At 38.4% G+C, this 72,089-nt stretch overlaps 1 long non-coding RNA gene across 1 annotated transcript; it reads right to left on the bottom strand.

Annotated features, from left to right (window-relative positions):
• Window positions 1-31,314: 31,314 nt before the first annotated feature.
• On the bottom strand, window positions 31,315-39,758 carry LOC119148854. The gene is made up of 3 exons (XR_005104515.1): window positions 38,474-39,758; window positions 36,211-36,216; window positions 31,315-31,325 (listed from the first exon to the last, which is right to left on the bottom strand). It is a non-coding gene; the product is annotated as an uncharacterized LOC119148854 (long non-coding RNA).
• Window positions 39,759-72,089: the final 32,331 nt, after the last annotated feature.

The following is a 72,089-nucleotide window of genomic DNA, read 5'->3' as shown; positions in this document are numbered from 1 at the left end:
TTGGGGGGCTCCCCTTTTTTCTCCTCCCTTTTTTTCCTCCTCCCTTTTTTTTCTCCTCTCCTTTTTTTCTTTTTTTCCCTGAGCTCAGCAGGATCTGGGGAATTGTATCCAGCATGCAGAAGCCTTTCCTTTTGTGGAGCCATTGCCTCACAGCAATTACAGACTTGCAACTTCTGCTGATTACAGCTAGTGTGTGGCCCACACTCAGCTTGTAATCACATCCCACATTTTATTATTGAACGTAAAACTGATCATCCAGCCGTAGAGTGTGTGAGGGTGGAAGGATGCTGTTTGGTATTTACTATCCTGCTGTTAGGAATGCTCATGCTCATATCTTGTATTCCCATGCCTGTGGTGAGGAAGTAACATATGCCACTTGTTAAGGAAGAGAACTACTTATCAGGAGAAATCAATTCAGTGTTTTGATTATTAGTAGCTTTTCTGTATTTCTGGAATCAGACCCAGAGAGGGACATAGGCACTGACAATGGTGTCATGCAGTCTCCTGCACAGATGTTACTATCCTGCCACCTGGCATCAGGCTGCAGTCTGCATCCCACAAGAGTTTCCACAATGCAGAAGCCACAGGACATGCAGGTCCAGACATGCATGCATGCTTTTCAGCGTCTGCTGCCTGTACTATCCAAAAGTGAGCGTTCGGGGATATTCTTTGAAGCCTCAGTCACAACTTTGCACACCCTGGAACGGTTAGCCACTGGCAAGTCATGAGATTCCAGAATCCATTAGCCAATTTCTGATTTATGAGTATGGGCTCCTGAAGTTTTGTCTGGCAAGTCATGGTGTCAGTTGGTAACAGGTGGCCTTGGTGACTTTCTGCTTCTAGAAGTTCATGTCTGTTGTTGGCTGTTCCATTTCCAAAGCATGATGCTGTGCTACCAGACTTAGCTGGTCTTCTAGGCACAGAAGCTGTGGCTTACCCTAGGCAAAGCCATCACACCACTGAAGTTTCTCAGAAGTCTTATTTTTTGTCCGGGAAAAAGAAGCCCAGGAGGACAGGAGTCAGATCATTCAGAGTATCCTCCCAAAGCAGCAGCTCAAAGGACTAAGGACATGCCATTTCCCCCATACTGAGCCTTTGTTCAGCCAGTGGAGGTTTGGGCAGCAGACATGAGGAGGTCATCAGTTAGTAATGACCAACAGAATAAGCAGAAACAAAAATAAGGCTTGTTTCCACACGTGAGCTTTATATAACCCATGGGGCTGGTAAAAATGACACATGATCATCATTTCCAGGGTACTTCCCAGCTGAGCAACCCATAGTTCAGAAGGCAAATCTATGTGGATAGCTCTCCTTCAAGAACTTTCAAACACCATATGCAGTGACAATATGCAATAACAATATGCAGTCAATATAGGCAGACAACTCTATGAAAAGCAAACTTTCTGAAATACACACACTGTAAATACAGAGACCTCAACAATACATGCTTTAATCCCCCCCTACAGAGGTGCATTACCTGCTAATACGGCTCCATTGTCACTGAGAGCTAGGAAGGAGAAGCACAAATTATTATTATTTAGGACCTTTTGAAACTACTTAGAATAAAAGACAATATTGACTATTCTTGTCAGGAATTATAACATTAAAAATGTGTGTTTCACCTTGACTTCTATACTGTTTGTGGTTCACCATTGATCTGTGATAACAGAGTAAAAAATACTTATTGCTTTGAGGTAAAACAAAACTACCAGCCTTCCAAAGAAATTCCTGTATGGCCTGTGTGGTGGGTTGACCCTGGCTGAATGCCGGGTGCCCACCAAAGCCACTCTATTCCTTCCTTCCGCAGCTGGGCAGGGGAGATAAAATAAAATGAAGGGTTCGTGGTTCAAGATAAGGAGAAGGATATTACTCAACAATTACTGTCACGGGCAAAACAGACTCAACGTGGGGAAATTAATTTATTACCATTCAAGTCAGAAAAATACCTTCCCCCTACCCCTCCCCTCTTCCCAGACTCAATTCCCAATTTCTCTCCCTTCTCTCCACCAGCAGGCAGTAGGACGGGGCCTGGGGGCTGCGCCCAGCCCCTCACACCTGTCCCTGCCGCCCCTTCCCCCTCAGGGGGAGGCTCCTCACACTCTGCCCGGCTCCAGCCCGGGGTCCCCCCCACGGGGCGCAGCCCTTCAGGCACAGACGGCTCCAGCCTGGGTCCCCCGCAGGGTCACCAGCCCGGCCAGCAAACCTGCCCCAGCCCGGGCTCCTCTCCCCACGGGGACACAGGCCCTGCCAGGACCCTGCCCCAGCACGGGCTGCCCACGGGGTCACAGCCCCCTTCGGACACCCCCTGCTGCGGCGGGGGGTCCCCAGGGGCTGCAGGTGGGGATCTGCCCCACCGTTACCCTCCATGGGCTGAGGGGCACAGCCCGCCTCACCAGGGGCTTCCCCAGGGGCTGCCGGGGAACCTCTGCTCCGGGCCTGGAGCCCCCCCTGCCCCTCCGCCTGCACCGGCCTGGGGGGCTGCAGGGGTGCTCCGCTCACACAGCCTCACGCCTCTCTCCATCTGGCACAGATTATTTTTTTCCCCCTTTCTTAATAATATCCCAGCAGTGCTACCATTGTCGCTGACAGGCTCAGCCTTGGCCAGCAGTGGGTCTGTCTTGGAGCCGGCTGGCATGGACTCCATTGGACATGGGGGAAGTTTCTGGCATCTTCTCACAGAAGTCACCCCTGTAGTCCCCCTACTACCAGAACTTTGCCATGCAAACCCACTACAGGCCTATTTAAATGTATGTCTGATTGAACCATAAACTGGCCAGAAAGTTTTAAGATTAAAATGGAAAAATTATCATTTCTATTAGCGGACATTGTTAACGTGCCCATTTATTAGAAAAGACAAGAGGAATTAAATAAAAATGGTTTGCCCTTGGGTGAAAATTAAAGTTACTTTTGGGAGGAATTAGAATAAAGGAAGGCGATTTTTTTTTTCTCCCAAGATCAATTGAATTTTCTAGTGGTTCCAAGGTGCTAGACAGGTTTTGCTGTAAAGATCAACTATTGCTTCAGGGAGGAGAAAATTGATAGATTCATTAATTCACAAAGAAAACTCACAATCCTCCTAACTAGTCCAAGAGGGGGCTAAAATCATCATCAGTTCTAAGGCAATATACATCAAACTGAAACACTTATTCACAACCACTTAAATTATTTGATATGTTTTAAAGCATAACTCATAAAACTCTCTAGTATGTCTTTGGGAGATTGATTAAGTCGTGCAAAATCTCTTCCATATTTTCAAAAGAAAAAAGACAACAGACCATCAAAAATGAAGAGATTAATATATATGCAATAAAAAAGAGTTCATCTGATGGGGATAAATCTGGGAAGTACTGAGATTTATTAATGCACCAGAAATAACCTGATATTCTAGAAAATGATTACAAGGTTAGAGCTAATAATATCTCACTCGAGAATTCTTTATACTGATTGACTCTGGGGAATTCATGATGAGAAAGACATTCCAGGCACTTGCTTTGAATAGAGTCATCCAATCTCTAAGGTTCCCAAGTAAAGAGACCATATTTTTAAGGGCAATATGTGCAGAGGCCATCATTCCAAATCTTGATGTTTGTGGCTACCTGGAAAGGGCCACTGCACAGATAGTAGGTCAGGCAGAGCCCTGGTTCTAACCCAGTCCCATCCCTGTCACCACACTGACAGAAAGGGTGGGAAGGACAGAAGTTCTGCAGCTGTAATAGCTGCACAAATACACCTCTTATTACGTAGGTGCATGGAACCTGACACTGAGGAGAAGATATCTGATAATTTTGAACCTGATAATTTTGTGTCAGGTGAAAGAACAGAGACACCCCAGGCTAGAGTAAAATGAGGCCAAGAATGTTTTGCTAATGTTGTGCCCCAGGTGCAAGATGGTCTTGAGAGGGAGAGGGAGGTGAAAGACAGTTAAAACTATTAATTTGTGTGTTTTAATAGAAAAAAAAATCCTCAATGTTTCAATTGTCAAAGCAGAGCACTGAGGTCTGTAAGTGGAATGAAACCTGAGGAAGATAAACAGGGCTTCATGGAGTTAGGGACGATGAGATGTAGCATCTGTTGCAACCAATTTAAGAACATTCCTGACAAAGAATAAATATTTGTAGTGGTTTATAAAACGTATTACTTATTTACTCTCTGATTATGTGCATCCAAAGTTAGAATGTGGTCATTATTCACATATACCACGTCCAGAGCCACAACAACCCCCCTTCCAAAAAATAGAAACTGAAGAGAAAAACCTTTTGAGTTTCAGAGCTCTGGTCTTTCATGCACATATTTAGCTCACACTATTTAACAGTATGACAACACAAGGAAGTTTGCTAGCTGGGCTTCAATTACTCACAAATGCAAGGTAATGCACATTGGAAGTGGATAAAATATGAGGAGTTCATACACAATATAGAGCTCTAATGTAACTGCAGACATTCAGACAGAGAACCATGTCATCACTATCAACAGTTCAGTGAAAACTTCAAGTCAATGCTCACCTTGGCTAAAAGAATAAATACTAGGTGGTATACAGAGCAAGATAAAATATCCTTCAGTTATTAGCACATAGTAATATAGATGAACAGCAGCATTTTATCGGGAATACTGCATTTACTTCTGGTCATGTCTTCTCAACAAAAGCGTAATAAAATAGGAGGAAAAGATGAATAAATGTAAAGACCCTGAGAAAAACATTTACATTTTAGGTATTTAGTCTAGAGGTCCTTCTTATGCTATGCTGTAAGTTCCTGGTGTAGCTAAATGAGAAAGACAGACAAAATGAAGATCTCCAGTGAATAAATTAGTCAGTCTAGATATTTATTGCTGAATGGAATGTTTAAGGGGGTGGTAGGGAATATTCAGTTTATCCACCAAGAATGTGTTCTGGCAACTGTCTCTTGAGCAGAGATACATAATGGAGCAGAGTTCACTCAAATTAAAAGAAAAGAAGAAAAATGTTGATGGTGGTCATAATGTCTGTCCTTTACTTCAGTCCCTGGGAAAGTGATGGAATAAGTCCTCCTAGAAAGTATTAGAAGCCATATGAAGCAAGTAATTGGGAAAAGCCAGCACAGATTTACCAAAGTCAAATTATACTGGACTTTGTATAATTTGTATAATATAATATATTTATAACAAAATAACATCTTCTGTCAACATGGGGAGAGTAGTGGATATTGTTTACTTAGACTTCAGCAAAGAATTTGCCACTGTTTCCCACAGCGTTCTCCTGGACAAAATAGCAAGATACAGATTGTATAGGTGGTCTGTCAGATGGGTAGAAAATTGGTTGACAGGCCACACTCAGAGGTTGGTGATTAATGGTTTTGACTCAAGCTGGCAGTCTATCAAAAGTGGTGTCCCCAGGGACTGACACTGGGCCCCACACTGCTCAATAACACCATAAATGGCCTGGGCAATGGAATTGAAAGCACTCTCCCCAAGCTTGCAGATGACACTAAACAGCATAGTGAGGTGGACATGTCAGAAGGAAGAGCCATCTTATAGAGAGAGCTGGACAAGCTGCAAGACTGGGTAAGCAAGAAGTGTATGAAGTTGAATAAAGAGCAACAAGTGCAAGGTCCTGCAGCTGGGAAATTTTTTACAGTGAAGACAATTATTCAATGGAACAACCTCCACAGTGATGTGGTAGAGTCCTCATCACTGTAGGTTGTCAAAATATGATTGGACAGAGCACTGGATGATCTCATTTATGCTCCCTTTCCCATGAAATATTGGACCAGATAATCTATTGAGGTCCCTTCCAACCTGCAGTGTTCTATGATTCCCTAAATTTTGTATTATAGCCTATGCAAAACTGGTGTAAGAAGTGTATCCATGGTCTAAGGGGACCTGGACCTTCCTCTGAGCAGATGGCTTACCCTCCATGACTGCCCTATGTAGTAAAGAATGTTTAGGCAGGAGGAAGCCATGTTCTCAGGCACAAGAAAGGATAAGTGGTATCCCATACTCTGCTTTCTGGATCCTAAGGAAGTTACATTAGACCTTCATTGCAGTAACTGGGTAAGATTTTACAAATATGTATGGGATCATGGATCAGAAGTACAGGTCTTCCACATTCCTGATTGATGGTCTCAAATACTAAATGTAAAGTCAAGTTCTGTCTCACCTGTTTTTCTTCTGTTCATGTAACTCCTGTATCCTTGACTGCATGTAGCTCACTTTCAATAGAAGAATGAAAGGTGCACCTACCGAAGTACACTAAAGCCCAGTAAGTAGCCCATAGGCTAGAATGACAGGACACAAGGCTCAGCCTACCCAAGACTGGCATGGTCGCAAAATCAAAACTTCCTTCTTTTTTGTAAAAGCAATCTGAACTGTTGAATGCTATAAAAAAAAAAAAAAAAAAAACAAACCAAAACAAACCAAACAAACAAAAAACAACAACAACAACAAAAGAAAAAACAGAAAAGAGAGTTAACTTAGAAGTTTCCCCATGACTGTTGTGTAGTTTAGGTGAAGAGTTCTGATCTAGATTGACTGAACAAGAGTATTACAAAGATATAAGGAATAATGAATATAATCTAGAGATGATAAATGCCCTTAATAAACTTCTTTTATAAAAAATTGAAAACATCCAAAATTATATCAGTAGAAATGTTAAGGAATGTGCTGTAGGAATAATCCTATGTAGGAATAATCCTAACTTTCTGAGAGCATCAGATAGAATAAACTATAGAGTATTAAACTGCCATCCACTTCAGGATTGTGCATAAATTTTTTTGAAGTAGGTTGTCCTGCTGACTGCAAGAGACAAGCTATTAGACTGGAGAAATCATTGGTCTGCATCAAAATGGCAGCTCCTCTATTTTTTCTTGTTTCATAACTTCCATATGCTGTTGAGAATTATTTAAAAGTATTATCCATCAAAATAAACATCTTGCATTCACATGTGACTGACTAAACTGTTGTTGCTAATGTAAAAATTCAGATTAATCACTACTTATAAACAGATGTATTTCTAATATAAAAGCTATCTGCAAGTCTTCATATATCTGTCATGCCTCATTGATCTGAACTATACTTATAGAAAGCTTTCCTCCATTTTTTCATAGAATGACACAGGCTTTTTTATCTTATCTCTGTAAAGGTGTTGCAGGTTGCATTTTTTTTTCCTGTTGACTTAAGAAACTAATGCTGTTGCAGTTGTGGTTCACATTGAAATTTGGAATCATCAGAACAGTCATTATTTTAAAAGTACTGTCTCTCAGAAAGGTCCTGGAGGATTTCCTTTATCTCCTTTGTAACACAAAATAAATGAGAAAGAAATGAGCATTATCATAACTGCACTTGTTTGTCTTTGCTGTTATTTGAACATGAGCATCACCCCTTAATGTTCCAAACAAGGCAGCTGATGAGCTGTCTAGAGAAAGGAATATTACTTCTGTGTGTAAGAATCACTCCTCTTGGCACCACAATGTGAAAACTGCACTGCTTTCCACTAATAAGGCTTGTCACATGAAGAAATATACTAACCCTAGTTTTGTCAGGAAAACAGCTTTAATTTCCATCTTGAACTCTAGGTGGGAAGAGTGCCAAAGGGGTATCCTGACTCTGAGCACAATTCTCTTCCCAAGTGCATTCAAGCTATTGTTACTTGAGGGGCACTGCTGGCTCTTCTGCAGAGGTAAGTTAGCACCTATTTGACTTTGGAAAGTTTGTTTATGATTAAGAATATAAGGATAAAACATCTTTTCTCTTTATCTTTTTCTTTATGTATCTGCAGATGTTGCCTGACAGCATGATCCTTTAGCCTTTGTCTATACTTGGTGCTCCAACCTGTTCTGTGTACTATGGTTAGGATAAGTATGAGAAGAAAAGCAAGGAAAGAGGGCAACATGATCTGAAAGAAGATGAACAGATGAAAGAAGATGTAGTCTAACTACAGTTTTATACAATCCTCTCTTGTAGAAGAGTTATAATTCTCTGCAGCTAATTCCTTGAAGACAGATTCATTCACAACATGCAAGATGATCATTGCATAAGAGAAAAATATTCATAGTCTTGAAGAGCTTGCTTTTTGTGTATCCACACCAACAACATCCAAGATCCCACCAAAAACTAGACTGGTGTCAAATAAACCAGAGAGAACAGGAAACAGAATAAACTTGTAGTGTAAAATTGTAAGATTAAAATTCAAATTCATATAAGCTAATGCTTTATGCAAAAAAAAAAAAAAAAAAAAAAAAAAAAAAAAGAAAAGAATAATTTAGTCTTTTTAAGCTCTCCCTGTAATGAATAAGGATAACTGTGCACCTCCAGAAAGCAATATAGACTGCCTAAATTCTGAATCCAAGTGGATATGTCTAAGGAATACAAAGAGATTTACATCCCAGTGGAAGCCTGCGTAGCCCTTGTCCCAGATGTTCAGATGAGCTCCCTAGTTTAAGGATTACAAAAAGCATATTATATTAATGTAAACAAATAAAATCTTTAGCCTCCAAAACATCAAAACATTGGTTTTATAAGTATGCACTATAGTATTAAGATTTGTTGTTCAATAATGAAAATCTTAGTCACAAGCCTGGCCTTGTGACTTAGTGTTATTGTTGTCTAGATCATAACCAATATTAAATTATATTAAAGGAGCAGAAACCCTAACAGAAGCCCATATATCTGTGTATGACTGTGGAGCCAACATTAGTTGCTGTTAAGTGACAGTTATTGTCATTATAACTGCAGTTCCAGGGAAAAACTTTGTAAGCAAGTTAATAAAACAACCTTCTCGCAACAATTCTTTGTCTCTTTGTTTCTTTATCTCCTCATCATTTAGGAACAGGCAACAAAGAGACAAAAGATACGATATATATTTGACAGTTACATTAAACAACACAATTTTGTTGTCTTTATGGTCATTCCCACTATAAATTTACCTTTTGATGTCGTGCTACTACTGGCATCAGCACAGAAGCAATGTCTTTTTCTTGGTATCATGTACCTCTCAGCCTGTGGGACCAAGCAATTTTGTTATATACAAACCAGAGGGGGGGGGGGGAAGCATACAAAAGAGCAAAACTAAGACCTAATTTGAATCTGTTGATAGTGTAATTGCTCTCCTTAGACCAATCCATAGCTGAACAAGCTGTAACAGAAGAGGAGAATACCATACCTTGACAATACATGGAAGTATGGTGCCAAGAGGATGAAAATCAGCCAAACAAAAGGATTTCTTTTGTCTAATTTATGCCCCCAATGTGCTTTCCACAAGGGCTCTCTTTGCCATTGGAAATTTGGAAAATCATATTGTGGGAGGAACAAGCAGAATGACCACAGGATGTAAAAAGTCATCTCCTAGAGGGTGGGATATACCTGTATTCCATTCCCCAGAACACATATTATTAAAATGGAGCAGCTCCAATACTGCTGTGAATTGATTGGAACCGAGGACTCTCTCCCATTACATCTCCAGCATATGGAACAGACTACTTGGTTCATAAAGGGCTTGATCCTGAACCTGTTTAAAGTCAGTGAGGACCCTTATGACTTCATTTAATTTGATACCATCTACGTGTGGGGTTGATGGAATACTCATAGCAAAGTTTGCTGTGATTTTTTTAGTTTGAGGCTCACCCTGCCTTTTATTCTTTAAAATATTATAATGTAGGGCTCAGGCTTCCAACCCCTTTGGAGCTGTGATCTGAATTATCACTCTGAAAAAAAAAAAAAATCTTGTGACCTTCATCCCCTCAATTTCAATGAGCAAATTAAAAATATATATCACTTCTATTTTCTCCTATTACTTCATAATTCTCACAATTTTCAAGGTAGAACTTTTATTGTCTTTTTTTTTCTGAATGTGTACTGCAATTATAAACTAATTAGATATTAAAGCCAATTATTAGAAGTAGTTTTAAAAGAAAGAAATATAAATGTAAGTAGGGTGCTGGTACTTGCCAGGCAAAGGTAAGCTGTTTGGTAATTACAATTGCTAAACTCAATATATCTGATGTACAAGAGAAGTTCTTAAGCAATGAAATGGGCCTGGTAAATCAGGGATTTTTGCAGGTAAATCATCTGACAATCCACCTCTAGGCAAATGAAAATGTCCATGTTATACTAATGATTCATTCAGTAGCTCAGTATTCATTCTATGAAACCTGAATTCTTTAAAGCTTTGCCAGAAAAAAAATTATTACATAGTCTCATAATTTCATCAAATGTATGTACCAAACATAGACATATTTTCATCTCCTTCTGTAAAGGTGTAATCCATCAAACTCAGAGGACCCATCATAGAGTTGCTACATCAAACCCTATAGACATGGGCCAGTGGCTTGCTTATTGTCTTCAGACTGAGTCATCTTTTTATTAAAAAAAACCTGTAAACCAGAAACAGATTTTTAATCCAGATATTTTTTATAATATAGTCCTAAAATCAAGGTTCCTACTTGCAGATAGAGTCATCATATATCAGATCACTAAAATAAAACATACATTTATCAGAGAGAGATGTGTCAAGAAGAGGAACAGGAGGTCACAGCAGCTCCAAAGGATGCTGGGTCAAACTCCCCACAGCTCTTCCAGAAAGAGAAAAGCCTGGAAGGTACGGAATAGCACTCAACTATACATGTTTTATAAGATGCTTTTAGTATCTTAGGATAGAAGGCAAATATGAGAGATTAATTGGCACCAGCCTAATTTCTCCAAACCTTTGCTTTAGGAGAAAAGCAGAAGCATATATATCTGTATATGTCTATATGCTTTTCCAAAATGAAACGCTGATAAACATGTATTATGGAACTGAAAGTGCCAAGCACGGTATCCATCCTCAAAGCAGAAAACTAGAGCTTAGATTCTCCTCCATGCAAGAGGCAATGAACCTGCACCTCCTGCACACAAGAGAAGGACCTAATCTACCAGTTCACGGTCAGGAATGAGTGATACCTGCCCCAAATGGGGAGCGGAGGAAGCTTCAGGCTACTCTAACAGTTGGAGAACTCCCTAGGAGAGCAATGATTATGGGTGCTTTTGGCCTTTATAAACCTAGGAAGAATTTTACTTGCCTCCGTTGCCACAGAGATGTGAAATACATACATATTATTAGAAGAGTCTGAATTCCTAAGGCATCTCCTAGACAAATGAGTGGCCCATCTTTAAAAAAGATATCAGATGGCATTTATCAAGAGTCAATCATTGTTATATATGGCTTTTTAAAAAAATCCTGTTTCATATTTTAGTGACACACAGTCATACACATTGTTGCTCTGACTTGCTGGCTTCAAGATTTTCCTTCCAATTTTAAGTTCATAGAGCATTCTCTCAAATAATTTTTTGTTCATTTGTTTTCCTAGTGCAGTAGTAAAAATTAGTTGTGAGTAGTACCAGTATATTCTAAAGTAGAGAAGAAGGTGGGAGAAGTATCAAAACAGTACCCCACACCTGCCAACTTCGATTCTGAGAGCTGGTTTTCTTGAGGAAAGTTTATTTCCTCGGTGGATATTCCAGGTTAACTAGCTGAACTCACTGTGTATTTGCTCAATGAAAAGAAAGAATATCTTAATGTTTCTAACCAAGGTCAAAATTCATCCTCTTTCCATATCACATTCCCGAGGAAAATATAAATTAATCTTCAAGATGTCCTTTGTTCTCCAAGTGATGAAAATCCAAAGAGCCATGCATAGCTCAAGCCTTACAGGATGCTCCTTCTTCAGCCTCAGGAGACTTGATTAAGGGAAGAGAATGAACCTCTGTCCTGTTGGGTAGCACCTTCCTCCTGAATGTTCTGGGCAGAATGGGTGCAACTGAGTATGTGTGTAGACATATCTATAGGGATTCAAGAAATCTAGGACATTCCCTTTAGGTGATCAGAGGAATTTAGGAAATTAGAGGTCAAGAATTAGAGGGGAATTTAGGGAATCAGAGACCACTGTGTTTAGACTTTCCAGAAGACTGATAAGTCAGGTCAGTTTTAAACTTTAAAACAAAGCCTTATTAGGTTATGTTCATTAAAAATGCACATTATGCCATTTTTTTCTACATTTTATCAAAACTATTCTTTCCATTGAAAGTGTCTAAGACTCAGAATCATCACAATATTAGAAAGCTACATTTTCTACCTATTTTGTACCTATTTGTACAAATAGCATCACAATAGTGAAGATTAGTTAACCTGTATGTAATTACTAATAAGGCAGAATGGAAATTAGTGTAACTAAAACGTCTTTATAATATTTATATAACTATAGCACAACAAAAGAAGGCTAAACTAGAAACATGCTGAGTATGAGAAGGAAAATGACACTTTATCAGCAGGCAACAGTAACTTCAAGTGAAGAGGTACCTTTTATGCAGTATGTTTAAAGCAGGCTACAAGTCTGGTAAAAAGTACTAGCCAATTAGCCCTGGTAATGTTTTTCTGGACCAATAGGCTTTGGCAGAAGTAATTTCCTTACCTTTATTACCCAATATTTCTGCTATTTAAATTAAATAATTTATAAACCAATTTATATATCTGCTATGATCATTGATTTTAAAGACAGAGAAAAATAGTTTTATTTTGTTTTTACTTTTTGTTTAATATTGATTTGAATTTTATACAACTGAGGCAGTGGAAAGCAAAAATCAATTTATCTTTGATTTGATTTAAAGTAATCGTGTTTTAAAGTCATATTCTTGGGGTTCCATCATTTGTGATTCAAAGACTGCAAGACAATCTTTGCCTACCAACATGGGACAGTTCAAGTCTTTTTAATTACAAAAGCTTTCCTGCAACTGTTAGATTCTATTAAATCATCCTTTTTGTTAAATTTATATCTAGGACCAAATTCAAGCTGACAGTGCCTCTTTGATTCTTGGTCTCAAATGGGGAACATTTCATTTGTTGTGAAGCCAAAATCAGGAATGAACTACAGCTTAAACAATGTAAATTAAAATGAAGGAAAATAATTATCTAGCTAGTCCTTTATTTATCTCCACATTTCCTTGTTTTTCTAATTTTTATTACATCTCACCTAAATAAATAGTGCCATTTAAAGCACATTGACAAAGGAAAGCGCACAAACAATAATTTGTTGCACTTCCAATTTCAAATGTTGACTCACTACAAGAGGAAAAGTCCGTTTTTGTTTAAAATTAGAATCTACTTCAGCTCATCTGATTTTGTAAAGCTGCTTCTATATTCTTGAAGGAAACAATCATGTAAGCACATTTCCTCTTTACAAGAGAAGTAACTCAGTCTTAGTGTATCCTGAGCAAATGTAAGGAAAACTGAGACAGCAAACCATTATCTAAGTGAAGGCCAGAACTATATTCTAACATTCTTACAGCAGATCTATTTCTCCAGTTCTTTCTCTGTTTCTTTTATTCATGTGGCCTTTACATCTTCACTAGAAACTGCTATTCACCATTGCCAATTCTACTGAGTTTTCAAACCTCTACACTTCCTGCTGAGAAAAGTCTCTAAAAACTTCAAGACAGTTGGGAAGAGTAGCCTCTAAAACTCCTTTAGTGTACAAAAATGGTAGAGGATTACTTTATATTTTTCTTAATCCATTAGAAACAATATTTAAATATTTATTTCTATATAAATTAAACAAAGATTTATTGATTCTGTCAGGATATTAGGTGGTGGTAGGGACAGGATACAGAAAGAAAAGCTAACTTTTTCACCATTCCCATTTAAAATACACTGAAGTAAGCTATATTCTGTGCTTGATGTCTTTAGTGTTTTCTAGAAATAAAAAAGTCTAGAAATAAACCCATTTGCCAGGAGACAGTAAGGTAATTTCAGTCTGAATCAATCAGAATTCAGCAATTTTTTGGAAAACCATCTGACACCTCTTCTACATGGTAAGCACCAAACCTCCACATGGGTAAACAAAAACTGTGCAATTATATTTAATTTTTGAATGTAAAAGGATCTGATTGAAAGATTGTCTAATATTTATATAGCTGGAGATTAGGACAGCATGTTCGACTATAAAGAAAAAATATTCACACGCCATTTAGACATTGGCTTCTTTTATGACTGACCACTTAGCATCCTTTTGCAGAATTGCATCACTTTTCTAATCCTGCTGAACTCAATCAAATGTAGCTGATAAAGCTAGAAATACAAGCTTTTATTTAGTAATCAAAGCAGAAAGAGAAGGTGTCAAGAAAGTACAATACAGAGGGTTTATTCTTTCCTCTGCATACTTACTCTGTCCCATTAAAAACAGTTTGAAAGTAAAAATCTCAAAAAATTAACACTTACCTAAAAATAATAATACTATAATGTTATCCAAATCACTTTAAGAAATTTTTCAATTGAAATCTCTTTTATTCTCCACTTTCAATATTTGCACCAAATGCCGATCAGATGTAACAGAAAACTCTGTAATTTGCTGCCTGTTTTCAGCTGCATTGTGAAAACTGCAGAATTCTTGATTATCTACCTTTTTTTATTATTCTTTGTATTATCATTGTAGTCTTTGCATTCACCTCCGCCAGCAGAAACTTTGCAGAAGAAATACTGTAATATGCTAAGTACTACTGTGTAACAAGTCTCCAGGTTTCTCTGCTTGATTCTGATTGTTAAAACATTTCACAGCTGTTCTTTCAATTAGAATGAACAACATTTTTGGCATTAATCTTGTTCTAGTAAAAAATATAGGTTTCATTTAATCAAGACATTTTGTGAATCTGTGAGACAGTTTCAGTAAAAAGGAAACAAAATTGTAAAACAGACACATTATTTTGCAAAATACATGAGCCAGGAGGAAAGTGAGCCATATGGGCCAAGCAGGCTAGTAATGTGGGCTATTCTCCCCTGTAGATACCATTAATTATTTATTTGGTATGAGTTATTTCTTATTAGACATTTGTGTTAGCCCATTTCCTTCTGCCTATCTCTACTCATTTTGTCCAAAGCTCAGGTCTATCCTGCTGAAAATGAGCAAGTCCCTCATGTGATTACTAGATTTGGGAAACGTTTGGAAGAGCCAGCATGTAACAGCTCAACATTCTAAGCCCACCTACATAAAGGCAAATCAGGAGTTTCCTGGAGACTGTAAATTTCTTTTACTTCATTAATGGTATGGGATCACAAACAAAACACAATCGTAATGTGCCAACAGCGTAAGTTAAACTATTCAACTTCTGTGTTATAACACCATTTCAGGAGTTCCTGAATGAGCACTGTTGATTTTAAAATGGCAAAGGAAAATCTTAAAGAGAAAGTTTAAGCTCTGTTTAACTACTAACATGTTTTTAAAAATGTCCTGAAATATTCCAAACCAGATCTTTGCAGGTTTAGGTTGATTTGAAGGGTAACAGAGACCCTGAGTTGCATGACACACAACAAGCACGAGGCACTATCATGACAAGGTTGAGAAAAATCTGCACAGACATGGGCATTTCACTTTCCCAGATTCTCTAAGTGTTAGAAAAGGGTACATGCCCTATGGAAGAGGTAGTTATACACAATCACACAGAACACATAAACTGTTTTTAAAATTTGCTGCATTTCAGAAACAAATAGGACATTGAATAATCTGAATGGATTATCTTTTTTTTCTCCCTACAGTATGCCTAAGGGAAGAAGTTGTGATAATGTCGAAAGGAACTTGTGTCATCACCGCAGGAGCATTTGTTTAATGACATTCATTTACATAGAAATATGCACACTAGTAGGAACAATTCAGAAATTCAGCAAACAGCTTGTGATTTCAAAAAACTGTTGACAATGCTAACAATTTGCAGTGGTAAAATACCTTCTGAGTAGTTTACATTATTATTTGTTTGCATAATTGTCACACTGAATCATTCCCTACTCACTGTTCTCATATTTTCTGCAGTGGTCATTTCCTCATTTTTGTTCACTCACAGGCAGACTCTCATTTCATAAGTCACAACCAAGATTTTTAAAAGGATATTATTAGTTGCTGTAAGAATTTAGAACAGATAATATTAAGTCTGCAAGTTTATGCAAAAGTAGAAGATATTTAGGCTCAGGTGGGAAAAATCTGGAACTTCCACTCAGCTGTACATCCAGAAATATGTCAGTGCTGTGATGGTCAACACTGCAGTGTACAGATGGACTCACCCCCAAAAGTGCTGAGGCAGTTCCTTCTATGGTGATAAAGCCAAAGTTCACTATTATCACATGGGATTTAGGTATTTACAAAAGGCCTTCCCAGATGGCTGTACAAGGGGACATTTAAAACAGGGAGCAGAGAATGCCTAAATCGTCCATCCAGAAGTGCGGTCTTGCTCCTGGACCTGGTCACTTGTCTGGAAGCTAGAATGAAGCACCTCTTTGAAAGCTGTGTTCAGGACACGAAAACATTTTCCATATCTAGGTTCTAAACCAGCGTGTTTTGGTAATGACCATTGCACAGTTCCTTTTCTTCTTCCAGATGGCTGTGTTGTTGATTTCATCATAATGATGATATGACATATATTGCCTTCTAGGAGGTCAGATACCCGGGGTTCAATCGCTTCTGCAGTCAGAGAAGAGTCAAAAGCACTTTTCCTGCTTCTTAAAAGACTCAGTTTCCAAGTCATTAAGCTTTATACCCATGTTGGAATTGGGAGCCTAGTACACTGTATTGGCACTGTGAACTTCCATTTGGTCCTGGGAAGCAAAATTCTCTTTTCTCTATCTCCTCCACAGCTGGGGTAGAAAGGAGGAGGAGATGATTAGTCACCTTTTACAGTTCTTGTGGGTACTAAAAAAGCAGTGAGCACAAAGGCCAACCTGACCTTGTAGGGAAGGTGAACTCACCACATCTTGCTCCCTGAAACATTTATTCTTTTTTATGTTAGAAATAAAACCAAGAGAAAAGATTGCATCCCAGCTAAAATGTTAATGTTAAAACTTCAAATGTAAACCAGTATATTCTAAAACACTGGCTAGATCCACTACGAAGAAGGAGGGGGGGGGTTCATGATAGTAATGAACTATGATTATTATTATTATCTATATTATAGCTATAGCAGGTAGTAACATTGAAAAGAGCTTGTTTGACCTTCTTTAAAGAAGAGAACTGCTGGACAAAATTATTAGGCAAGGAAATATTGAAGAGATTAACAAGACTGTTTGCAGTAGAAATAAAAATGTAATTTTCCTTATAATTGCCTGGTGTCTAGACACTGTGCACACATAACCATGAGTTTAGTACATTTGTTTCTACAAAACAAAACATATCTCCAGCTTGTCAAGTCAGCTTTATGATGTGCCATTGATCAAAATGGCCACAAAAATATTAGTGAAGAATAATTACACTTTCCTGAACTCTCTGACAGCAGCATTGTGTCTTGGTGTTCCACACTAGACCTGTGTTAATTATGTTGTTTACTACCATTTCTATGGTAATAATAGTACAGCTTGATTTTTGTGGGTTTTAAGCCCAAGACACTGTGTTTTAGTGTGATGGGATTTCTCAGTTCTGAAAGTAGTTTTGTCACTGCTTCCCTATAAGAGCTCATGCTATTGACCTCTTCTTTAGGTAAGTCTCCCCTCCTGTATAATGAAGTTACTAATCCTTACCTATCGCACTGAGGTGTCATGAAGACCCACTAACATTTACACAGTGCCTGGGAAACATATGGCACTGTGAGCTACATTGTGACTTCGTTGATACAGCAAAGCTGAGAATCTTCCGCCATTGCATGAGCTACACTAGAAACATGGGCTGGGACAGAGACTGGACTCAACACGGATGTTTCCTGCCAAATTTACAATTTACTGCTTAAACTGAACAGCGTATTTCCAGGTGGGAGAGAAAATCTGAGGAGTAACTACATCATATAAATTCTCCTGTCTCTATAATGCACCTTTCAGAAAGACATGGTAAAAACAGCAGGACTAAAAAAAACAATCTTTTTTTGAGAAACTGTACATCATAGAATAACATGAGTTTAATTCCTCTTTGAGCTTCTGTAGTGTTGTACAATATGCACATCACAATCTTTTTCTTTTTTATTTTGCTCTTGTTAAGAAAACATATATGGCCATATGCCCCAATGGTTTTATTTCTGTTTTATTATGTTACTGTGGATAAACATTTGGACTACATTAGATAAAAAAAAGAATTTTAGACTTATTCATCCTTTAGAAGATTCATCCTAATGTGACACAACAGATTTTGTGAGATTTTCTCTCACTTATTTCATCTGATTCTCTCTACTGGCCTGATCCTGCTACTTTTTCGTGTGCTGAGTATCTTCAAACAGATCCTTCTGAAACCAGTATGCAAAATCCTTAAGAGGAAATGCTTTGCTGTATTTCATACTCCTGTTCCATTAAAAACACTGTAGGGAAGAAAAAAACATCTTTTAACCTCTAGCCTTAGAAAGCAGGGAAGGGAAGAAAGCCTCTCTCTCTTTTCCTACAGTTTTCATATTCAAACATATCATTATTAGATTAAAATGACCTTGAAGTAGAAGTATGTTTTCTTTAACCAAAACTCACAAAATGTGAGATCCACAAATTGTATCACATGGAAGTAGTTCAAGGAGGGGTTGTAAAACTGAACAGTGCTTCACTCTGTTTACAATGCCACTCACTAAACAATGACCATCATATAACAGTGTTACATACTTAACAACACATATTCCTTTATATCAGCGCCAATCAGGTAACAGCAACCTCAAGAATAAAGCTGCTTTCCTTCTTCTTCATAGTATCAACAAATATTGTATGAACACTGTAGTAGTCAAAGATGGACATTTCCATAAATCCTAAAATGGTCTAGTTTATTCTAATGAGCCATACATTTCTATATCATCAACCACTGTATGAAAATACATAGCTATTTTTTCTATTTTCTGCAGCACTGTCGGCATGTGGCCTCCAATATGAAGAAACAACAGAGCTGAATGGAACATTTTATAAATTTCACGCCCAGTACAAACATGGAGTGATGCTGAAATAATAGTTCATTGCAATCTACCCTATACATAAATACAATGATAATGTACATGGAACAATTATATTTGATAAAATTTCTGAAATCCTGATGACACTATATGTTATTTTTTGGTATTTATATAAAAGCATAATGTAAAATGTAGTATTTCCACAATACATATTTTAAAGATTACTTTGTATGTGGGAACAAATGTCCAGAGAAGACTAACATATAAAAAACCCACTCTACTTGGAAAGCAGATATGTACCTGATACTAAAAGGCTACTTTTATATGTTGTTTGGCTAACTGAAAATGAAATGACCCCAATGACCACTACTTAGCTCAAAAGATAAGCTCCATCCTAGTGCTGTTTATGGTCATGTGTGCGTATTTATAGAACTGATTTAATTCAAATTGTTCTGGGGAACTAAATAAGAACACCTATGTGTATTTGCAGCTTCAGTGAGTAAACCGAGTTTTTCTCTAAATTGGGTTATAATGGCTTGGTATAATGAAGTACAAACATTAATACGTATTAGTATATCTTCTTTGAACCATTAGGTACGGTAAATCCTCTAGCTATGAATATAAATGTGGCCTGAGAGAATAAAGTCCCTTTGTCTCAGAATCCTTCCATACCTACCCTGGCACTGCAACAAGGGGCAGCTGGCATCGTCAGTGTCGGAGTCTGTTTCCCCAAGATGTCCATGGATTCAGTGTATGTGACAATATAGTCTGCGCTTTAAACGCAAACACAGAAGGCCTTGCATAGAAGTATGGAAGCACTGAGCTGTAAGAATCTATTCATCCTCTCTCACCATTAGTCAACTGCTTCATTTGTGTGAAAAAGATACTAACACTACTTATTAAAAGATATTAGAATATTTGACAGTTTCTCATGTCATATAAAACAAGGTGTCTTCTTACAAATGCCGAAAACAAACCAAAAAGATTTCAAATATAGTCCAGAACAAAATGCCTTCTTAATTCCTGGGCCTTGGAAGCAATTTTGTAAACAATAAACACTGAATATGCTCATTTTATTTTGTACTCTCGCCACTTTCTGTTTTGCCCAAATGAATTATGCTATGCCCATCAAAAATGATCCTTCTTTTAGGTCCATAAGAGACATTGCTCTATGTGAATTACAGACATCAGATCAGTGGAATTACAGAGACGTTATGCTGTTTTAGAATCATTGCATTGCATCAGAGGAAAGGGGCTAGTTCCAACTTACTGGGAATCTATCTCATCAGGTCAGACAAACCAGTCACTTGAAAAAGCCACGTATCTTGATTGTTATTGCCTAAAAGGGCTCACAGGCATTAGTATTATGCATTTTTCAAGCTTCCTATTTGCAAAGGGTTTAACTGGACACTATTTGTTACCAGCCTTTAAACGCTGTAGTTATTAGCTTGTGAGGCTTGTATTATTGGCAAACAAATGCATATAAAATACTCTAATTAAGAAGAAAAAAGGACTGATTGTTGCTGGTTTGGTGGTTTGGTTTTTTTGTTTTCTTTTTTTTTTTTTTCCCCTCTTTTAGACATTTAGCAACCGCTGTCTATTGGGAAAAGGCATTTTTTTTCGTTTCCATGAGTTTTCTATGTATTTGAGAACAGTCTTCCCTTCCCATGCACCTGGAGCTCCCTCTAGTGATTCAGCAAGCCGAGAAGTGACACTGCCTCAGTAACCGAACTAATGAACACATGCATTTTCTAAGCCGCTCACCTCGTCAGAAAATTGAAGTCATTTAAAATGTGAAGCCCAAACTATTTTCAAGGAATACGTGTTCATGTCAGCTGGGAACAGATTTGATTGGGTAAATGTAATCAGTCTCAATAGAAGAAAAACGTAAGGCAAAAGGCTGTACAAATAGAAATTAATATATGATCAAGAAGACATCAGATTCATGACAGTTAGGAGAGTGGACCAACATATTTAATAAATTTTGTTGTTTATTGGGGTGGTTTTCCACATCGATGGAGATAGTCAGGTACTATAATCATTAGCTGACTAAAGGTTAAATTTTCGCAGACTAGAAGTACCCAACTATGTTCCCAAATGTTTTCTGTAAGATGAAATAACTTTCTGATTTACTATGCCTGCCCTCCCAGTTCTTTTCCTCCTAAATCCATTGGCTTCTTATACAATCAACATCAGTGCTGCTGCATAACTAGAAAAGCTGAAATAGTTCCCAGGAGATCCATTGTACTAGATTTGAAACTCTTGCACAGCCTGCCAGTTCTAATTCACAAACTGGAATTCATGATTAATCCTCAACCAAGCTCAGAGCCACATCAGCCTTGTTTATTTGTTACTAGATTTTGTAATATTGAAAATTGCAGCATGTTTTTACAAACAATGAATTAATCACATTCCAGAATTGGGACCTGACCCAGCAAACTTTTATTCTGTTGATTAATCCTTAATCATGCCAGGAATCCCTTTAGAGCAGTAAAAGGAACAAGCACAAGGCTAACAGTTGTGCAACCAGGCTTTCAATTCCATCTGGAAATGTGAATCTCTAGGAAGCACTGATTCTTGCAGCTGAATCCATGCAAACAAAGCTTTTGACAAACAGAGTCACGGGGCTTCACCATGGATACAGAAATCTGACCACACATAACTACAAGGTCTTATAATAAAAGATTTCTAGGGAATAACTACATAGTCATCTCAATCTGAATACTGGGCAGCAGAATGATTTCTGCATTAGAATTTCAGACTTACAGAGAACATTTTTTTTCAACATATAAAACACTTTTTCAAGGCAGCATACCCAAATAAACTATTTTGCTAACGGCACCCAAGTGACAGGCAACTTAACATTAACTTAACTCTAATTTTGCACTTTACATTTAGAAATAACTGATATCCACTGTGGTTCAGTCTCATAACAATTCAGTATAGCCATATAATAGAGGTCATTGCTTCACATTGTAAAAATAATGTCTTAAAGGATATATAGCATGCTTTAAACTGCACTAGAGGATAATGTCAAGGGAATAACACTGGTTATTCAGTAAAGTAAACTGTCTAGCTAACTGATCAACAGCCTTGAAATGGCCTTTCTTATGTATCTCATATGTTAAATCATTACTTTTCAACACTTCAGTGGCTGAATTATTTAAAATCTTACATAGCCCAGACATATTTCAAAAAGTAAAACCTATTTAAAATAAAATACTTTATAAATCAAAATAGTTCTCCAACATATCTATCTAATTAACTGGCATCCTTGCAAACTGAGCCAGGTATACAATGGCTCTTAAGTAGGTTTGTCCTTTGATAGCTTAACTGATGGTGCATAACTTTTAAGTGGAAGTAAGAAAAGTTCTGCATTCTGGACAAATCCTAGCATAAAATATGTGGAGTTTTTGAAAGGATACATATTGAAAGTTTGGACATATTGAAGGAGAGCTATTAAGCATCGGAATGAGAAAACTGCTGTATTTCAACTAGCAGAATGCTCATAGATGCAAAGTAACCTGGTAACCTTGGTTGCTTTCGTAGGGAATCCTGGTTGCTGTCACAATGCATCGGGAATTACAGTCACAACAGCATCCCAAACACCACTTAATCAAGGTCTGTGGAGCACAGGGCCACCATGCATGTGACACTCCGAAAGGCTGTGGCAGTCCTGAATTGTCTGCAGTTTCTTTTGCATGGAAACAGTAGCGTCACTTTAACAGTGATCATGAGATTTTGTGCTACAGAGACATTTCTTGGCACTCCCAGGCTTTGAGCCTTTCTCCAGGGAAGTTAGAGGGAGCTGGTTCATGCCACACACAGAGTGGCAGAAGCTTAGTCAGACTATATGCTACCTGGTTTAATGAGTCGTGGTGGTAAAGCAGTCTTGGACTTTGCCCTCAATTGATCTGAAAGATCCCTGCACTGGCTGATCTGAAGGGCAGAATGACACTCAGAAATATGGTCTCTTGTTTCTTGAGGAGGTTATGAGCCAGAAGAGAATTGTGTAGTATCTTGTCTTTTACAGCAGTGCAGAACCAATTGGCCACTGTTTGGAGCAGATTTCAGGTTTTGTATTTTTACTGCATTATTTGTCCTTTCTTTTGCATTATTTGTAAAAGCTCCCATGACAATTTAGATACTTTATTCTAAGTAACAAAAACAAATGTCTTCATATAGTCCACAACAGAATATTGCTGCATAATTGCATTGTACTATAAAATACTGCAGCTATGAAAGCTAAAGAATGACATAAAATCATTGCTGATAAACTGCAAATGACACAAAATTTGGTGGTACAGTGAATAATGAGGAAGTCAACCTACTGTTTCAGAGTACTGTATTCCCTAGTTAAATGCTTATAACTCACTGAAAGCTTTAATACAGTGACATCAAGACTAGAATTATCCTAAGAGGCTACTTCAGGTTTAGAAATTTCTGGCAGTCAGCTCAGAGACATCACATCACCCCCTCAATGTGATATCTGAATGTAATCAAAAAGCTAGGAAGGCCTTTAAGATTAAAAAAAAGGGGCATATCCAGACCTGCGCTGGACGTGGTATGGTCCAATTCACCTGAGTGGATGTTGAAATCACAGCTTTCTAATGTTTGTGTTGACCCAGCAGAGCAGCCCCAGAGTTCTGGATTTCTGGGATGCTCACCTCTCACCTCCATACCTCACTGCTTCTTCCTTCATCTCACTACAGCTGACTGAGCCATATCCTCCTGTTCAACTTGCTAGAAAACTTTTCCTCTGCCATACTGCAATTTTCTTCACAAGGAAAGCACAAGCACTTGCTCAGATTTCTGCCTGGAAACTCCAACTTCTATATATATGAGATGGAGGGGAGAAAAAATACCCATCTTATCAGCATCCCGCCCAGGCCCAGTTCTGAAAAAGAAGATCGTGAAACACCAGCACATGCCTCAGGAGTGCTGCAGAAAACTAAATGTGATCTGGTGCCATACAAAGCCTAGGAAGCAGATGGTCTGCACAATGAATGAATAAGGACATAGAAATATAAACAAGAGTTCAAAAGACAGACATAAAAATGGCCCAAGCAGGAAACCAGCCTTTTAAATGTGAGGATTAAAGAACTCAACCAGTTTAACAAAAAGACTGTGAAGGCACGGCTAGGTGACCACACTTGCGTACAGAAAGGCTTGCAGGGATGGGATCTTTTTCCACCTTGCTAACAAAGCTGTATGCACCTCAGCAGAATGGAGCTGAAAGTCAGACAATTTCAGTCTTGCAGCAAAAAACAATCTGAAAGATGTGAGGCAATTTAACATTGCAACAGCTTTACCAAGACAGCTAGTGGGCTTAGTGTGCTTGTACCCTTTAACATTTTTGTTTTAGTTTCTCTGTCTGGGATTCATTTGGCTTGTCACAGTGGTCCCCATGGGTTGTATGTGTACATAGATGTTTCTGTTTCTTTCGTGGCCCACAGGAAGAACCAGCATCGACTTGGAAACCTGATAATACTGGCAGCTGTACATTAACAGCACTCAAGGCAAGCCCCAGGTCTCTTGGCTCATGACCTGAAGCAGTCAGAAAGAAATTTTCTACATATGCTGCTTCCCAAGTGTATTTTCATTGAAATTTTTACTTTCATCTGAAATGCCAACAGTTTCCAATGAAGGAACATTGACAGGAGCCAGAAGGACGCTTTCCCTAGATGTAGTCCTCCTGCCCACCTGGAAACAAAACAATTCATTTTCCTATGCTGAGAATTATCCCTTGCTGCCCCCCACCAGCTCTCTTTTTCCCCTTGTGCTTTGGTCCTAGGATCCAGACCTAAATGGACTGCAGAACAGGAGGAAACAGTATGGTCACAATGCTGATGCCATATGCCCTTTCTGTTTTGGGCCAGGCTGATGCTCACGTGTGTTATGGACATCACCATCTCTGTGGACTGGTGCCACTCTCAGCATCCCAGCTACTATGTCCTTTCAGTGTGTGGCACAGAGCTGCTCATATGTGCCAGTCCAAAACCTCCATGATCACATGGAAATTCAGAAATGCTCTTGGGAAGCTCATGAAACATTGTCTTTTGGATCATGAACTCATAACCTGAATTCAACCTGTGGACCTCCACCAGCTGCTGGGGGTGCTCAGCTGGATCCGCATAAGCACTAGCAAGGTCTTTGTGATGTTCTTACAGTATTCGTTATTTGTCAGAGGACACCTGGGATTAGTATTGTCCCTTTGGAATACCACAGTGTTTCTTCTCCATAAAATGGTCCCCAAGAAAAAGCATGGCAGTAATTATTCCCATTTCCCCTCCATCCTCCAGTTTCTGTCCCCCAGGGAAGTTTGGGGATTGTGGTTGTGCATTTTCTTCCAGGATGTCAAGTCCCTCTAATATTAACAGAGCTCCATTCACATGTTACTACTTACAGACTGTTCCCTGCCATGGTGATCATCAAACTCAAGAATTTCACCCAAGATGAGCAGAATTCAAAATGGAGCAGGGCAAGTGTTCCATTTTTCAAATTTCACATTGTTGTTTGCTTCTCCCCATCTGTTTATTTCTAGGCCTGTTTCTCTGAGGGATGTGGGAATTCTGCCTTGATTTCTATGCTAACACAGCAAAGACATTTTCTATGAAAATACCTTAAAGCAAACTCTAAAAAAGATATTTCTCATCAGAATCTGGGTTTCAAATACACCTGTTAATAAAGTAGAACATTGTTCCATGCTTCCCATTTTACAATAAAAAATATTTTTCTGTAATCGAGGAGGTCTCAGCAAGCTAGCATGTTAACTTCAACTTAAGCTTAAGTGTACCCTTAAAAGCTTTCCTAAATGGGGACCGATGCAAATACATAGTTATTAGCACTGATGAAGTACTGTAAAAAGTGTGATCTAGCCCTCTGTATGCCACCACGGATCATATATGTCTTGTCTTTTATATGTCATGATTTTTTAAATTATAATTTATATCGTCTTGGCAACTAGAATGCTCAGCGGGGGTCTTCTCTTTAAAAACTAGAATTTGCCAGCTGTTCCAGTGAAGTTAATTATATCAGAGACACTGCAGTTATTTTTTACAATAAGTGTGCAGCAAAACCACATTATCAGAACCCTTGCTATTGGACAAGGGCTCTGAGGACAGCTGGAGCCTCCTTTCAGTTTTAACAACAAAAAATGAACATACTTCAGAAATCACAAAGCCATTCTTAAATAGAAGGGAACTAGCTTTCATTTTTCATCTCCCAGCACCTTCCTCTAGCTGAAACTGCTCCTGCAGTCTCTGAATATTAAAGTACACACTTTTCCTTTTGTTCCTTACATTAATGACTAACCAAATCCAAAAAGTATTTGTGTAATATTCAGATAGGGATCCAAATGTCACCAAGCTTATCTGAATGAAACTTCTGAACCTCTAGAGGCTGACCTAGAATAAGGCATGTATTTTTTTGTTGTTGTTGTGGCAGAGCAGGTATATCACAAAATTGATCCCTCACTTAATACAGGCTATGGTGAGTCATAGTCATTAGCATTTGCTATATCATGCTTTGTTTTGCTATAGGTGATAGGTCCAAATACAACTACTTGTGTAATGGGGATCCAGCATAAATTCTACTGTTTCTTAAAATAATGTGATTAAAAAAAAAAAAACAACACCAAAAAAACAAAACACCAACCCCAAACCTCAGATAAAACACTGGAGGTATGTTTTATTTGGGATGAAATATATGGAATTTCACTCTGTATAGGCCCAGAATAAGAAGAGGAGGGGAGGGGAAGGGAAGGAATAAATACATAAGAAAACTATTAGATAGTGACAAAATACATTAAAAACATACTCTACCTCAGTAACAGTGGTTTCATACTGTGCCATATAAATATGAACAGTTTTATGAAAGACAAGGCAGGCTATAGTAAAAACTACCAGTAAGATTGCCCAGAAATGTGCAGTCTCTAAATATATTGCTGTCACACAATTTGTTAAAGTTAAAGAGCAATAATGGTACAAGGAGAAGCACAGAGATTCATCAAGGAAAAAGAACAGGAACAATTCCTGCATTTACCAATACCAAATGAAAGTCTGACCTCAAATGAAAGTGTGATTTATTTCCCAACAAGTAAGTGTTTCAAAAGTGGATAAAGCACAAGTCAAAATAAGAAAAAAGAAAATATAAAGTATATGAAATAAGTTTTAAATATATGAACTCTATAGATAACAAAATTATGCAATAGCAAGACCACTGTAACTTCAGAATAATTCATCTTTTCTATGGAAACCTATCCCAAAAATCTGGCTTTCCTGACAGCAAAACCAGTCTTGCCACTAACTTTAACAAGATGAGTATTTTGCCCTGACTGTAGATGATCTGAGCTCTGTGGTCAAGTTTGAGTACTCTGAAAGCCAAAGCAGCAAATTAGCAACAGCCACATAACCAACATTTGATAGAATTTTTGTGTGTTTTCAACTCTGTTAAATGCCTGCACTTTTGTAGATTGTGACTGCCATTGGAATTGATGTTTAAATTCTCCTCTGGCACCTGATCTAATTCATGCAGAAATTACAGACAAATCACATTTACAAGATTTTGGCCAAGATGTTTCTTATAAATTCAGGTAAAAGCAAGAAAACTCAATAAGCAGTAAAATGTCAACTTGTTTCCAAAATAATTACCTACAAGCAACTCCAAAGGTAAGTAAACTATTTATCAAATTAAGTTTAGCCATGGGTATCTCCAACTCAAAACTTTGATGTAGCCAGGTAACATTAAAGTACAGCAGAGAAAATCATTCATCATCAGTGCGACATCAAAGCATTAGTGACATAGTCATATTTGGGTAGCTATTAATGAAGTGTCAAGGTTTCTTTTAGTTCTGCATCATGGGTTTAAATTACAGGGGAAATTATGTTTTACTGTACTCCTAAGGAAACACAAAAACTTTCTTGAAAAGTTTTTTGCTATGCTTCTCCATGCTTTCAAACTTCCCCACCAGCAAACGTTATACAGGAAGAGAAAGATATTCTTATGCATGATCTAATAAAAACTGCCTGTAGTGCTTTTTCTAATCATGTCCTTTCTAGCTCATTAGTGCACTTGACATAAAGGTGACTGTGAAAAATATAATGATATCAATGAGGTCACATTTTCACAGGCCTTGTCTACTTACTAAAATGAGTTTCAAAAACTGTATAAACTGGTCAAATCGCTCTTTAGACATTCTTAAACTAACTTTTAATTCAAGGTAGTATAGGTTATACATTCTTACTACAAAAAGCTGAAGTGGTTGACATGGAGTTGTCTGCTAAATGCTTGAGTCAACCTCACTGGGCCAAATGGACTTGAGTATTCAAGGCAAAACTTCATCGGTTCATGGCAAAGCCTAAAACTCTTGGTGAAGGTGAAGCGAGCCAACTGATTTAGTCCTGTGGCATGAACTGGGGGCTGGCAGGCAGAGGTATGAAAAAAAGTCATTCCACCCCCTCCTTTCTAATGCAAATCCTGCAATTTACTGGAGATAATCATCCAGGGATTTCCTGAGTTGGAGACCGTTGGGACCGTGGCATCTAATCAGCCCAGACAAGTCTGTTCTCTTGAATTTATCTAATCTTTTTATATAGGTTTATACCTTGGATACCACAACATCTTGTAGAAGTGAATCTCAATTTAATCTTTCCCTAGTTATACTGTCAGATTTTTTTAAACGTGCTGCTCAATAATTTCAGTCAGTGGCTTCCTTTTCTTTCACTGTGGTAATTACTGAATAGATTATCTCTCCATCTTTATATAAATTTCATTTTTATTGATATTTGGATGTTTTTTCCCCAGTCTGAAAACTCTTTGTCTACTCAGCTTCTGTACAGAAGTTTTTCTATGCTTCTGGTGACTTTTGCTGCCTCTCTTACTACTTTTTCTGTTTCTACTCTATCCCTTTGAGATATGATGGCCAGAAATGCAAACAGTGCTTAAGCAGTAGGGACATCCTGGATGTATGCAGCCTCATAATTTTGCTTTCTGATTTATTCTGTTCTTTTCCAAACAATATCTAAAATTCTGTTTAGCTTTTTTATCGACCTGTTTTGGTGCTAGATACCTCTGAAAGTAACAGAATGGGGTGAAGGAGGAAGAAGGTGGTTCAGACGAAACACTCCTCAAGTAATAATGGGTTGGTGGGTTGGGATGAGTAGTCCCTGCCAAAAGCTAAAGCTACAGTGAAGATTATTAATTTAATAGAGCATATGTATAGCTAATACTTCTTATGATATGTAATTTTCAGAAGATTGAAACAGGCTTCCAACTGCAATAACCCAGAAAGTGCTTTCAATAGCAAAGTTAATTTTTGCCTCTGCTGCTAGATAAGCTATCAGTGCTCTGTTTAGATTGAGAAGCACTGCACTGAGATGTGAAAATAATGGGTGGAGAGGGAAAGGAAGGAAGATTTATCTTGAACCTGGAAGGTGTCAAAATAATTTAGAAGGGATCACTAGAAAAGGCATGCCTATGGGGAGCCTATATTCCCACCTCTCTTTAACAGGGTGAAGGACTGGAATCTGATGGTGTTAGATGATAGGAGGAGAGAGGAATGAAAGGTATTCTTTGAACTCTAAGGTCCCAGATTCTTAATAAAATTGCACAGAATATTACTAAAAGAGAATGTTTTGGTTTATGCAACCTTTTCCCAGCTCTTTAATAAGATATCTGACCTCAAGTTCTACATAATAAATGCTGTCCTTTTAACCATGCAGCCTGCTCAGTGATGTTGCAGTATGTGGAGTGGAATGAAGATGTCACATTGTGGATGAGCTGTCTCCTCAGAAGTAGAGATTTCAGAGACAGTAGTGCGGTTTTGTGTCTTGGGTGGATTTTGGAGAGGTAGAGGCTTATGCATGGGTCATGTCAAACTCCAAAGACCAGTGTGGTCACATACTTCAGGGTACTGACTTTTAAGATAAACCTTCCTCTTGTGCTTACAGACCAGCAATCTTTCTGCAAACCTGCATAAAGCCACATTTTCCTCTGCTTTGAAAGCCCTTCACAGACTGTCATCTCATATGCAGAGTTCCATTCACAAGATACCTGCAATATTCAGTGCTGTCAATTTTCCAGGCAAACATTTTTTTCCACCTCTTCCCACATGTTGCCTTGTTTCTGGGATGGGTAGTCTAAATATTCACCCTGCTTGCCTTTCTCAAAGCTCACTTTTGCTATGATACCTACAGGTTACCCTATGTTGGGGTACTATGATTATTCTTACCTTGGATGCATGGACTTATTTGTGTTAGCGCTCTTTCATCTGTCTGTCTGTATTCATCCAAAGGTACAATACATCTGGTCTGATACAGACTTTTACAATGTGTTTGCACACATGTAAGTATGTCATCATAGTCCTCTTTACTCAAGGAGCAAATCGGCTACTTCAAAAATAATCCTACCAAAAAAATGGAAGTCTAAAATATGGCAAAATGAATCACACTCTGAAAGGGTCTGCTCATTTCAAGTAACTGTACAGGGAGCCCAGAGTCACTAACTCAGGCTTTCACAAGTCCAGTGAAAAAAATTCCATCCCTCCATCTCTTTTTTCAGTATCTATCATTTTTTCAGTATATGTATGCACATGAACACACACAGGCAGCACAGCAATGCCATACAAATAATAACAGAATGTTTGGGTTTAGTTAATTTTTTTTCTCCTTACAGTCTTAATAGCCTCCACTCTTAACAATTTCTGCAGTGTCTGCTTTAAGTCAATAGGTCCAATTCCATTCTAGTTGCTCTTATAACCAAAACTGCAAAATACTTAACTAACAGAAATACATTTCTTGTAAGCTGTTATATGCTGTGGTTGAAAGCTACTCATACCCCTTGTCACAGCTGCAATCATTGTAATTATGTTGTTAGTGCATTAGTTGGCTTCAATCTGGAGCACAGTGTTTGTTCTCAATAGATGTCGTATGGTTGAAAGGCAGCACTTAACTATGAGTCACCCTTTATTGATGTAATCATTCTTACTTTATGAACACAGATAATTAATACAAAGCTTGTCTGTATGCAGCATTGGCAATCTCACTTTGGCAGAATATTTTTTTTAGTAGAAACGTCTTTGTGAAACACTCATTTCATGTCTTTTTTTCTGCACTCATCCAGTACCATTCCATTTAACTCTCTCAGCTGAGACAAGGAAACATGAAGTTTTTGCTTAGTTATATCTGTTCTTATGGAAAAGCTTGTGGTCTGTCTAGTGGCCAGGACTAACATCTTACTCTTTCACAGTTCAATGCCCAAGGAAATCTTTAACTTTAAACCTGCAATTACATTGTATTTTTGTGACTGTTCTCTTCCTTTTTAGCTCAAAATCAGACCTGACGTAGCTACAATTCTTTTAATGTTGGGGACTACATTTAGACCTTAATGCACCCTGTAATTAATTAATAATCTTCCTACCAGAGACAACATCTCTCCCTCACTCTCGAAAACCAAAACTGCCTTCATGATAAAAATAGAAAAAGCCTGTTAGTGTGGGGCTACTAGCAGCAGCTTAAGACTTGGAAACTTTTTGTTCGGTATTGTTCCAAGCTAACCTGAATAACTTTCAAGCATGGTGCAAAAAGCCAGGTGTCTAGAGGCCCCATGGCAAAAAGGAGGCAAATTGCTGGGTAGATAAGGCAGAGTGGCTACTTCATGTCAAGGGATAACTGGCTAGCTGAGATAAATATTTTTTCTCAATTCATTATGAAATAGAACTGGCAAGTAAAATGTTCACACATTAGTTTTAACCCCTGCTAGACAAGTTGTCACTTTTTGGAAGGCTTATACAACATCAAAACTCCCAGCACATGTTTTAAAAATGCTAAATCCAATGAGAGGAAGAAAATAAAATGCATGGTTTATCCCTGTGTGATACTATTATGAGTCTAGGACAGATGTGAACTCTTTCTTCTCTCACGTGACTTTATCCAGCTGACCCTAGAGGTGAAATGCAGCCAAGCGACTTCATTCTGTTGGTTAGCTCTTCCTCCTCCTCTTCACACCCTTTTCCTTGCTTCTTGCTGCTTCCATCTGAATCTGAGCCACAGTTTCTCAGGGGAGGAACCTTGTACATCATCTGTTCCATGAAGAACCTACACGATTTTGGGAACTCCCTAAACAGTAATAAAAATATGTATAACAATAAAATGTTATGGATAGGTACATTTAGGTTATGCAAGGAATCAGAAAGTGTCCTCATTTTTATCTGGAGAGTTTGCCTTTTGTCAGGTATTTTGCTGTGAGTTTGGGTTTAGGTTTTGGTGTTTGGGCTCAATTCTGTTATCATCATTGTAGTAAAATAAAATAAGCAAGAGACTGACTTTTCAAAGCTAGTTGGCTCCTTCTTTGGGAAACAGTCTATTTCATTTTGCTATTGCAAGAAAAGAAGAAAAAAAAAAAAAAAAGGAAAAAGAGTACAGCAGCATTCTACAACAATCATAACCCACACAGACAAAAATAAGAAAGCCCAAAAAAGTCATATTTACCTCCTGTTTTCCTTTGTTCCATTGTCCTAAGACAAAACAGCAGCAAATCCTTTAATCTAATATCTATAAAGTGCTTGCAGCTAACTTTTTAACTTTTGTTTGTCCATTCAAGATTAGTATTAACATTTTATCCTCTTCAAATTAATACGGTAATACTCATCCCTGATGACTCATGCTTAAATCCAGTGCTGTAACAGCAGGTGAAGTCATCACAGTATATGAGACATTATATTTCCTCCTACAGCTTCTGTGTTCCATAGGCTTAATTTAATTTACAGTGTCCCCTGATTTCCCATAGTCTCATCTCTGTCCTACTTCCCTAGCCTGCAACCTGATATTAAATCACCTTTTCTTTCTTTATATCCTGGCTAAAATGCATGTTTTCCTACCTAGACTTCCAGCTAAATCTAAATTATCTTGTCTACACCTAAAAGTCTCCCATTACTGCCACTGAGCCATTGCTAAACTGGGAGGCAAGGGAAAGTAGTTGATTTTGAATGAATGCCTGGAATTCAAAACATATTTAAAATTGTATAATAATTGATAAGAGAGAGAAGGATGGAAGAACTAAAGAACAGGAGGAAGGGAGGGAGGGAGGGAGGAAGATTGCTCTGCTACTTGTTTGCAAAGACAATTCCCATCTAACACAAGCTAAACAAACACTGAGGTCCTAATCAGATGAAATGAATAAATGCATTGAATGAAATTTCGGGGCAATGTGTCAGAAAAAGAGTGTATTCAAAAAAGGAAAGGTAAAAATACAAGAACAAAAATAATCAGATGAAATTATGGAAGTTTAGGAAAAAGAAGGTAAGATTTAGACATTTTTCACTGAGGCAGAGCAAGTTTATGAGACAAACACATAGATGCCATGCCTGTTTAAATGTTTGCGTCCTATTACTTTCTGTTATTATATTCTTTGACCATCTAGTTTATTTCCCAGGTAAATATTCCTGGTTGGTTTGGTTGGTTTTTGAACAGGCTCATCTATTTCTTAATTTCTGTGCTGGAATGCAAAGACAAATCAGGCCAAATAGTATTCCCAGTCACGGCTGTGAAACACCTCTAACATAACAGTAAAGCAGAATTTGTCTCATCTCATGCAATTCTATTTGGCATCTTCAGGATATGTTGAAGATAATATATTCATTCCTCAGAGTGCTGATGTTTCTATATAAGTGTAATACATTTGTAACATCTGTCCTGCCATCTGCGATTGCAAGTCAAGTTCAGCCTCCATGTCTGTTTTGCATATACAGATTGATTTCTGGAGATATATTCTGACAAATACAACACAATAATGTCAGTGAATTATTTCTTGAAGCGTTGCCAGCCCATGGAGAAAAAAAATAATTAATTAATTATTTAACTTGCATGCAAACAAAAATGATGAGGGTATTGAATTCATCTCCTAGTCCTAATTGACCAAATTAATACCTGATAGTAATAGGGGCAATAAAACAGCACTTTAAAATTTACTTCAATGTCCTCAATGTATTTCTACCCTAGAAAAAGATAAAACAAGGTTATAAGTAGTAGTTTGAGGAAGTAGCATGAAGATTGAAAGGGGATGGTTAATGTTAAATAGAAGAAATGCTTGCCAAAAACCCAATTGCCCAAAGGAAAGTCTTGACACAATTTAAGAGTAAAGTAAAGTTCAGAATGTTCAAAGTTGGAACACATCATTTTGCTATGGGAAATTGATGACAAGTTAAAATGAAAGCATTTTAAAATGTGTAATTAATAACAATCATGTATTTCCATTAATAATAAAGCACTTTGTTCCAAGAATAATGGAGGTTCATTTAATGAAAAATATAAATTATCCTTAATCACCCATTTTTTTTATCTATGTGCATTTATAACATTAGCAAGACTTTGCCCTGGTTTTAGAGTAGAGCCTCATTTTAATAGAAGTGTCAGCCGTTTCTAGCCCAACAGTAAAATGCAGGAAAAAGAAATCTATGGGATATAAACCCACTTTGAAAAGTGATTTCCACAAATACATTCGGAAAGTACTCTCCCAGGGATTTTAGAGCCATTTGTTGTGGTCTCTAACTGTAAGATTAACCCAGCTTTCAGAACAGAGTATTTTTAACTTCTACTTTTCTAAGAAGAAAGAGAAAAAGAGTAACCTAATGTACTTTAAGTGGGTACAACTCCACTGATTTACACCATATTTTAATTTGGCGAATCTAAGCTTTTGTCTACTCTGCTGCTTCCCTGTAGCAGTCAAGGATTTATACACATGCAACACAGAATGTTCAATTTAGCAAAACTGCCTTTTCAAAACTGTGTAGTCAAATGTTTAACTAGAAGTGTTTGGGGAACAGATGGACTGTTTAATTGTTGATTTTTAAAAAAGTCCTTAAAACAAACAAACAGCCCATTTGAATGCAATTTTGCTTGCAGTATTCTCAAGGGTATAACTGTTAATGTATGAATAAATGTATCTACAACTACATTTTTACTGCTTAGGCAAACTTACAAGCAATTGAAGAAAGTGTAAATATCACTGCATTTAACATGGTTTCTTTATGTTACAAGTGGTAAAAGAATACAAATTTTAATGTCTTAAATATTTGTAACTTGTGTATGTGCTCCTTGCATGAAACACTGGGCTCTAGAGGACTGCAAAGTCTCCCATGTTTCCTACTGTACTAAGAAAATATAGTAGAAGAGCACAGGAATATAGCAGAAAACACCTACAGCAATGCTAAGGCTGTTTTTCTCACAGGTACCAAGGGCTACTGTAACGTAGCTCTGAACATCAACTGTAAGACTGAAAGAGAGCACTGCTTCTAACTCAGTCCAAGGTAGATGTCATTTGTAGGATTTTTTCATCTGTGTCATGGGTATAAATTAGGGTAGAAGTAGACCTGGAGTAAGAGAAGTAGACCTGGAGTAAGTCATAATGGGCAGTACTAGATGTCTGCACCATGTTCACAAAACATCTCCTCCAGGGACTCCAGTGCACTTGTAAGAAACTTTGAACACATTTTGCACCTACCTCACCCCTACCACTGCAGTGAATTCAGGCAAAGTAAACCAAAATGAGGTTTGAACTGAACAGGGAAAGAGACCACTTTATTTGCAGAAAAAGCATTAGATTTCTCAAGGAAAAAGGTCAGATTTGTACAAATAACTTTTCTGAAGCACAATTCAGAATTACTCATAACATTTTGACAGGACTAGAGCAGTAACTGCTTAGGAGATGCAGCCCAGCAACCACTGGTATTTATACTGTGAGGTAGGGTAAGATGTGTCACTTAGTTGTGAGTTACCTCACTTGTCCCACTCCCAGCTCAATTGCCTCTCTCATAGGCAGCTGCTCATTTCTGAGGTCAGAGAAGGCCTTTGGGCTTCTGGACCAATGGGATTAAACATTTTAAGTATCTTCCTTTTCCTTTTTTTTTTTTTTCCCAAAACAATTGCCAGGATTATTTTTATTTTTATTTAATCATTTTTTTTAAACAGTTTTGTCAAGAAAAGAGGCTCATGCTGCCAGGGAAGCCATTCTCATAGATGTGAACACGCTCAGCTGAAACAAATTTTATAACCTGTTATTTTCTATGCTTATTTCTTAAGCTTCTGCAGCATCTCAGAGTTAATTTTTAGATGAATATTATTAAGTTAATGACCAGTTTTATTTGCTGCTGAACAAACCCCAAAAACTATTTTAAATAACAAGAAAAGCTTCTATAGGTATGTTGGTAATAAAAGGAAGACCAGGGAAAATGTAGGCCCTCTCTGGAAGGAAATAGGAGACCTGGTTACCTGGATATGGAGAAGGTTGAGGTACCCAATGACTTTTTTGCCTTGGTCTTCACTGGGAGATGCTTCAGCAACACCACACAACTCACAGAAGGCAAAGGCAGGGACTGAGAGAATGAAGAACCACCCACTGTAGAAGAAGATCAAGTCTGAGAATATCTAAGGAATCTGAAGGTGCACAAGTCCATGGGACTGGATGAGTTGCATCCACAGGTCCTGAAGGAACTGGTGGATCCATCATATTTGAGAAATCATGGCAATCTGGTGAAGTTCCCACTGACTGGAAAAGAGGAAACGTAACCCCTATTTTTAAAAAGGGAAACTATGGGCCAGTCTGTCTCACTTCTAATGCCTAAGATCATGGAGCAGATCTTTCTGGAAACTATGCTACAGCCCAGAGAAAACAAGGATGTGATTGGTGACAGACAACATGGCTTCAGTAAAGGCAAATTGTGCCTGACAAATTTGGTGGCCTTTTACAACAGCTGTTTAGGGACATCTTTCTTGCAGATTGTTTCCCATTTGCCTCCCACAACAGAAACGCAAAGAGTTGCATCATGCCCATAATGTCAGTTAATATGTGGAAAACAATCACTCAGTCTTTTAAATTATTCTCTGCACTTAAATCATTCCCTTTCCCAAAGTATCTCCCTGTTTAGAAGAGAAAAGAAGAAGAGAAGAGAAGAGAAGAGAAGAGAAGAGAAGAGAAGAGAAGAGAAGAGAAGAGAAGAGAAGAGAAGAGAAGAGAAGAGAAGAGAAGAGAAGAGAAGAGAAGAGAAGAGAAGAGAAGAGAAGAGAAGAGAAGAGTTGAGTTCTAGCTGAAAGGGACCTACAATGATCATCTAGTCCAACTGCCTGACCGCTTCAGGGCTGACCAAAAATCGTAGCCTATCATTTAAGGGCATTGTCAAAATGCCTTTTAAACACTCACAGGCTTGGGGCATCCACCACCTCTCTAGGAAGCTTGTTGCAGTGTTTGACCACTCCCTCAGTAAAGAAATGTTTCCTAATATCCAGCCTGATCATCCCTTGATGCAGCTTTGAACCATTCCCATGTGTCCTATTGCTGGGTACCAGAGAGATCAGCACCTCCCTCTTCACATCCCCTCCTCAGGAAGCTGTAGAGAGCAGTGAGGTCACCCCTCAGCCTCCTCTTCTCCAAACTAGACAAACCCAAAGCCCTCAGCCACTTCTCATAGGAAATGTCTTCTTCCTTCTGCCTTCTTCATGTTTTCTTCCTGAACGCTTTGCCTTAAGAAGGTGCTAAATCAAGCTGATCTCCCAAGCCTTTGACCCAGGCAAACCCAGGTGACATCCTCCAATGGCTCTCTTTTTTTTCTTTTTTTTTTTTCTTTAAAGATGACAGGGATAGGATTATATTCACCTAATGTAATATATCTGCAGTGCAAATGGCCACCTTCCCCTTAGGGTCCCTCTATAATTGACATAACAGAACAGTCCTGTCTACAGTACAACCTGTACAACCCATTTTGCACATCAATATTAAGAAAATAAACATCTTGAAGTACCTATTTCTCTCCACTGAGAGTTTAGTCTACACAACTGATGTAATCTATCTGCCATCATCTGAGATTTACCTCCTTCTTATGTCACTGCTTCTAGGTTGCCTAATTCAGCTGCTTTTAATCCTTGGTGGACAGCCAAGAACATCTAGTATTAAGAACACGTAGACACCCCTTGAGACCATATCAAAGAGATGGCCCATCTACTCCACATGGGAAACTAACTCACCTGTTAGACTGCACACATGCCAGATTTCAAGTTAGAATTCTGAGCACAAAAGGCCAGGAAACCACAGCTTCATCTTTGTTTTTTTCTAATTGTCCAGCCATTCCTGTTTCTTTAGCATTGTAAGTGACAATGACTAATTGCTTTTCAGGTAAGCCACTTCCTATCAGTGCCTGTGTTACTCAACCTGTGAATCAGCAGGAGTGCTTTTTACTTTTTTTTATTAATATATGTCCCTGTTGTCAGACCTCTTTGTTTTCTGACTTTCCTTTGTTTAATGTAGTTATGCTTGGTAGACTATTTTAAAACAAATCTCTACAGTGTCATTATTTTCTTTAATTAAAATTGTTGAGAACTGGCTAAAAACAAGCTCAGCAGTGAAAGTGAGGGTAAGTGTAGAACAGAGACCAGTCAAGTTCTGCAAAAGGAAGGAAAGTCACTCTCCGCAAAAAAGATGAGAAATCTACCCATGAATGAGTGAAAAAGACTTCACTTTTATTTCCTCACCTGAGGAATTTCCGTACTGAGGAAACTTGCTGCATACTGGAGACCACATTGACCACCTTACTCATTTTCCCTACCAGCCTCCACAGACGCTCAGGTTAGCACCAAGACAGCCTTGCTCACCAGTGTCTGACACCAGCTCAAAGACATGGCTCAAAGACAGCATCAGCAGCTCTGCTGCTGGCTGCAGTAAGGGCCAAGCCCATCCCTCGGAGGATGATGCCCAGTTCTCTTTTCCCAGACTGTGTGGGGCTCCAGCCACTTTTCCTGCTCCCTCTCTTCCACAAGTCTCATAGAATCTATGTCCTACAGGGAAATCACTGCCTCCACCTGGCCCACTGCTGGAGGCTTTCACAGAGGGGCTGGGGTGCTTTGGGATTCACTGTGTCTGCACACAAGAAAAGTTTGTTATTTTTCTTAGGTCTGGAACCACAGGATAAGGTGTGGTTTGCTAACCCCGAACTACCAAAGCATCCTCTCTCCAAGGCCCTGCCTTTCTACTTTTTAACCTTCAGGCCACAATTTCTTCTCAGAAACCCGCCTTCCCAGAGAGTCCATGGGAGGGAGCTGTGGATGAGCTAAGTGCCAGCAGCTGGGAGCCCTGCAAGGTCACAAGGTCCTGGTGCCAGATCTGGAGACCTCTTCAGTTATAAAATGGGGAGGTTAGCTGAATGCAGAAGGCGGCCCGTAAGTGTGAGGGAGGGAGAGGCACTGGTGATCTGTATCTGTGACTACAAGCTTACATAACCCTGTTATGATGTTGATGTGAGATGTTTTCCAGCCAGATGCAACCTGCTTTACCCCAGCACCTCATCAGCAGTACAAAAACAGTTTAACGCTATATTTTCCAAGTACACACTTTTGCTCAGAGTGTGAACTAGGCTTTGCAGTAATGCACACACTTATTCCACACCAGCTGAAAACTCATTCCCGATACAAAAGAATATGCTGTAACTTATGTAACCACCCAAAAGCTGTTAAAGAGTGTGATATCAGCTCAGTCAAGGAAACAAAAATAATAACCAATTAAACAACCCAGCCTCAGCATATTAGAGAAGATTACTGAAAACTCCATAAGAGCAGGGAGGCATTTCAACAGCTTAGGTGTAGCTTCCCACAATTTAAAAGGGATGCCTGTGAACCATGAATCCTAGATACTCCTCAAGAAGCCTTCCAGACCAAACAAGTATGCCAAAGATAGAAGTTAAAATAAAACACATAACTTGCTAACTGACTTGAATTTTCATTCTTCCCCTCACCCTACAGTAACAGAGCAAAGCTCCAAGCAGCACAGAGGTTTTCAGACCGCCTCTGTGTCTGCAAGCTCCCTCCCAGACATGCTGCCTTTTGAAAAGGCAGCAGCGGGGCAGTAATGAAGAATCATGCAAGCTGCATCAATGCGTGGCAAACGACAATACCTATGTCAAATCACTGGAGTGAACTACTGATGTGAGTACATTTTGAATTTTTCCCCACGATAGCAAGAAAATATCATAAGAAAAGTTGAAGTTTTATACAACAGTAAGGCAAAGGACAAGTACACTTCTCTGGGGGAGATATAAGTAAGATTATGTATAAGCCTGTAGGCGTGAGTGCAGATCTTCCTCTCTTTTTCTTTCCAGTCCCCACTTCACCACCCCACTAAATCTGATATTTCGGTAGGGAAGCGTTAAAGATTCTAAAAGCACTCTAACAGTTTTGCATAGATTTTGCTGAGAACACAAGCTTTATGATTCTTGCCCATGGCAAACTTAAATAGGCATGGTGGCAAATAAGTAATGCTGTAGAAGCAATTTTAAATTAAATGGGTGCCCTAGTTTAGTTGATTGGATTGTCAGGAAAGATTTTCCATTAGAAATCACTGATTTCCATTTTTTAAAATCAGCAAAATGAAATTATTACTTAGAAAGTTGGTGTGAAACATTCGTACACAAAACAGCAGCCGCCCACCACAACTTCATGATCTTGTGTAATAGCCCAGAACTCAAGTGCCATTACCCCTGCAGTACACAGCAGTGGAAAGGCTGAATTGCTGCTAGAAATGGCTGTCAATTCCCAAAAGGATTCTGAGTAAGAACAGAGCTGTTAAGAAGTGAACAAAGAGAAGTCTCTCAAGGTGTATCATTTCTTAGCATCCTGAACAGCAACAATGAAGCATCACGTACAGGAAGATGTTCAGGCGTAAATTGATTCCAGCTATCATTGTTCAAAAATGTGACTGTCAGCTCATGATAAGCCCCTGCTGTATTGCCTCCTGTTTGGGAGACCTCTTCCTTCCTACCTTCCATTTTCTCTTCCTTTATTTGCTGCATTTGTGATTCTATCATTTCCTTTCAATGTTCAGTTTCTTTCCTTGAAGGGGAAGGGGGCAGGTTTGCTTTTTGTCCTGTTTTCTATGTTTTCAGTAAGGTCCTTCTGAGCTGCTGCATTTGGCTCTTCATTTTATTCAGTGATATTAGCTTCAGTTGCTGCTTTGCTTCTTTTATTGCATAATCCAGTTTCTGACACAGCAACATCTATCTGTCCTTTGCTGAAAAGAGTTTCTGTTTAACTTGCTCTCTGAAGAAGTGTCTCTGAACTGTCTGCAATCACTAGTAGGTATTCTTCCAACTACTTAGGATGCTGTTTATCAGGACATTTTTTCTCAAGGAACAATAATCCATCTGTTTTTTCTTGTCTCCTTGTTTCTAGCTTCTGCTTTATCTCAGAAAGTATCAGATGTCCTGTAAACATAAAAAAGTTTTACTTCTTCACTGGGTTGAAACACTCAATTTCGAATGATGATCCAGTTTATTAAACTAAAATCTCTTTTCTGTAAATGGTCAAAAGTCCTCTTAAATTTTAAATTCCCAGTCAGTGCAATAACACCTTCTTAGAAAGAAAAGCTAAAAAACATCTGACCTAACAAACATCTCTCTGATAAAAGTTAATAAATTTCTCCTTAAAAGTAACTAGAGAGGGCTAGGAAAAAGAGAAGGAGGAAGCAAGTTGCCCCCACTGCCCCTTTTAGGAGGCTGTCAAATTTCACTTCTTTAATGATAACAAACCTTTGCATTTTCAGACTAAATTACACCTAGGTAAACAGCAGCATTCCTTGCCAGGGCACAATTCTTACTGATTTATTGACTGCTTGTTATAATATTTATGTGTGGATTCTTCTGGTGGATCTCACTTCCTGAATTTGAATAAATAAAACAACCTGATCCTATTGCAAATACTAATTTCATACTATCTTAGATATTCTGTGAGAACCAATGGAGTCAAATATTTAAAATACCCAGGCGCACAAATGATTAAGCTCTGTAATGAGATCTCTAAAAGAAGAGAATATGATATCAAACTAGAAAGGTCAACAGGTTTAAATGGCTCAAAGCCTAAATGCATTTTAGGAATATCCGGTCTCTAGTTATGCAGATTGCAATAGATAGCATTTAAAAAAAAAAAAAAAAAAGAAAAAGGAAAAAAAAAAGAAAAACAACAAAAAAACACAACTGGGGTAGGTTAGGAAGAAACTCCTCCTGCAGAAGGTAAGCCTGTATTTATTCCCAGGGATTTCTTCCTCCCCCCTTTGATACATACAATATTGTCCTCTAAAGCCAAAGGCTGAGGGACCTCTGGAATTTAGCCTCTCCTCAGCACTCCCAGGAAACAGGAAAAAAATTACTTTCCAGACCACATGGCAAACCAAAAATGTCAAGAGTCCATCACAAGTGCTAACAGGATAGGTACATGAAGTGTGAAGGAAAAATACACAAAGTGGCATAAAGGAGGACACATTTGATCCCCAAATGGCTGGAAGACTAACATTTAAGCAGACTGCTATGCTGACAGTTTTGCAAAAGACTTTGATGAGGTGACAGTTTGCCTGACGGAAATGCTAAAGCTAAGTAATGTAAGAATTTTCTTCTGCTATGCAACTGCAGAGTTTATGCCCACCTAGATTAGTCTTTGCCATGTGGACGAAAGGAGGCTACATGGTATGGGGGGGAGGCGAGACATGTTTCACATTTTGCCAAGCATTGTTTATCTTTAATCTATGCAGTCTTGCATTCTTTATTGAATTTTCTTCATATTTGGGACTGATATAGAAGTATCGATCCATGAATGTACACGTTTCTGTAAAATTTAAAAATTGCATTTTATTGCAAGTTCAAATAATGACTGCTTTCTGTGACAGCAGGTAATACCTAAAAATGGCTGCTCTGTCTGGGTAAGTTAGAGCACAATTAAATAAAAAAAATTCTACACAATAGAGCCTTATTCTCTTGGAATAGGTGAAACACCATTATTTACATTGAATAACAACTTACACTGAGCAGTCAGCTAGACAGCTTGTAAATTAGATTGTAGCATACAATAAGTAGCTGTAAATTAAGCTGGAAAATAAAATAAAATAAAAATAATAAGAATAAAATAAAATAAAATATGACAAAATACAAAAACTGCCACACTGATCAAATACCTTCTTCTGGAGGAGGGAAACCAGTCATGTTGCTATTGCTGTCAACACATTTCAAACATCATTAATTGACTGCAGATGCTGGTTTGAGGCTTCTCAGAACGTACTGTCTTTTTAAGAGAAACCAAAAGCAATGTATATAATGGGCTTGTGTCAAAGAAAGACATTGATTTTAATTGCACTTCAGTGTTTCATTATTCCAGACAAATGCTTGTCACAAGCACAGAGATCCAAAGTTCAAAATAACATTGTTTTAAAAAATCAATCTATGTACAAAACTTTTAATTACTTACAGGTTGACTTTGGTGGATTTTAGTTTTGTTTTTTTGTTTTGTCTTTTTAATTGTTATTCATTTTCCAGGCATAATCCATTGTTTCCCTCAGAAACCAAGAAGTTGTATCCTTGACTGACAAAGTAGTTCCACCTTCTCTTCTAAACGGTGTTTTGACCACGTTCCACATTTTCACAAGTCCTTATTTTCTCATAGCTTGGTTTTAACTTTGCTTTATACTATGAGCAATTACTTCTGCCCTTCACTAGTATAATGAGATTTTGAGGCACCAGAGATGGGATTTTCAAAAGTGTTTAGTGATGGATTAGCTCTACCCCGAAGCAAAGGAAGTAAGATTTTTACAACTGATTTTCATGGGAACAAAATTAGGCTGACACCACAAGCTTAGGAAATTTAACCAGTCTGATGGGTTCACTTGTTTATACCAATACTGTTTTCACATATAAGCTTTGTTTCATACATACAAATCCTACAAAAGGTGAGGTGACCAGAAAGCCACAGCTGGGGCAGATACAAACTATAGATACAATGACAGAATCTCAGCTTTTGACCATATTACATTTGTAGGTAGATGTGCAAAAAGCTTTCATTTTTGGCTACCACCTCCACTCCATCTGTTGTTCAACTGATGATAGATGGCACTAGACAGTCATTGGTGCCACCCATATTCATGGGTTTTAGCAAATCTTTTTACCAAGCCATTAGTTCATTCAACGATGCCATTGGCCTGAGGACGGTATGGGGTGTGTACTTGTGCACTCCCTTTACCTGTTTCACTTCACGTTTCCCCTGTGGCCACCTCCAACGCCATGGCTTTGTAATGCCATTCATTGCCCTGTCTGTAGGACGATGCATCAGTAAACCACACTCCCTTAAGGTCACTATCTTCTTTCAGAGGAGGTGCCTCCTGAATTGGGGAGGGTTTACTCGGTGTTGGTTGGAACAATAATGTGCCATCTATGTCCTTTTGTAACTTAGATACCTTAATGTTACCTTCAGTAAATGGCATGATTTCATTAATACCTTCCAAATAAGCATACCATTTATGAACTGTAGGTTTCTGAGCAACACCTGCAGGTGGGGTTGTATCCTTGTGGACTATACCTATGAGATGGAAAGGCCCTCAAACAACCACAATTTGTCTCATCATTATTGGTTCTGCTTGTTTCACTGCTCACACTAGAGATAACAAACCTTTCTCAAGGTCTGAATACCTCATTTCAGTGTCGTTGACAGAGTCAGAGGTAAATTCCAGTAGCCTTTCTGGCCCTTCTGGCCCTTTCTGCCCCAGGCTGCAGTAGGAGCCATGCTCGCTGAACCACCATTCTACATGGATAGGATCAGTCAGATGGATAGAACCAAGCTGCTGGAATAGCCTCAGTTCCTCTGTTAATAACTCCAGTGCATTTTTATGCTGTTTAGTTCATCCCCATAATTTTCTCCTTTTTAACAAATTATATAAGGGGCAAGCAATAATAGAAAAACCAGGAATATGTTTACACCAATAACCCAACGTTCCCAAGATTTTCTGTAGCTCTTTCACACTAGTGGGATCCTGTCCATGCCCTATCTTTTCCAGAGTATCTGGGGGGACAGAAGAAGCTCCTTTAATCTATCAGACTTCAAGGAACTGAACCTCTTGTGCTTGTCCTTGGCACTTTGATTCTGGAACTTTCAATCCCAATTCAGTTAATATATTCCTGATTTTTTCCATTGTTTCCTTCACCCTTTCTTTATCATCTCCCCCTATCAGAACATTGTCAATATACTAATACACTGTGATACCCAGTGGAATGGACATCTCTGTTAAAACTTTCTCCAGAGCATTGTGAGCAATAGTTGGGGAGTATTTGTATCCTTGTAGAAGCCTATTAAAAACATACTGAGTCCCTTTCCAGGTAAAAGCAAACTGTGCTTTTTCCTGGTCATGGAGCAGAATCATGAAAAACATTTCTTTAACATTTAAGGTAGCCATCCAAATATGGGAGGGTCCTTGTATCTGTTACTGGTTTGGCAATATTAGGCACCGCTGCAGTCAAAGGGGAAGTATTAGCATTTAATTTTCTTTAATCAATACTTAGGCACCATTGCCCATTGGGCTTTTTAACTGGCCAAACCAGAGATTTGTGTGAAGAGTGTGCTTGAGTGATAATACCTCTCCTTTCCAAGTCTGCTACCACCCCATCAATCCGTGAGTTTGCTGCTGCTGGCAAGGGTTATTGTTTTACATTTGTAACTTGAGAGTGAGGAAAAGGTATAGAGGGTTGCAATAGACAAAATAATTTCACTCGTCCATTTTGCCCCAAAATGCTCTCAAAAATTATTTGGAGGTCCCCATCATCTTCCTCATCTCCCATCCCTGGAGCAGCAAAACTCCAAACAGTCCCATCAGGCATTTCCCAGCACTGAACATAAAACAGATCAAACCCCGGGATGTTAGTATCAGCTGCCCTGACCAATACTTCAGCTTGGGTCATCCATTTTTCTGCAGGTAGCCATAAATTAATTTTTGAGACTGGAGTTTCCTTAACTATTCCTTCTATCCCTGTGTATTTTACTTTGCAGTGGCCAGGTTCTATGTTCAATCCCTTGGCCATTTCAGCAGTAATTAGTGACATTTGGGCTCCTGTGTCAATTAAAGAGTCTATACAAATTTTTCTATGTCCAATCGGAATACTAAGAAAAGGTTCAGGGTATTTCTCAGAGAGCCAATATATTGGTTGTATCCACTGGGTAGGGTGGCTCACACCGCTACCTGGGGATACAAGGTATTTTTTGCCAGGGATTCCAACAGATCAATCATGTCCTGTCTTGGTGCAGAAGGTAAATATTCATTTTGAAGCAGAACCTTTTCCTGAGATTGTGAAAAGACTACACCAGTTTTGTTTTCCCTTATTTCCTCTGTTTTCCCTTGCTGCAATTAAAGATTGGACTAATTGCAGAGAGCATCCTTAAAGGCACCCCGTAATCAGAACGGGGGGACTCCCAGTTCCCAAGCTTGACACCATAGGTCACTCCAGTCCTTATCGAATTTCAGTCTTTCTTTAAATGCTTCATCAAATTTAGGCTGTGGAGTGTTAAGTTAGTGGACTTACCGTGTATGGTCTGACATCCTTTCTGTGGATGACTTTATGGTATAGCCCATGAGATGTCCATACTAAACTAATACTTGTGCAAGCTCATCTCATGTGAAGTCATGGTTCTGCTGACCCCATCCACAACCACGAGCACCATCTTTATTAGTTTGCAGGCGTTTTTGAATATCTGCAACATGTATCTTAAGACTTTCCAAGAGTCCTGGAATGAGAGGGGTTAACCGTCCCAGATCAGTGGGGGATTGCATTGGAGTATTGCATTGGACTGCCTGTATGCATGCTCCTTCTGCACTGATGTAGTTAACTCAGAGGGACTACTGGTTTCAATTAATGGCAGTTCTCTGGTCTCCTGAGGATTTATACCTCCTGCCCAGTAGATAGCTTGTGCAGTTCAAGAGTAATAATGATCTCCTGGTGAAACTTAGTTAAGTTAAAAACACTCCTGGACCCCAAGGACCTCTTGCTTCCTTCTCACTCAGAAACACCTGATCTCCTCCTGTAAGAGAAATGTGCCTTACATACTCAACTTCAGACTCACCTAACTTCCTCGAATATTTTTCTTGCAAGTTTAACAACTCAGCAGGTGTCCAAGGGACTGTATGCATTGTAATAAGAATTTTGTCATCTCTACTAACAGCAGTCTTGGTCTTAACCACTGGTAGTAAGGAGGCTGGACAAGAGGCAGAGCAGGGGTTACCCGCAATCTCATCATCACCCTCACTCCAAACATCCCTATTCCAAGTCTCGGAATCCATGTAATGCACTGACTCACAAATCTGCCTGATAGAAACACAGGATTGCTCCTCCAGCAGATGTTTCATCCTGCTCTCTGTTAACTCAAGCAGAGTTTTAAGGTGGTCCAACTCAATTTTAAGACATTTATTTTCAGTTTCAAGGTGCTTATTTTCAAGTTTAAGATTACTATTTTCAGGTTTAAAATTGTTATTTTCAGTTTTAAGGTGGTCATTCTCAGTCACAAGTTTCTCTCCTGCCTCCTTCACAGAGGTTAATGATGACTTTAACACTTCATTCTCTGACTTCAAAGCAGCAGGTTCTACATGAGAAATCTGTTTGGAAGCAGGGGCATCTCTAGCTTCTTTCTGTGCACAAGCTAAACAGGCTCCTAAAACCACACAAATGGCACCTTTATCTTTTCCCTCTTTAAACTTTTGCTCAGCCTGACATTGTTCAATGCATTCTACCACTTTCTGTTCATCTTTCCAAAACTGTTGACCCCACTCCTTCCCAGCCTAGGAAGGGGCACAGTATTTTGTGCAGTTTATCCATGGCAATCCTGCCAACTACACTAATTTAAATGTCACTAAAAGGGTGGGCGGCAGATTCCCTCAGCCCTGGGTATTTGATCTGTCTATCAGCGTCCCAGGAAAGCCGAGACCCTTCTGCCTGACCAGTCTGTCAGCATCCCATTACAGGGACCCTTCACTGAACAGTCCCAATGGATCAGAGGGCGATTCAACTGCCTTGTTCAGGGAAACATGCCAACAGCATATGGGTCTTTATGAAGGTCCCACTTCATTTGAATATGTTACCCACTGCCAGCGAATACTAGCTTCCACAAAGGGTTAATACTAACAGTTTACAGAATAACACTCTGTTAATAAAAAAGCGTGACAAACTAAGGTTCGTGATTGCTGGTGACAGAGACTGTCTGCAAAAGTAAGCTTGAAATTATACACAATGAGACTACACACAACTAAACTATAATCACTAATAACAGCTAACATCAGATAGTTATTAAGCATGCATAAGACAAAGTTCTTACACCGTAGGCGTCCCTATGGGGGAAGAAGACAGGTTCACCCCATCAACTGATCCCAGAAGTTACAATGAAGTCTTCCCTAACTTTTCCCTTCATCTGTCCACTTTTTATACTTCATAGTATATCGCTTATTCATTCATCATACATAGGATTGGTTACAAGTTTCTCACGTCTTGTAAATTTGTACACATCCTCAGATAGCACTAATTCTACTAGCTCGCTACTAACTACACATTCTCCTCAAGTGGGGGTTTGCCCTCTTTTGAAGGGGCTATTTGAGTTGGTAGTCATGATCTCCCACTACCACAATTATCTTTGTCTTATTTTCAACAGATTTTCTCCAGATGTCAGTGTATTGCAACACCTTATCAGCCTGCCTCCTCTTACACCCAGAACTTTCCTCACTTGAAGGCTTCTTTCTGCATAGCTTAGATAATGGTGTTCTTTTCACTATCTGTTCTGTTTCTCAGCCTCCCCAAGGCTGACTCCCTTGATTAGAAGGCACTTCATTTATAACAACTCTAGAGTGAGTCAGATTGACCTAGCTTTGTGAACAGTAAATCAGAATTGGGTAGTCCAGTTTAAACAACATTCCCCTCCCCCCTCCCCACCCTGGACTTATTTCAGTCCAGGACTAGTCCATTTATCAGCTGTGTGGTGCCATCGAGTTCCCGTTCCTGCAGGGAGCACAGAAGAGCCTGACCACAGCATCTCCACTCCATCCCCCGTCACTCCTATCAACATGTGCTGAACTGGCAGCGTGGGTTGCTTGGGGAACTGTGGTGATGTAGATTCCATGCATGCCAACCATCCTGAAGATGATAGCTGTGTGTAACCCTAAAAAAGCTTTCTGTAATGCTACACTTCTCTTAGGACCCAACTTTCTCTAATTCCACCCCCCTTCAAGGCGATTTTCCCACAACATTCTTTAGTCAAGGAAAATCAGATGTGAAAAATGGTATTTACACATGCTAACAATTGTATAGAGTTAAGAAAGGGAAGTTTTGGGGGTTTTTTTGGGGGGGCATGGGCTATACATGGGCATGGGCTGTACATTTCAGTAATTAAAACTCATACTTCTTTCTACCATATCATATACCCTTAAACAGATGTTTTAAAAAATCCTCTTTATAACACACTTCCCATTGCTCTTAAACTGACGGTTATATTCTCAATAACAGCAAACAGGCTTTACAGTGTGCCTGGCAAAGAAAAACAAATAGTATTAGTAGATCGTTATCACCAGGGGTTGTGTGATTGTGTTTGTACTGTCGGACATTTGTAAAAACACTGTGCGGAAAAGAACACAAAACTTGTCATCTTTTTCAAGCTTTGCTTAAGCTTCTTCTTGATGAGGTGCGCTTTGCTGTTCCTTTAAAGCAGGTCCCTCTATATCTCCTTTGACAAATCTGCCATCTAATCTTCTCCCCTTCTTCAAAAGCAAATGATCACCCCAAGACACTGAGCTGTTGCAGCTGGCCTTCTAAAGATCAGTGCTGGAGGATCTTCTTCAGTTCTTGGTACTGATATATGGTTTTGTATGTGGGTATAAGGAACTGTGAGAGGGTCCACAAACATTTAGTTCATCCCTACCATGGGAAGGTTTAACCGCCACTGACTTTCTCCACTGGATTAAAAAAGTTTACAAAGAAGAGGTCATATTAAAAGTTTTCAAGGCAGAGAAAAAGAGAATCAAGGCTAAGCTCATTTCCATGCTGGGAATGTGTGCCAGCCTTCTCACTTAGACTATTTGCTTTTGTTAGTATTGATAAAGATTCTTCCCTTCTTAATGGAGTCTGCAGCAACATTATCACTCACACATATCATGAGCTCACAGAAACCTTAAAAACACTCCATTAACTGCATGATATTTGGGCCAATTAACAAGGCAGCTCTCTGAGTTTCATCCCTCTTTAATTGAATGCTACTGCTCTGTCTCAAGGGTTGTAAAGCCTCTGGGATTGCAAATACAATAATTATTAGCATTCAGTTTTGATTCATTGAACTCAAAGTATGAAACTTAACATTGACTGAGGATTAAGCAAATGCTGAAAAAAGTTAGTCCGTTCCATGTTGTCACTATCATCTTCAGAGGACACTGGGGAGTAATCTGCCCTTGTATAAACACTCAGCACTATTGGCAGGAATATCACATACATCTGAAGATCTTTGTAGCATAACAGATTTTGACAAGATGGCTTGATAACGCCTGAGGCATTGTTTTTCTTTGTTTGGAAATTCTTCCCTTTCCTCTGCCAATAATTATATACATTGCCCACAAGGGCCTTGAAAGATAAACAGATAAACTTCATAACTACTGCTTTAACAAAAGCAAAAGCTGTAATTGAGAGCGAGAATTGAGTTCTACATAGGAGCAAGTAAATGCATACACATAGGTTCAGTTTCACAAATAAGTTCATGTTCAGCTGTGATCTCAGAATAAAAGGTGTTATTTATTTTTCTGCTTCAGTAAACTAGGTCAGCTATTTTGGCATTACACATTTTGGTATTGCAAAAGCAGATCTTTTTGCAAGAGTCTGGTTCAAGTGGCTGATATTAAAACTTCACAGGAAATTTGCTTTATTGCATTCATACCCATGCCAGGACCTAAATTAGTCCAAACCTTGTGTGCTTCAGACATCCAAAGACATAATGACCACATACTATAAGCAGCAGAGCCTCTTCAATTTCTGCAGACATCCCTTCCAAGGATGTTTTGTAAGGAGACTGATTAACATCCAGCATAGGGGTTAGGATTTGTCAAAATCCAGCTCATTTGTCTATGAGCAGCCCTAGCTTGTCCTTCAATCAGAAAAAAATGTCTATGACGTTTTGTGTTTGGCACAAGTTAGTATATTTGCTAAAAATTATATTTTCCATAGCACTGGAGAGGGATATAGAAAGAGAGGTGATACTAAGAGTCCACGCAGTGCCTCCATGGGAGCAGAAACTTCTATGAAATGTTAGTTATCCATGGAGCAGACAGCCTATGGAAGGAAGTAAGGAAGGATCTAATAAATTGGGGCAAAAACAATAGCCTATTTCTACTTATGAATTTGCTGTATTTTTAAAGACAACTAAAGAATATGTCAATCTTTTTTTGGGGAATAATGTAATTAGAAGAGCTTACAAGGAGAATTAAGCATTTATAGGCACAGCCATATCTGATGTATACTTTTAAAATATTTAAATTTAAGTACTGACAAGTATGCAATATTATACCACATGTCAATAATCTAAATACAGGTTAGGATTATGTTTTTTCATATTCTCAACTCTGAGTTTAAAAAATTTATAGGAGATGAAGCACTCATTAAAAAAAAAACCAAACTTAAAACAATTGATACTTTCCTTCATAGCTGTAATATAAAAATTATGAAGCAATGAAGATCGTAGTATAGGTGGGTATCAACTGATAGTCACTATCAGGAAAGATAATGTGGATCACTATAAGAGAAAATAAAATTGAAGTGGCAAAGGGAAAATCACAATATCAGATTAAAACCTGAGCTGAGATAGGTTTAAGTATGCATTAAAGCATTTTAGCTACTTCAGTTTTCCCAGAAGTGAGACAAAAATCCCATTCATGTAAGATACTTTTTAAAAAAAAATCACCTACCATGGTTTTAGCTAATCTATTTATATATATATATATATATACACATATACCTGAACTGTCAGATTACTGAGTATCTTGTTTGATGTTCACTTGGATAAAGACTCAAGGAATTTTGAAAACTTTATTTGATTTACCATATGGCTAAATACACTTAAACTAAAAAGAGATTCTTTAACGGCTTTATCATGTCAGAAAAAAAATGTACCTCCCTCTGTGCTGTGGGGTGTACCACATAAGTAATGACAACCATTTTGATTTAAGTATTTAGGCAAAATGTCAAAATGATGCCATGCTGTAGACACAAGGAAAGAAAAATAGCAGCTCAGTGCTCAAATATATGGCTCCTGGTATTTCTGGGAGTTGTGAGACAAAGATTAGAGCTCCCTCCCTCAAAGGAAACCTGAATTTGACATATCAGATAAAGTCACTGTCCCATCTTGCTTATTACCTTTTCTTGGGTAGTAGCCAGTATTTAATGTTCTGAATAATAGAGGGGGGAAAGCTTCCTGCTCTGCACAAGCAATTTACTTATATTATAAGCTATAAAGTTTAATTACGTTGCACTCCTTTCTTAGCTTGTGTAGTTCAATAAACCTTTACTTCCTCTGTTTAAATAATTAAATAATAACCAGAAACTTTCAAAATCCCACTTCACAACGTTTTAAAATGATGAGTCATGCAAAACAATCTGATATCACATGTAAAAGGCTCACTGGTGAATAACTGTGTGTCACAAGCACATGGACAGAATTATACGCACATCAAATACTTTGAATGGGATCCAGTCTTAGCCATCTGCATTCTGGGACTGTCACATTCTCCAGGCAAATGAGTTATTTAGATACCATTCTATTTAGTCCCAAACTTTGCAGGGCTTTGCCTAACTTCATTGGTACACCCATGTACAGAAATGCTTATTCTGGGAATGCTGATGCCTAAACTTCAAATACCATCCAAGCCTGTGTGGGAACACTGAATTGCCTGGCAAACTTCAAAAAGAACTGTGGTAGGATCAGTGGGCAGCATCTCTAGTGCAGCAGACTATGGAAATATGAATTCTAGGCTTCCAACTAACTGGCCTGAATAGGTACCGTCTTCACTCCTTTTGCTAAAACTCAAGTTTTCAAAAAGCAAGAGGATAAAAGGAGAAAAAAGAGGGGGAGTATGACTAAAGTCAAACTGAGAAATTTAGTTCCTGGTAAAGATACCTGGAGAGTATATGCATTTTATATTTAAATCAGGTTTTTATTTTAAATAATTTAAAATCATCCTTGGAATAGGAATCAAAACCTTCCTTCAGTACTACCCTTGAAGTATTCAGGCAATAAACCATTTCAGCTCATAACCCCATTTCTCTCAGTCTAATCCCATCATTCAGCCTGGAGCTCTTCTATTCACTACAAAAAGTTGTTCCCTTGGTTTCCACCAAGCACCATATTTTTGTTGTTGATTTCAACTCTCTTACTGTGACCTCAGCCCTCCCTTCATGCCTTGCTGTATTGTTTCCTGATATCAATTTTTCCACCTTTCCTCTCCTCTCTTTCACTGACGGAGCTGTTTATTCCCTTTGTGCTTTAAGTTTCCCCTTGACTCTTTTCCTTATCTTTCCTATTATAATTTTCTTTTGGTGGTTTTAGATGTGGCTTACCTTTGACATTACTTCCTCCATTCCCTTCTCCTATATTAGGAAATATCTGTGGCAGAAATTCTGAGATCAGATGAATTCATTTTCTCCTTCAGTTTCCCTATCTTAATTTTTCAGTTCTGTTGCACAGTTGTCCATCTGTCTGTCTTTCAGGTCTATAATCTTTGACTCAGGCTTCACTGACAGTTCTAGCTTTCAGACTATAAACCTTACACGTTCTTTCATCTTTAAGATCAGTCTTTTCTACGCAGCCACCTACCTTGTCAAACAGCCCATATTCTCAACAGTATGTGGAACAATGCTGCTCTAAAGATGATTAATAAAGTCATTTCTCCCTTTGAGTCCCTTTGAGTCCCTTTGAGCTATTAGCTGCCCCTTCTTCATGTCAAATACAAGCTGATAGTCTTCACTGTCAAAGCCCTTTTTGCTGTACTCTCGCCCTATCAGCTCCAGTTTGAAATAACAGCATTGCCTCCCCCCCCCCCGTCTGACAGTTTTGTTACATTTTGGAACAGATACTTCTTGGATTTTATATGTTTCTCTTCACATGTGGAAAGATGTCCGTGAAGATTTTCCATTCTTTTTCTCAAATTCTCCTTAAACTTTCTCTTACTGTACTATTTAGAAATAAAAATAGACAACGGCCTGCCTGGGATCAGCAATTTGTTTCATCCCACACACGTCTATCCACATCAGCTGAATCTTGTGTTGTATTTCAGTTGAGACTATTTGAAATAAGATCTGTCATTATAACCTTATATCCTTTACTTACACAGCACCTTGAATGAACTTCTGGGCACTGTGATAACACAAATAATTTTAATAAAAGAAACAAGTGCTCGGGAAGGTTTTACTGCAATTAAAACCAACTAATGGATTATTTTGGAGTTCTGAAGTACCTTTCAGGGCAGGAAACATGGTGTGACCATGCTATCCCACTAGAAGCACCTGGGGCAGGGCACAGGTATGATGCTTCCTGTAGACTGAAATGGGGGATCGAGACTGTTTCAGCAGTGAGAACGCAATGTGTGTTTCACCTCCTTTGCTCAATATGGAAAGGAATAAGGTATTTCCCACTTTCTGCTGTCAGTGATTGCCACTCCTCACAGCAATCCATGCAGCTGGGACAAAGCATGACTTTTTGTTATGCCTGCTTTGGCTCTTGCTTCCTGGAGTTCTCCCATCTTTATGTATATCTCTGCTCTGGTGGGTGCAAGTTAGCCAAAGATATTGATTCACTGTAACGAGCAGAACATACACAGGGTACTTTCCTTATTGATTGTACAGAATTAGAATGTCAATTAGAGTTTGGGTGTATACACACAACTAAATCATAAAGTCGCCTCCTGAGAAATACAACTCCCTAGCTGTCTCAATCCATCTAACATGCCAAAAAGCAATTACTCCCTACAGCTCTCCAAAAGCACTTTTTCTTTGAAGACGGCATCAGAAAAGCTCCAGCAGCTTTAGTGGTCTAGCAGTGAGTTTCTGGCACCTCTGATTCAAAAGCTCTGTAGGACACAATACACAAGCATTCTCAATGTGAATTCAACATGCGGTCAAGTGATTGCATATTGAAATGTCTTTGTACAACTGTATGGTCACTCCAATATAAATGAGAACTGGGATTAATGACTTTTATTACAGTGTGTCAGGATGACCATGGGAAGCAAGTCTGCTACCTTTTTGCTGGCAACTTTTCCCTCCCTGTTGCAATTCAGCAGTGCTTCTTGGGCTGTACCAGAATCAAAGTGATGCTTTATATGTTGAGAATACTAAGAGTTAATTCAACTACATGGCTTTTTTCAAGAAGAATACACTCAAATATATCTATGTAATGAAGATTTTTATATTACACAATGCCACAGAGCTATCTCCTCTATAACAATGAGCTATCAAAAATAAATCTCTCATCTCTGTTATTTAATTCAAGCTGAGAGGGAGAATGAAGATGAGATAGGGAAGAACAGTAGCTGTAGAAATGAAATCAGTTTGGTACTGCTGAAAGATCGTTAAAGGGAGCAATATGGAATAAATTAATTGTGGTATAGCTGATATCCTGGCAGGTTTTGGCACTTACCTGGAGCCTGCAGAGACCACTCCAGGACTATGGGAGCAGTATATTATATCCAAGGCCTTTGTACTTCATTTTGTTGTCACTCTAAGCAGCCAAGAGCAGGAATACATGTTTCAGGAAATTAAATATGAAATATCCTAGTGTCAAAGCCTAGAGTATAAACTATCCTTCCTACTTTAGCTGCTCACAGTGCTCAGGAAGTTCACAATTTTTTGTTGCAAAAGTACTTGGGGTTTTTTTTCCCTGTGAAAGTATATGGTTTAATTCTCAGTTGCATTTAACTTATTTAGCTGCTAGCTGCAATGGTACAGAAAATATCAAAATACACAGGGATTCCAAGGCTGTAGGAGAGCTGACATTAGATTTACTTAAAATCTTTGCTCCCAGTCAGAGACAATACAACAGCAAAATGTGGGCACTGTATAATAGCCAGTGTTTCTTTCCCAGGATCTGAAACTTTTATCTTTCGAAATATCTTTATTTTTGCTCACTTCCAGAGACATGCAATTGTTTCTTTTTCTGTATGTCAGTGAATACGGTGTAACCAGGAAAAAAGACTTTGAAATAAACAATTCAAGAATGCCTACAAGCATAATAGGATCCTACAATAATTTCCTAAATCTACAGCATATTTCTTTATATCATTAACTTTAAGCATACAGAAACCCCATTTGAAGCCAGCATAAAGGAATGAGTCTTACTCCACCATAAAAAGCAAAAAAAATCCTACACAAAAAAAACCTAACAATTCCTTTGAATTCTAATCTCTTTTTTTCTGCTGTCGTTAAACTCTTTGAAAATGGAAATGAGAAGAAATTTAAAAGAATTCTAGAAATGACCTTTCGTATATTCTTTATTAACAGTGTTTTAGTAGGTTGGAGTGTGATTAGAATGTGCCTGAGATTCCTGCAGGAATACAAAAAGCCATTATAACCTCTGCTTTGCAGTAGGTTTGAACGTAAAAGCTACCTTTATTAATAATAAGTAAAAATAAACAAATGTGACCATTTCCATAGGTCCCCAGCACTTCCTAATATCTCAGTAGGGCTACAGTGAAGGAAAACCATAAGGATCAAAGTTTATTAACAGCTTTATTGTTGGCAGAACATTCCTTTCTTAAGGGGAGATGAACAAACCTAGAGGCATGCACTGGATTCCCCAAATCCATGCAGCTTGTTTACATTCCCAAAACAATGATTCCATAACTGGATCCTTTTTTGGTTCTTGTGACAGAGTATTACAATTCTGCATGCTACAGGTCAAATACTACCCTCCAGGGTTTAACTACTGAGGCCATGCCAGTGCTTTGCTGGCTTTCTACATCTATTCAGGAAGACAAAATTTCACCGAATAGCTTCTAGCCCAAGCACAGGCTTGAATAGGTCTTCTTTCCTTCAGCAGCCCTTAGTATCAAACAAGGGGCCAGATTCATCAAAGCATTTGAAAATACACTTAAACATGTCTATAACTGCACGCCTAAATGTTCTGCCATGTAGGCTTCAGCTGTTCCACTGATACGCACAGGGATGTTTCTCATGAAGTTCATAATGCAAAGCAGAGTGCAGCTCTTTAGAAAGCTTTCTTTGGAAGTGTCTGTGAATTTCGATCAGAGGCGAGCTTAAGTGTCACTTACTGTGAAGCAACCCAGAGAAACTGGCAATGATGCACCAAGTGCTCTACTGCCAAAATCCAGTCAGAGCACAGTCAAATCAATTTCTGCCTTCAGAGCCATGTTCTAATCCATCTTCAGCGCTAGGCACACATTTACTACTCTAGCAAACAGCTCTACTTTATGTAGCATGAGAAATATCTTCTAGATATTGTTTTGGTCCCCATCTGCTGCTTCCTGAATCCACAGAGGAAACCCTGTGATTCTGGTAAAGACTGTAAATATGTCGTCAATTGCTGCCTAGAACAAAAGAAGAAGGGGCACCGACCCATATCACCTCTCAGTGTTTTTAATTACTGATGTTATCTGTCTCCTCTGGGAAGGGTCAACTCCTCCTCCTGCCCATCTCCTGCCCTGCTCTCCCCTTGCAGGCTGGCAAGGCTCCGGGGCTCTACAGAACCAGCAGCAGGAGGGTGAGGGACACAGAGACATGCAGAGGCAATGGGGAGGGGTGGGTCCACTGCCGGTAGACACCTCTGGAACCTGACAGCAGGAGCTGCCTTTCAGCAGAGGCTCTTTGCTCCAAAGTTCTGTGCAAAGAGCAGCTACTTATTAGATCATGGGCATCCATTGGTCACGTGAAAATGAGGGACTCACTGCAAATACAGCAGGCAGCCAAATTCTCGCTTGTGTAAGTCAATTTAAATTTAATTAATTTTAAGGGAGATATGTACATTTACATCATCTGAAAGGCAGGCCTGTGGAAGGTAAGAACTGCCTTGTCCAAACAGAGGTTGCTTGCAGATTCTGCAGAATAGCACACAGCACAGGCCGAGTCCCAATTCTCCCTGCAGCGATTTCAAAACAATTACTAGCAAAGGGGTTTCTTTCTACATTGAAAAGAATGTTATGGACAAATGAGGGGGAAGACATGTCTCACATAGCCCCTCTTCTCCCTGCACTGTGCAGCAAGAGGGAAGGGAGCAGCTAGGCAGGGCAAGAACCTTGGGTATCTCCTGGTGAGGGGCAGGTGGTAGGAGGGCTTTCAACAGGCCAAGAGCACCCTCATCAGAAGTCTTCTGAGATACTTCCAAGTGCCAAAGCCCAAGATCACGTGGAAAGTAAAGAGGTAGATTTAAATTTAAGAATTAAAGGGCAATGGGAGTCCTCCCTTCATAAAATTAGGTTGGAGAAGAAAGCCCACAAATTACTTCTTGAGGCCAATGCACTTGATCATAGGCAGGAGAAACAAAAGTCTTAAGCGCCAAGTTGTGTTTAGCAAGGGTGTCTAAAGCAGTCTGCAGGATCTTAAATGAGCTGTTCAGGTGGATTGTGTACTAGTAAGTAAGTTACACTGAGTTTCACATAACGTTGCTTTGCCTTTTCCTGCCAAAATCCACTGTGCTGCCAGATCTTTCCAAGGGTACATATTCCCTTCATTACCCCATCCAATCCTATTGCAATACCATGAACTTGTTGTGAATCTTTTTCAAATAGAGACATATTGCAGAATATTTTCATGGGGAAAAAAATACTGCACAAACATTTGAAAAATATGTATCAGCTTGTTAAAAACTTATTATTAAAGTTTAGCACAGTAGCACAGACATATTAAACCCATTAGAAAATTTAAAGAAAATCCAGCAATGATTTTCAGTGCTTGCCTTGTTCTGTAGCTTCTGGAGGAGAAAGAGACCCTAGATACTGAGACATTATTCAGTCAGTGTCAGGAGACTCTAGGGATCTAATTAGCTCAATACTCACTACCAGGTCTTCTGTTCCTTGTAGAAGCAAAGATAGTATACAAGCCATGTGTGGGCAGAGCAGGCTTCTTCCTTACCGTCTTTACAGTTGCTAATACCTCTAGGGAAGCCTGCTTTACTTGAAAAAGAGAATTGATTGTTGGAATACTATTTTATAAGGGGTATTGTTTTATAAGCAATGTTAGAAAAGTAAAAATAAATATAAAAAATATCTTCCAGAAGGAGAGACAGGAAGAACTATATGCAGTCCTTGAATAGCTTTGTTATTAACACGGCTCAACTTCTATTGTAGTCTTTAGTAATTTACCACAAAAATCAAAGAGAATACTGCACTGTATCTCAGTAGTTTCTCTGCTTGGTAAGTGATTGTAGTTTGGTTTTCTATCCAGCATCTGGGGACATTGTACTGCTATAACATGTTCGGGGAATGGGAATTGGCAGGCTATTTACTGGCATCACAGGATCTAATAGATCATAGAATTTATCCCCTTTCATCCAAAATCAGTTTTAAGTTGCAAAAATGTCTTATTAATAGTGATGAAAAAAAGCTATCATTAGAACATAGGTTGTTCTGCACTGCCATTCTATTCTGCCTCTTCTCCCAGTTCCCAGAATGAATTAAAAGAAATACTGGGCTGCAAAATTACTATTTACTTCTGTACCACTATTAGTCAAAAGATACAACGGGAACCAATTCAGTGCAAGTATAAAAGTATTCAAAATGTATGTTTTATTGACACTAGAAGGACAGATGAAAATAGGCATGTATTTTTTTGAACCAGTGTTTATGCTTATTAAGAAAATAATAAAATTACTTTGTTCTGAGCTGAAACCTATATCTGTAGGCTAGATTCAACCATCCATATTAGTTAACAACAAGTAACCGAGAAATAGAGTAAGTTTGAAGTTTAACAAAATTCTGAAACACATGCTTAGGTCCATTTCTAGTCACCAAATTACACAAGGATGTGATAAACCATAACTAATTAAGAACAGAAGATTACAGAATATTCCTTTAAAAATAGTCATAGAAATGTATCTATAATCAGTTTTTCATTGCAATTCAAATTAAAGGATAAACATGAATGTTTTATAGGTTCCTTAGGAAGTGATATTGAAGAAATTCTTTATAACCTCTTTTGTATCCAGTGTAAAACTATGTTCTTGTTTCAAAAAAGACATGTCCAAAAGAACTTTATTTCCACATAGATGAAGTCTTTCATGTAGACCTCTTCTACACTGTATTTTCCAAGAGCAGCTGAAATCTTGTTTTTACTGCCTGAACTCAAGTTCATTTCTTTTGTAACTCAGTTTCCAACTTGAACTATTTTGCTGGTGAAAAGCTCTTTCTTGTTAGACAAGGAGTTCTGCCATCTGTGGACTTAACTAGTTCAGTGGGGCAGAGGTGAAGGACACTGGTAGTAAGAAAAGCTGCCCTGAGGGAGGCTGCTTTTGCAAAATACAAGCTCACCTCCACCCTCTGCAGAGATCCAGTGGCAGTGGCTTTCTTATAACATGCCCCAGAACTGTGTAGCACTAATGAAGCAAATTCTTCTGATCCAGCCAAATTCTTCCTACATCTTTTCCCATCCTCAGAAGATGTCAGGAAGACAGTCAGTGGTGTTCAAGGTGAGTATCCTTTGAAAACAATAATTATTGTAGGCAGTAGTTGCAAAGATTTTAACAAATGCCTTTTTGTACAGCTCTGATCTCCATACCATGAAGGAGCACAATTTGTTCCTCTGTGTATGAGGAAAACTAACAGTACTTTCCACTTCATATTGAAAACCTTAGACCAGATCTCAGAGGAACATAAGTTTTTCATTAAAATAATGGGCTTTAATGTTACCTAAATGACTTCTTAACCTCTTTCTTGAAAGACATTTTGTCATTCTCTATTGATTTCTGTTTGCAATCAACATATCTGTTATCTGATCATAGCTGAAGGTCTTTACAGTATAAGTTGAAAGAGCTATCTATGTCTGTGCCAAGGTCAGTTCTGGGGCCTGATGTCTTGCCAGCATCATTTTTCCTCCACTAGTTTCCACATTGCTTATCTGCTACAGAACCTGGATGAATCTGGCTTGCCTGGAGCATGTCCCTTCAAGTCTGGTGAGACCACATTAGCCTGTACTTCAAGAAAAGAATATATACCAGACCTCCTGCAATGCTAATGTTTTTATAGAAAATGAAAAGCAGGTTAAACAGCTGTTTATTGCCTAAGAAGAAATATCCAGCCAGCTTCTAATAGAGATGTCATCCAGTGTCTCACCTCCCACAGAAACAGATATGTCATGGAATGGCCATGAGGCTTTGGCTCTATTTTGTCTTGAAACACAAGAGAACTGGGGTTACTGGAGGGGACTGTAATCCTGTAAACATAAATATTCACTCCAGACAGTTCCATGTTATTCAAGGCCACCATCTTTCAGAGAATCAAAAAGTTTGGAAGTTTAATGAAGTGGCAAAAGAAATTTTGAGAACTGATTGGCTCCCATTTCCCCCTGCTGACACTCAGATTAAGAGGAACCTGAGCAAAGATGACAGCCTCCTTAGCCTTCCAATTCTTACCCTATGGTAAACTATGAGGATTTAAAAAAACAAAAAGAAAATGCATAGCTGTGGTGGGTTGACCCTCACAGAGGCCTCTGTAGCCCCCTTACTTCCAAAACCTTGCCACGTAAACCAAATGCAATAGCTGTAAGGTCTTTTAAAAAAAAAAAAAAAGCATGCTCATCTACTCTCCCAAGTTGTGAATCATTGGCAGTTGGATCTGTTTAAGCACAGACCCATTTGGTCTGTCCCAACAATGACACCTTATCCTTTTAAAAATAAACTTCCAATCATACAACAAGGTTTCTTCATCAATGCTTTGCTCCACCAGCAGTTGGAGAAAACTATTTTCAAGGAGATCTTGCTTTCAAAGTAGCTACAATGAAATCTACCTTCCTGAAAAAGCGTGTGTTTATACATCCCATATCATAATGGTATCTTCAACCCACTGCCTGTCACAGAAACTTGGAAAGGTTTGCCTAAAACCCATTGTCCATCTTCCATTGTCTTGACTGGGAAAGTTGGAAACAGGTTGCCCTGCCTGTAAAGATATTTGCTTCTCAAGATTTTTTTACATTCTTCTGTCTATAGAATCAAAAATTTTAAAGTATACAATAACAGACATCTAAATACATCCAAACTTTATCAGAAATCAGGAAGTCTAGAAATATCAAACAAAGGAATGTTAGAATATTTTTGTTGAATCAGGACTAGAATTTTGGAATATTTTACTTGCAAACTCCTAGTACAAGAACACCTTATATGATGATCTAAGAATTTTTCATTAGGCTAATGGAAGTCTTATTAGTCTAATCAAAATAAACCAAACAGTTATTAGTCCAATTACAACAGTCCTAACACTCATAGTCCAGATTATCAAATTATAGAAGAGCCTCATTGGTAATACAATTAAGATTTATACACATAAAATTCCTAGTATTTGCTCTAGTGCTGTGCTCACCCTCCCAGTATCCCTCTGCATCCTCAGGCTCACACCTTCAGTCTCCCTCAGGAAGAGTTTATGTGGCAGGAGAGGGAGGGTAAGTGTTAAACATCATCACTATGCTTAGTTCTTCACCAAGAAGCCTATGACACTAATTGACATGAAAAAGTTGTTTTTAATTCCACTACTCCAAACCATAAGTAGATTTGACATTACTTTTAGGTTTTTTTAGTACAGTCAACTTATTCTTTATTCACTGCTTCCCAGCTAAAGTTTCCATATCATACCAGTACATCATCAAATTATGCAATTGCCTCCACTAGCCCTAAAGGCCTGTTTCAAAGTGCCTATACAGGATTTTTACCATGCGCAGAAGTCACCTCACCTCTAGACAATTTCTGTCTCAGAGAAAACAACATAAAATCAGTTCCTGCTAAGATCAAGCCCATACCAGGCCTAAAGTGGTGAGTTAATACAAAGTCAAGTCAGTCTTTGAATAATATTGAAAAATACTACGTACTGCACCACAGTAGCTGTGCCTTACAATACGTAAAGACAAAAAGACTACTGCGCTAATAAAACCAAAATGTAAATTAAGAAGCATTTAATCTTCAACTGGATGTCAGTCTGTTACTGAAAGTTGTCTAGGTTCATCTGATTTGATTTTATCACATATTCTTAAGAAACAAATAGAACCTACTCCCCCACTGTTATGGTGAGTTAACTGTAAAGACCCAGATATGGGCTTCCTGGAAACTTTTGATTTCAGAGAATGTGGAACAGACTCCATTTGGTCTGTAAAGACCTACAGGACAAACTTAAAATGAGATAATCATCAGTGAAAATGTAAATACCAGCTTTTATTTTATTTCACTGGGGTTTATATAATTTTTTGGCTGCTGCCTGCAACCTGCTGTGCTTCCACAGGCAAGCAGCTATGTCTCTCATTTCAGTGACAATTTAATATGAAATCACAGCTCTGCTGCTGGACATCCTGCAAAGAAATGCTCTTCATGATTAATTCCAGTCATTTTTGACCCTCAGCTTTCCTCGGAGAGCCACATCAAAAATATTGATAAGACTTCATATTGCCTTCTCAGGAGTATAACAAGGTTAAGACGATTGCTGTGTCAGCAAGATGCTGAGCTTTTGATTCATGCCTTTATAACAACAAGGTTGGATTATTGCAATTTATTGTTGGCAGTTCTCCCAGAACGTTCACTATGTAGGTTGCACTTCACACAAAAAACTCAGCAGCCTAAATGTTCAAAAACTAATACAAAAATATCTAAACGTAACTAGTAGTAACATCACAACCAGATACATTATGGTGAAATCCTGATCTGGTATAAAAAAAAACTGTGAAACAAGTACTTGCTGTGAAACCTGTGAACAACCAGGAACTATTTCATCTAAGTGTTATCTTCCTGTCATTTCAGAAAGTAACCTACTGTTTCTACCGCTATGTCTCTGTCAATCCTTTGTCTCTTTCTTTCATGCACCCTCTGTGGAATGTCTTATGCTGAGCTCAATGCTTCTGTTACATTTCAGTTTAGATTTGAATATCTAAATAATATTGTTATCTTGATGGATTGGTCATTAGACTATCCTAATGCACATTATGCTGTGTATTTTTAGATAAAATTATACAGAAACAGTAATGAAAGGATGTGTAAGCTGCACACTTTTTTCAGTAGATCATCTTTGGATAGGACACTGTTAAGTTTACAAATATTAACTCAACGGTATCTGAAATAGTTTAGATCTATTTAGCACTTGCCATCTCAAGCTTTGAAAATGTTTTACCAATAGGTATATATGCATATACACATACTGCATATTTTTGCAAAACAGAGCAGATGTTATTTCCCTTATTTCTATTATCATAATTATTATTATTATTATTTTTAAAAGCAGAAACAGTATTTAAAATCACAAAGGTCTAAAAGCAAGAAGTGCAAGATTTTTAGCAGCTTATATAGTCAGAAGTGAAGAAAAGCTTTCAGAAATACTGTCTTTTCATGTTATTTGACATAGCAGCAAAACTCAGTGAAAGATCTTTGGGTTTGGTTCAGAGGTTTGATAGGAATGGCTTTGGCTAGAACAGCAGATCATGAAGACAGAAAAGATACCTAAAAGCCCAGCTGCTCTATTTTACCTATATCAGAGCTAGGTAAAACAGTAGAAAACGGTTTCTACTGCTAGTGCTAGTGCTTCCCTTTCCTATCAATAGGAATACCACCCTGAGTTCCTAGGGATCATAGAAACAGAATAATTTATGTGGGAAAGGACCTCTGGAGGTCATTTAGTCTGACCTCCTGCTTAGGGCCAGTCTAGATAAGGTTTCTCAGAGCCTTGCCCAATTTTGTTTTGATTATCTCTGGGTATGGAGATCCACAACCACTAGGCACCCTCTTCCAGTGTTTGACCACCCTCCTGGTGAAAAAATTGTTCCTTATTTCTAGTCAGAATTTCCCATACCCAACTTGTTTCCATTGTCCCTCACCTGTTTAATCTGAGAAGCGTCCAATTAGGTAGCTGAAGAAGCAGAAAGATTACCTTTTAACTTTCTTGCAGCTGGACAAATCAATTTCTTCCAACTTCCCTTTGTACACCTGTGCTCCATCCCCTGATGTGGATGGCCTGCCACAAGACTCACTGCAGCATGTTTTTCTTGCACTGAGTCCAAAACCAGGGACAGTACTCCAGATGCAATCTCACAAGTGCCAGATAGAGGGGAACAATCACTTCTTTTCACATCTGGGCTACACTTGCTGATACATCCTAGGATATACCTGACTTTCTTTGCAGATGCTTCTTTGATTGCACATTAACTCTCTGTCTCAGGTTTGCTCCTCTGTTCACTTCCCTTCCCACAGCCAGAGCAGAACTGCTCTGCTCTGGACCTGACTCCTCATGTTGGGATGGTAACTTGAAATTTTGTCTGTACTGGTGAGAAGCATGAAACTGACTCTGAGCTGGAAGGAGAAAAAGAATATACTGTAAAAGTGGTGTGTGTCTTGAGTTCATACATTTTAGTAGCCGCTGGAGTTAAGACTTAGTCCCCAGTTTCTTCTTGTGAAGGTCTTCTGTGGCCTCCCTGTGGATCAAGATGGGTAAGCCAATGGTTATTTTTGAAAAATATGCTCCTGTCCCTTATTGACTCTGTGTGTGAGATCCTTTCTGGTGCACGGAGACTATATGATCTCATACACATAATTTCCACGAGGCTATTTCATATAGTGGATGCAGTAGAGCATATGTAGAGATAAACCTGTGTAAAACTTATGGTAGTTAATGGTCTTTTTCTAGATGAGCACTGATGACAGTGACCTTAGTCTCCACTGACCTCTCTGACACAGATGCTAACGACCCATTTTCCCTCTGTCATACAGCTCTAACAATCTGTTCCCTGCTGGTACCTGGCTGTGCTCCACTGGTGCTGATCACACACTTTCTCTCAAGTCGTTTAATCAAGAAAAAGAACAGATTAAACCAGGAGCATCCAACTATAAGGTAACATATATGTCCACAAAATTGTGTTCTTGATTTTAAGATTGATTGACTTTCTGCTATCATATCCTGAAAAAAACAAGTCCTCCAACTTCAGCAGTCTTACGATTCAGTTCTCAGTTTAAAGGTCAGAATATGTGGCTGTCTTTCACCCACCAATAAAGTCTTTTTTAACGAAGTAATGTTTAAGCAGCTCCTGAAGTGGAAAAAAATTCCCATTTAGGTGCCTATCCAACTCAACACAGAGCCATTCCTAAAGATTCAGGCTTGAATATTTACTTAAAAAACTCTCTCTGTTCCTCATGCCCCAGTTGGTAAGGGTACAAAGATAAATTTCCAGTCATGGCTGGAACAACTTATATTTCCAGGCGTTCTTCTACCAGCTCAAATGCAGAAATACAGACTCTGTATGTGAAGGTTCAACAAAGTGACTCCTTTTGTCCTAAGTATACGGTGACAGCAGTTTAATGTTTGAATTATTTAATTAATTTTATATGAAATATCACAATACTAGAGAATAAGTACTTTTAAACCCACTTGACAATATGACTTTTTAATACTGAAGTTGCACAGTGACACCTATAATCACTTACATGGTAGCAGCAAAATTATTGAGTAATCTTTTTATCAAGGAGATATTAATGATCTCATTGAAAACAAATTTAATTTTAAAAGACAGCCCAGTTATATCGCAAGTGAAATCATTTATATGACAAATTTCTTATGGATAATTTATTCTTTAAAGAATAAAAATGCTTGAAAATATGGGATTTATCATAAAAAAATAACCTCCACATTTTTCTATACCACATATTTAAGTACCTCCACATATTTCTGTGTATTTCTGAAATAAGTTTCCTTCCTAATGACAGAACATTTAACTCTATGAAAAATGACAAAGATTACATGGTACTCCTGTTCCTGGAAATTTGTTGAATTCTGTAGATATAATAACCAAAATAAAATATGCTGATATTGTGTAGTATGAATTATTAAGGTTCAAGTAAGGTTTTTTCTCAATTACAATGAAAAAATTTACTAAGATCAGTCTGATTTTCAGTGTTGTGGGGAATTGCTGTCACCCCGTGTCTATATAGTTTTTATTCCGTTTGTAGAAGATAAGCTGATTTCTTTCATGTGTCTAATACACACAGAGCTATTTTGGATGCTGCTAAAACTACAGTGTCTCTCTTTTGCATGCAAACCACAGGTAATTCATCAAATTTTGTCTTTACCTATTGAAGCGGTAATTTTTGGATAAGTACTGTCCAAAAATTTATTCACTGCAAATATGAAAGCAGGTTACTGATGGTAAATTTTTCTTTTCTTAAATCATGAGAGCTCCTTATACTGCATCTTGTAGCTGTGGTCCATCTCATCATAAATCTAGAGTATCCTGTAAATAAAAGTAAGGTCTCTTCACCCTTTTATACCTGTGAGCTTTGCTGAGATTTATGAGAAGTTAAAACAGATATGTCCAGATTCAATATCTGATCATTCTCTGACTCTGAGGTATTTAGTAGGTCTCTCAATGTCTTTCAGAGTTACTTAGTGTCATCCCCACAGCAGCTCTCCACAAGCAACCAGAAGTGTCCACTTCATGCAAGCTAAAAGATGACACAATGAGAATCAACTGTTTGGCCATTGCTGACCCATTTCTTAGACATTTTGCCCTGACAGAGGCATTTCAGTGCATCCTCCAGTTGCCTGGTGCACAAGGTCAGAAACTTTACGTTAGTGCTTCACCTTACCAAGGAGAAAGAACTGGTCCTTGGACTTAGCAGAGTTCTGTCAATGTCCAAATAAATCATTTGTACTGACATCACAAGGGAATGTCTCCAAATGATATAAATGTAACAACAGTCTATGGTTTTCTGATTATAGTCAGCAGACATTAACTGTTAGAATCCTAATCCACTCCAGATGACCAGCATATAAATAAAATAAATAAAATCTAACTGTGATGAGATTAAATGAAGTTGAATTAAATTATAAAATAGACTAAAAAAAAAAAAGAAAAAAAAGATATCCAGAGTCTTACTGGTGTTCCTGCAGATAAGGTACTTTGGGTTTTTTCTGCAGGACTGAGATTGCTGGAACTCTTAATTCATATAAAAATGCTGAAGATAATCTGTATTCTGAAGCATGATGTGACCTTTTAACTGAGACCATGTTTGATGATTTTATTTTAATCTTCAAGACAATTTAGTTTTACAACAGTAGCCATACAGTGAGACCAGTCAGCTGGTCTCTGAATTTATTCAACATGATCTTTTTAACCATCTGGAGAAGTTCAGGTTTTATTTCATTTCTCTCTGCTAATGGGACTTCCTTTAGTGTATGAACTTTTGGCAGGATACCAGTGACTATATCCATGTGGTACATTCTGTCCAGACTGCTTGGTAGCCTGTTAATCATCTCATATAATTGTTAAAGACTAGCCTATGAATCCTCTTCAGAAATGATGTATACGTTCATTTGCTTATCTGCACTTGCAGACTGCCCTTAAGTCAGGCTTAAGGTATGTGTATAGTGGGTCTCCACAGGGAATTTAATTTAATCACTGAAGTTCAGGGCTGACTTTGTAAAAGAATTATTTATGACTGTCATACGTGCACTCCTAGGAAAGTTAAAAGATCTAAAATCTAAAATTCTGTGCAATTGTCAATACAAACACACGTATCTGGTGTATTTGTGCTATTTCAGTTAAAAATGACAAGTGCATAACTTTTAAAATATTTATTGCAGGTTTTAGCTAATGTGTTTAAATTACACTAATTACAGTCATCTCTTATTGGGTCTTAACACTGTGTTGCAGCTGGCATGACCTAATAGCATAACTAACAATTTATTATGTATCGTAGTTGAGCTTGGATTTAAAGTAGCTTATAGTATTAGTAGAGTTATAAAACTGGGGGTTTGCTGGGACATAAATCTGTATTTTATGGATAAGAGATGTATCTATTCCCTTTATGATGTACTAAAATATTTAGAGTAGAACTCATGAATATGTTTATGACATTCAAAAATTTACTAGCCAACATTTATTCCTGTGTGAAATTTGTATTTGATAATGAAAATGTAAGAAAAGGTGCAGGCATTAGTGGATTTACACAATGGAATTGCTAGGGCAGGTTTCTTATGTGCCACCATGACATTTTAGATATAATAAAAAATCATAGTTATTGTTGTAAATTTCTTTTGAAGTGATTTCTATTGGCAATGTTTGGAAGCTGACCTTTGCCTGCATGACACTTTCAACAAGAAATGTCATGAAAGTATACAAATTATTTTTACAGCAAATTAATAATTTATAAAATTTATGTTGGATCATTTAAGGAAACCCAAATATTACATAAACATCTTGCTATAACAGAGGTATTTGACACTTTGGAGCACTACTGAAAATGAGTTTGATTTCTTTCACATCATAAAGGAATATAAGTAGCAAGAGCCAAATGGTGCCACTTAACTTATTTTAATTTGCTTCTCACTTTATGAATGCACGTACTTAGTATAATGGAACAATTGAGGAGTAAGATGCTGTTCAGCATGAAGCATCAGGACGTGCTTCTAGGAATGTCATCCTTATGACGAGAGCCCTGACTACATCAAACATCTTGAGAACTTGGCTCATGAAAATATTTCTGTGAATTCACTTTAGAAAAAAACTCAGGTAAAATGGATCCAAGCAAGGCAGTCAGGAAGGGTCTAATTCCATATCTGTCCTTGCACTTACTTCCAAGTCTGACAGCTTTTCTAGGAAAGTTTTTCCAGAGGTGGAAGTAGAGGGTCTAATTCTGGGCCAGAAAGATTTAGTGTCTGGGATTCATTTTTTTCTTGCTGTGGATACTATAGACCTCTTCAACCAAGTGACTCATCCTATCCTCCATTCATAGCTGGTGGAAAAAATGGACACTTTTAGGGCACATTTCATCTTTTTTTGAAATAGGCAACTAAAATAACTCAAATGAATCTCACCCTGAAAACACGTATTGCTATCTGCTGAGTACAAAATTGACCTAAGCTCAGTTGTAGACATTTGCATTTAGGTGAGCTGAATCTCACCCCTCATGTTTATTTAATGCAAGAAAAATTAATGAAGGCTTAGTACAAAACCTCCTGGGTCACATAGCATTTTGTTTCACAAAACAGTGGAATTATCCAGTGCAATGTTGTGTTAGAAAATAAAATAGGCTTTTTAAAATATGTTAATAGTAAGGTCAAAGGAAAATATTGGACACATACTTGACAAAGATAGTCACTTGACAAATAGGATTATGAAAAAGAGATATTCAATGTATTTATTGCCTTAGCATTTAATATTGTTAGACCATGGGCTGCCCCGTGCTCTGAGCTGAAGAATCACAACTGCAAGAACTTTGACTTTCCATTTGTGGACACTTAAATTATAAGGAACCAGCTGTATTATATGAATATTCATAAGTCTATAGGACTTGATGAGATTCATCCCAGACTACTGAAGGAGTTAGTAGATGTTATGGCAGCACCCCTCTCAATTATCTACCAAACATCTTGGGAATCTGGGGATGTCCCTGCTGACTGGAAGCTAGCCAATGTTATTCCAATTTACAAGAAGGGCATGAGGGAATCATAAAATGGTTTGGGTTGGAAGGGACCTTAAAGATAATCTATGTCCACCCCCCCTGCCATGGGGACCAGGTTGCACAAAGCCTCATCCAACCTAGCCTTGAACACTGCCAGGGATGGGGCATCCACAGCTTCTCTGAGCAAGTGTTCCAGTGCCTCACCACCCTCACAGTAAAGAATTTCTTCCTAATGTCTAACCTAAATCTACCCTCTTTCCTCTCAAAACCATTATTCCTTCTCCTGTCCCTATATAGCCTTGGAAAAAGTTCCTGGGAAGACGCAGAAAACTACAGTCCTGTTAGTCTAACCTCAGCTCCTCAAAATACGGCGGAGAAGATCATGCTGGGTGCTACTGAAAGGTATTTAAAGGACAATGCAATCATTAGGCACAGTCAACATGGGTTCACAAAGGGAAAGTTCTGTTTAATTATTTTTTTATCCTTCTACGATAAGGTGACAGGCCTAGTGGATGAAGGGGAGGCAGTGGATGTAGTTTTTCTGGATTTTAGTAAGACTTTTGATACTGTCCCTCACAGCACCTTTCTGGATAAGTTGTCCAGCTGTGGGATGAGTCAGTTTAGGGTGTGCCAGGCAAAGAAATGCCTGAAGGGCAGAGCTCAAAGGGTTGTATTGAATGGGACTACATCTAACTCGAAACCAGTCACCAGCAATGTTGCTCAGGCCTCAATTCTAGGGCCAGTTCTGTTCAATATATTCATCAATGATCTGGATACAGGAGTTGAATGCACTGCTAGAAAATTTGCTGATGATGCCGAATTGTGATTTGCTATTGCCTCTCTTAAGGGTCAAGTTGCCTTGCAGAAGAATCCAGATAGATTGGAGCATTGGGAGATGATTGCTGGAATGAAATTTTAAAAGACCAAATGACAGATTCTGCACCTAGGATGGAGTAAGGCCAGGCACAAGTATAAGATGGGAGAGGAGCGGCTGGAGAGCAGTCCTGCAGAGCAGGATCTGGGGGTGCTGGTTGACAGCAAGCCTAGTATGGGTCAGCAGTGTGCCCTGGCAGCCAAGAGGGCAAACCACATTCTGGGGTGCATCAAACACAGTATAACTAGCCAGTCAAAGGAGGTAATTATCCCACTATAATGAGCATTAGTGCGGCCTCACCTTGAGTACTGTGTACAGTTCTGAGCACCCAGTTTAAGAAGGATGTGATAGTCCTTGACTGTGTCCAGAGGAGGGCAACAAATCTGGTTAAAGGGTTGGAAGGAATGTTATGTGGGGAGCAGCTGAGGACTCTGGGTTTGTCTGTTTTGGAAGAAAGGAGGGTCCTTACTGCTCTCTACAGCTTCCTGAGGAGAGAAAGTGGAGAGGGAAGTGCTGATCTCCTCTCCCTGGTATCCAGTGATAGGACGCATGGGAATGCTTCAAAGGTGTGTGAAGGGAGGATCAGACCAGATATTAGGAAACATTTCTTTACTGAGAGGTTGGTCAAACTGCAACAGGCTTCCTAGATAGGTGATGGATGCCCCAAGCCTGTCAGCATTAAGAGGCATTAAGAGCCCTTAATAACACACTTTAACTTTTGGGCAGCCCTGAAGTGGTCACGCAGTTGCACCAGATTGTTGTAGGTTCCTTCCAACTGAAATTATTCTATTCTATTCTATTCTATTCTATTCTATTCTATTCTATTCTAAAATCTCCCAAGGTTCTACTTTGCAATACTTCTGTTTTAGGCATCCTTTTTTCTTCTGTTGGAAAGAAGTTCAATTGCTACATTGATTTAACTGTTAGGTAAATATGATTAGGTAGTGTTCATTTTTAGG

This window comes from Falco rusticolus, chromosome 5, assembly GCF_015220075.1.
Source record: "Falco rusticolus isolate bFalRus1 chromosome 5, bFalRus1.pri, whole genome shotgun sequence".
NCBI classification, from domain to species: domain Eukaryota; kingdom Metazoa; phylum Chordata; class Aves; order Falconiformes; family Falconidae; genus Falco; species Falco rusticolus.
The sequence above is the reverse complement of the archived record's forward strand: the minus strand, read 5'-3'. Positions and strand labels throughout refer to the sequence as shown.